This window comes from Dasypus novemcinctus, chromosome 16 (assembly GCF_030445035.2).
Source record: "Dasypus novemcinctus isolate mDasNov1 chromosome 16, mDasNov1.1.hap2, whole genome shotgun sequence".
Classification (NCBI taxonomy): Eukaryota; Metazoa; Chordata; class Mammalia; order Cingulata; family Dasypodidae; genus Dasypus; species Dasypus novemcinctus.
This window is the reverse complement of record NC_080688.1, coordinates 33,471,694-33,543,782: the sequence shown is the minus strand read 5'-3', so window position 1 is coordinate 33,543,782 and position 72,089 is coordinate 33,471,694. Positions and strand designations below refer to the sequence as shown.

Below are 72,089 nucleotides of genomic sequence, written 5' to 3'. Positions count from 1 at the left end.
TATATATATATATGAATGTAATTAAAAAGGATAATGTTAGATTATATATTGGTAACAGAATAAAAATTTTTTTTAAAAATCTATGGAACTATACTACACAATGAACCCTAATTTAAACCAAGGATTTTAGTTAATCACACAATTACAAAACTGTGCTATCATCCATAGTAATAAATGTTCCACTCCAATGCAAGATGTTGGTGGCAGTGTGGTACATGGGAATCCAGTATTTTATGCATGATTGTTCTGTGTATCCTCAACTTCTCTAATAAAGGGGGGGAAACGCAATGGACCACAGGAATTCTGGGTAAAGGAGATTGGCAAGGGCTCTAAAATTAACCCCCAAATATAGTTATTTTATTTATTCACTTATTTATTGGGGCATTACAGCTTGCCTCCTTTCCACAAGAAATGAAATGTTTCATTGTTGTTTCCTCCTCATTCCCCTATCTTTCCTTAGATTAGAAACTGACAGCTTAAATCACGTTCTGCCAGAGCAAGGAAACCACAGTCCAGCCATGTGCTATTTAAAAATCTAGATTTCTTTCACTGTTGGTGAAGTTGACTGAAGTGAAAGATCCTGATTGATATTGCTGGGCTGCCAGCAGGACAGAGATCACAGCCCTGCCTCCCAGGGTGAACAAATTCCACACAGGAAACCAAGCCTCTTGTTTTCCACCTAAACACTCATTTTACACAGTGTCAACTTACAGAATTTTCAAGAGCAGAACTTTAGTGAGTAAAACAGAAGGATAACTCAAACTGGTTTAGAATATAGGTAGTCCGAAGATAGGAGATAGAAGAAATGTAGGTTCATGGCATGACTTTTCTTAAACACTCGACAAATAGGAGGTGCAGGACAAAAAAAAATTGTGTTACTCTGAACCTGATACCATTTATGCTATTCAGAATGACACTTGTAGTGGTTAAACCTATATCTGAAAGGCAAAGTTTAAAATGCTCATCTCATTCACTATTTCATAAGACTTTTTAATCAACCTTTCTTTATACTCATGTTCTTCATCGTTAACAGTCCTAATTTAAAATAGGTCAATTCTCTCACTAGGGATTGTGCTGGCCAATGTCTGATTTAATTGGTTGATACCACTGCTGCACTAATCATTAAATATTTTTGAATATCACCCTGGCTTTAAATACTGCCAGAGTACTTATAAATAAAAGAATAAAATAAAAAGAGGAATTTAATCAACCTCTTTTATTATTAAGGGTATTGAATGGAATGCTAGAGTTCCATTTTCAGACAAGAGTAGAAAATCATAAAAGAATATTGCTCCTGCTGTAACAAGAAAGCACCAGATAAACGAAATATATATGTGTGTGTATATGTGTGTGTGTATGTGTATGTATGTTTTCTTTAGAACTATTAAAGAACACTGGGCAAAAAGAAGTCAAAATTCCAGAAGAGGGCTAATCCTTTCAAGGTTATTAAAGATTGGCCACTGCTTTCATACCTGAGAATATGTCTTATCTGGAGATATATACAGATATAGGAGCTGGTCTGCCATTAGTTTTTGTGGGTTTTTTTTTTTTTTTTGGTAGAGCAAAAAGAAAATCAAACAAAACTTTAATGACTGGACAGAGGCAAGATGGTCACTGAATGAACTTGCCTTTGCGGTCTGTCCCGGGAAGAGACGGCTGGGCGCGGCTGCAGGTTCTCCAAGGTGGGGCTTTTTCGGGATTTTTGCAGGGCAGAAGTGCCTGGACATCGATTGGGTGGAAAGGTAACGGAGAGGATTGGTCTAGAAGATATAATTTGGGTTCTATTGCCCGCAGGTGAGACCCGCACACGGGTTCCTCCCTATTGGGGGTGGGGGGAGCCGCGGTCCTGCCCAGTGGCTCCGCTTTTAGATGGCTCTGAGGTGCTAAGAAGTTCGCGAGTTCTGGGCGGGTTGTTGGCGGGTTGATGCGACGGGTCGCCTTTGCGGATCGATTTGGGAAGATAGACAGTGTTTTGTTGTGAAGCGGGAGAAACTTTTGAGTGTGAACACAAACAATAGCGCTTCCACCTGAAGCCCCGCCCCCAAAAGCCTGGCAGCCGATCTCCACCCCAAATAGGCTGTAGGCAATAAAGGGACGTAATTGGAAAGTTGTTTTAGTCTGCGGCAAGGGAGGGGGACACGTCTGGAAGCCGATTAGGGAATATTTTGCGAAGCTTGGGAATTCCGGTTTTGGAATCTGTTTTCGGCGTCACAGGCCGGGCATTGGATCTGTACCAGTAAAGTGGCTGCGGTGTAGAGGCGCCCTCTAGTGGCAGTATTTTGGAATCACAGGGCAGGAGCTGTCCAAAAGCTGAAGTGAGAGATACCCACACTAATGAGCCCTACTAAGTAAGTGAATTGCAGGGTTCAGTCATAATATAGAGTTTGCGGATCTGACTTCCCCCATAGGGCTGGCACCCAGCTGAGGGGATCCCTGAGGGCTGTGTTACACTGCGGGGCTCCCAGGCTTCCTGTGGACCAGCCTGGAGGTTGCCAGGTCTGAATTCCCTAAACTCTGGTGGCCCACACCACAGAGACTCACACCTCTTGAGTCCTCAATATGTCAGACTTTCCATCCCTGAATCCATCACGCACTGAGGTCCATCTGAGGTCCTTAAATGCCATAGCCTTCAACGTTGGCATTTTTTCTTTATCGTTTCATTTTGTCTTGTTTTTATTTTCATTTTGACTTATTCTTTACTTTTTTCAATTTCCTGATTGCTAAAACCGCATTATCCCCTAGTCTTCTCTCACAGTGTATCCCCCAAAGTCTTTTTTTATTCAGTTATTTAAGGATTTTTTTTGTGGTAGGTGTTGTGTAGTGGGTGTTTTAATTCTGGTTCATGTACATCTGTTTTTTTTTCTTCTTCTTTCTTTCTTTCCCCTACCTGTTCCCCACCCTTTGCCCACCCCCTTTTCCTTTCTTCCTCTCGCCCCTCCCCCCCCTTTTTTTTTCTTTTTTCTGTTGTCTCTCTCCCTCTTGTCCCTCATATTCTACTTAGTTTATTTTAACTCAATTATACAATAGGTGTGGCAGGAAACACCTCACATTTGCTGGGTTTTCTCATCCTCCACTGCCTCATTTCTGTGTGAACTGATTTAGGCTACCTACACTATCCTCTTTCCCCTACATCTTGATATCTGCCATCATCTACTGTCTCTCCTATATTCCACCTCCCACCTCCCTTTCTTCGATCCACGAAGGGTCTAAGTCTTAATTTCTAATACCTTTGTTTTGTTTTTTGTCTGTTATCCACTCTGGAAACTATTACCTTTCTTTTCTCTTTCCCTCTCTCACAAAAACAATAGCTTTTTAGCTCATACCATATTCTTCCCATATTCAATCATCTACCTCATAATAGGTACTCTACCTACTGTTATAACGCTACACAATTTACATGAATCTAACCTCCATCCTCCCAGATCTCATATTCTTGCTTTGTTAACATATACCACCAATACTACTTTACACTTTTGCCTTGCTTACACAATTGCCTTTCCCCAACACTAATACTTTCCTTTAAAGTGAACTTAACCAACAACAAGAAATTAGAATAAGAAGAAAAAAGTGACAAAGAGAAGATATAACACCTATACAAAAATAACAGCTAATTAACCTCCAAGAGTAGACAAAGAAGCTAAGGAACTGATTAAATCCGTCAATATAAAGAGATGACCAGAAAGCAACAAAAGTCTACAAACCAAACCAGTAATCAGGAAAACATGGCTGAATCCAATCAACAAACCAAAAATCACGAAGGGGAGCAAAACTTGGCACAAGCAATGAAAGATCTCAGAACATTTATCACCGACAAATTTGAAGAAGTAATGAAAGAGGTTAACAACATGAAGACATCACTTGGAGGGGAAATTGCAGACATACGCAAAAACATAACAGATATGATGGGAATGAACACCACAGTTCAAGAAATCAAAAATACACTTGCAGCAAATATCAGCAGACTAGAAGAGACAGAGCAGAGAATTAGTGATGTGGAAGACAGTACATCAGAAATCAAACAGATAGTAGAAGGGGTCAATAAGAAGATAGAAAAAATCCAGTTAGGACTTAGGGGCCTGAATTACAATGCAAAACGCTCAAACATATGTATTATAGGCATTCCAGAAGGTGAAGAGAAGGGAAAGGGGTCAGAAGGAGTGTTGCAGGAAATAATGGCTGAAAACTTCCCAAATCTACTGAAAGAGACAGATGTATATATCCAAGAAGCACAGCGCACTCCACTAGTCATAAACCCCAACAGGCCCACCCCAAGACATATACTTGTCAAATTATCCAATGCTCAAGACAAAGAGAAAATCCTAAAAGCAGCAAGAGAAAAGAAAACCATCACATACAAGGGAAGCTCAATTAGATTAAGTGCTGATTTCTCATCTGAAACCATGGAGGCAAGAAGACAGTGGTATGATATAGTCAAGGTACTAAAGGAAAAAAATTTCCAACCAAGAATACTCTATCCAGCTAAACTAGCATTCAAACATGATGGAGAGTTCAAAATATTCACAGACAAACAGAAACTGAAAGAGTATACCAACAAGAAACCTCCCCTTCAAGAAATTCTAAAGGGAGTTCTGCAGGAAGAAAGGAAAAAACAGGAAAGGCAGAGTTGGAGGAGAGTATAAGAGCAACAACAAAAAAAAAAAAAGACAAAAAAAGACAAACAAAATATGACAAACACAAATCCAATCAAAATATGGCTAACACAAATAATTCCTTGAAAGTAATAACACTGAATGTCAACGGATTAAACTCACCTATCAAAAGATTCAGACTGGGACATTGGATAAGGAAATATGACCCATCCATATGCTGTCTACAAGAGACACATCTTAGACCCAGAGACGCAAGGAGATTGAAAGTGAATGGCTGGAAAACAATCATACAAGCTAACAATAACCAAAAAAAGGCAGGAGTAGCTATATTAATATCAGACAAAATAGACTTTACATGTGAAACAATTGTGAGAGACAAAGAAGGATACTACATTTTAGTGAAAGGGAAAATCTGTCAAGAAGATCGAACAATCATAAATATTTATGCTCCTAACAAGGGTGCCTCTAAATACATGAGGCAAACGCTGGAAAAACTAAGTGAAACAATAGATACATCTACAATTATAGTGGGGGATTTTAATACACCACTATCAACTCTGGACAGAACATCTCAAAAGAGAATCACCAAAGAAACAAAACATCTGAACAGTATATTAGAGGAGCTGGATCTAATAGACATATATAGATCGCTACACCCAAACACAGCAGGATATACATTTTTCTCAAGCGCACATGGATCATTCTCCAAGATAGACCATATGCTAGGACACAAATAAAGGCTGAATGAATTCAGAAAGATTGAAATCATACAAAACAATATCTCTGACCACAGTGGAGTCAAGCTGGAAATTTTCAAGGGACAGAAGCTCAGATTTCACACCACAATTTGGAAATTAAACAGCACACTCTTAGAAAAACAGTGGGTCAAAGAGGAAATCTCAAAAGAAATCAATGACTACCTTGAATCAAATGATAATGATAACACAACATACCAAAATTTATGGGATGCAGCAAAAGCAGTACTGAGAGGAAAATTTATAGCCATAAATTCATATATCAAAAAAGAAGAAAGAGCAAAAATTGAAGAACTAACTACACATTTGAAGGAATTAGAAAAAAAAACAACAAAGTAACCCAACAGGAAGAAGAAGGAAGGAAATAACAAAGAAAAGAGCAGAACTAAATGAAATAGAAAATAAGAAAGCACTTGAAAAGATAAACAAGACCAAGAGCTGGTTTTTTGAGATCAACAAAATTGACAAACCTTTAGCAAGACTAACAAAGAAAAAAGAGAGAAGATGCAAATACACAAAATAAGAAATGAGAAAGGCAATATCACCACTGACCCCACAGAAATAAAGACTATCATAAGAGGATATTTTGAAAAACTATATTCCAACAAAAATGACAATCTAGAGGAAATGGACAAATTCCTAGAAACACATAAGCAGCCCATATTGACAAAAGAAGAAATTGATGATCTTAACAAACCAATCACAAGCAGAGAGATAATATCAGTTATTAAAAATCTCCCAACTAAGAAGAGCCCAGGGCCAGATGGCTTCACAGGTGAATTCTACAAAACATTCCGGAAAGAACTGACACCAATCCTGCTGAAACTATTCCAAAACATCGAAACGGAAAGAACATTACCCAACTCCTTCTATGATGCCAACATTACCCTAGTACCAAAGCCAAACAAAGACATCACAAGAAAGGAAAATTACAGACCAATTTCTCTGATGAACCTAGACGCAAAAATACTTAACAAAATACTTGCTAATCGTATTCAACAATACATTAAACATATTATACACCACGACCAAGTGGGATTCATCCCAGGTATGCAAGGATGGTTCAACATAAGAAAATCAATCAACGTAATACACCATATAAACAGATTGAAGGAAAAAAATCACATGATTATATCTATAGATGCAGAAAAAGCATTTGACAAAATACAGCACCCTTTCTTGATACAAACACTCCAAAAGATTGGAATACAAGGAAATTTTTTGAACATGATAAAGAGTATATATGAAAAACCTAAAGTCAATATTGTTTACAATGGAGAAATCCTAGACTCCTTCCCTCTAAACTCAGGAACAAGACAAGGATGCCCACTGTCTCTGCTCCTATTTAACATTGTCTTAGAAGTACTTGCTCAAGCACTGAGGCAAGAACCAGAAATAAAAGGCATTCAAATTGGAAAGGAAGAAGTCAAAAATTTCATTGTTTGCAGATGACATGATCCTATACATAGAAAACCCTGAGAGATCTACAATAAAGCTTCTAGAACTCATAAATGAGTTTAGTAAAGTCGCAGGTTATAAGATCAATGCACAAAAATCAGTAGCATTTCTGTACACCAATAATGAGCAAGATCAGGAGGAAATCAAGAAACAAATACCATTCACAATAGTAAATAAAAAAATCAAATACTTAGGAATAAATTTAACTAAAGAGGTAAAGAACTTATACACCGAGAACTATACAAGATTGTTCAAGGAAATCAAAGAAGACCTAAATAAATGGAAGACTATTCCTTGTTCATGGATAGGAAGACTGAATATTATTAAGATGTCTATCCTACCAAAACTGATCTACACATTCAATGCAATCCCAATAAAAATCAACACAGCCTTCTTTAAGGAACTAGAAAAACTAACTATGAAATTTATTTGGAAAGGAAAGAGACCCTGAATAGCCAAAGACATACTGAAAAAGAAAAACGAAATTGGAGGAATCACACTACCTGACTTCAAAACATACTACAAAGCTATGGTGGTAAAAACAGCATGGTATTGGCATAAGGAGAGACACACAGACCAATGGAATCGAATTGAAAGCTCAGATATAGAACCACACATATATAGCCACATAATATTCGATAAAGCCACCAAACCCTCTCAACTGGGAGAGAGTGGCCTATTCAACAAATGGTGCCTGGAGAACTGGATAGCCATATGTAGAAGAATGAAAGAGGATTACCATCTCACACCTTATACAAAGATCAACTCAAGATGGATCAAAGACCTAAATATAAGAGCCAAGACCATAAAAACCTTAGAAAGCAGTGTAGGGAAACATCTACAGGACCTTGTAATAGGAAATGGATTTATTAATATCTCACCAAAAGCATGAGCAGCAAAAGAACTAATAGATAAATGGGACTTCCTCAAAATTAAAGCCTTCTGCACCTCAAAGGAGTTTGTCAAGAAAGTAAAAAGGGAGCCCACACAGTGGGAGAAAATATTTGGCAACCATATATCTGATAAGAAACTTATAACTTGCATATATAAAGAACTCCTATATCTTGAAAATAAAAAGATAAACAACCCATTTTAAAAATGGGAAAAAGACTTAAACAGACACTTCTCCAAAGAAGAAATACAAATGGCTAAAAAGCACATGGAGAAATGTTCCAAATCTCTAGCTATCAGGGAAATGCAAATCAAAACCACAATGAGATACCATCTTACACCCATAAGATTGGCAGCTATGAAAAAAACAGAAGAATACAAGTGCTGGAGAGGATGTGAAGAAAGGGGAACACTCATCCACTGCTGGTGGGAATGCAGAAGGATCCAACCATTCTGGAGGACAGTATGGCGGTTTCTCAAAAAACTAGCCATAGATTTGCCATAGGACCCAGCAATACCACTGCTAGGTATATACCCAGCAGAACTGAAAAGAAGGACACAAACTGATATATGTACACCAATGTTCATAGCAGCATTGTTCACTATCGCCAAAAGTTGGAATCAACCCAAATGCCCATCAAAAGATGAGTGGATCAATAAAATGTGGTATATACACACAATGGAATACTACTCGGCTGTAAGAACAAACACACTACAAATACATGTGATAACATGGATGAATCTTGAGAACCTTATGTTGAGTGAAGCAACCCAGACATTGAAGGACAAATACTACATGACCTCAATGATATAAAATAACCAAGCTGCCCTAGATAGCAAGAGACTGAACGATAGGCTACAGGAAAACGGAGGGTGGAGGAAGGATGTGAGCCAATGTCTGCAGGGGTGGAATTTAAGACGAGATGGTGGTAAGTATGAACACAAAGAAGAGATAAAATGGGGGCAAGGGGTTGCCTTTGGTTGGGGCTTTGCGGGTTTGAGGGTGGCTGGGGATGGGCGGATGGGTAATATTGCCCAAAAGTGGGGGGAGGGAGGGGTAGCATACGAACACAGGAGAGTGTCAGGTGTTGGTGGAGAGTAAAATGCCAAGAAAATCATATCAAAATATAATAAAGAGGGTTACCTGTTTAGAATGCTCAGAGGGGAGGGTCTGATGCAGGACAGGCTCCTGGGGAATGTCTAAATGCTCATTCTGCCAGAGTGGGTGACACCATGGGGTAGAAACCCAAGTAGTGAGAGTGGGGGTGGACCCACATCCTGGGGAGGTCTAATGCCATCAAATAGAGGGAACTGTATCCCTTGAGAGCAAGGGTGGCTCCCAGGGCATTGGGGCAGTTGAGCAAGTTAGGCCCTGAACACTATTCCATCTATCTCTGGAAGTGGCTCCTCAGGAAACGGAGGTTGGCTGTCACTGTGGGCACCAAGGTGGAAGGGAAAATGGACGTTAAATGTGTGGAACCAAGGTAAATGGGGGTAAGAGAGGAGTTTCGTGAGAGTACACAAGGATGGATATAAAACATGTAATATTACACCATAACATATAGGAGATGACAGACTGATAATGTAAACCATAATGTAAAACATAGGATAACTAAGAATTTAAAAAACTGTGTATCCTAAAATATGCACCACAATGTAAGCACAGATGTCACCTTGTTTGAAAGCTATTGTCTCAGACTCTGTACATCACGTTAAGTAAACATGATGTGAATAGGGTGTAAGAGTATCGCTGTGGAAGGGAAAAGGTTTTGTGGTGGATGTATGGGAGTGCTGTATATTATATATATGCATTGCTGTGGTGTAGGGCTCCTGTGAAGAGAAGTTCAATAATTAGGGGGAAAAAAAAAAAGAAAAAGATAGGATGTAGAATTTTTTCCAAGTCAACACGTATTCTTTATCTAACCTTTAAACCCATCGCTATATGCCATTTCCTAGTTAGGGACCCTGACATTATATTGGGCTTCAAATTTCGGGGAGTTCTGGATCACAGAGTGGTTCAACAATGGCAATGGAGGAATACTGGTATACGATACCATTGACAGGTGATATATGGCTGACAGGGAGCTGTACAGAACATATGTCCAGGGTGCATGGTAATGTTTGGATATACTCATAGTGGCAACAATTAAAAACCACAGCAGGGGGGGTACTGGGTTCCTGGCCAGTGGTGCTCTGTCGTGGTCCCTAGGGGAGCAGCAACAGTCTCCCAGGTGCAGTGGCAGGGACCGGGAGGGAGTGAGGGTCCAACAGTGAGCCCCTGACGCTAATGACTATGCTTGTGAGCTGATAAGCCTAAAATAAGAACAAGGCCTAGAGCAGCATTGTGCCTGGGAATTTCCTCCTGTCAGCCTTCATGTTACTCAAATGTGGCCAGTCTCAAAGCCAAACTCAGCATGTAAATGCAATGCCTTCCTCCCAGCGTGGGACATGACACCCGGGGATGAGCCTCCCTGGCACCGAGGGACCACTATCAACTACCAACTGATGATGCAACTGGAAAATGACCTTATACGGAAGGTTCAATGCAGATCAGCAGAATATCCCCGTCTACATAAAATAACATGACTTTAAAAGGCTGTTTGACCTAATGTAAGGGGGAAATGGAAAGGAGAAATGAGTTTATATGGCTACGAGTCTCTAAAAAAGAGTCTGGAGGCTGTCAGAAGGATTGCCCTTATGCACAACTGAGCAGAGTCTGAGAGACAGATAAAGCAGATACAACCCCCAGGTATTGGTTCCTTTGAGGGCTAAAGAGACCCATGGGAGTTATGGTCATGGCAGATGGGGTTAACTACCAGGTCAGACGGCCCCTCTTTGGAACTGGTGTTTATGTGTGATGAATCTGGACTCAGATGGGATCTCTCTTCATAAGACTTTCATGCTAATGTACTGGAGTTGCAGTTAGTGTTGGGGTTTAAGATATATCTAGGGGATTTGAATCTCTGGACTGACAATGTGATAGCCAGGTCCTGAGCCTCAACAGACTCCAGCACCTACAATCTGATTTATTGGACTCACCACACTCAGCTAAGATGGAGTTGAAGAAGGACAACCACCACACCATGGAGCCTAGAGTGATTACAACTGAAAGTGAGAGGATTGCATCCAGCATCCATGTGGAATCTGAGCCTCCTCTTGACATAGAGGTGCAATGGACACAACCAATCCAATGTCCACATAGAAAAGGTGGCATTGGATTGGGAAAAGTGGACATGGTGACTGATGGGTATGGGGAAAGGCAGGAAGAGATGAGAGGTAGAGGCGTCTTTGGGACATGGAGCTGCCCTGGATGGTGCTTCAGGGGCAATCACCAGACATTGTAAATCCTCAGAGGGCCCACTGGATGGAATGGGGGAGAGTATGGGCCATGATGTGGACCATTGACCATGAGGTGCAGAGGTGCCCAAAGATGTACTTACCAAATGCAATGGATGTGTCATGATGATGGGAATGAGTGTTGCTGGGGGGGGAGAGGTTGGGTGGGAGTGGTGGGGTTGAATGGGACCTCATATATATATTTTTTTAATGTAATATTATTACATAGTCAATAAAAAAAATTGACTTAGGAAAAAAAAAAAAAACTTTAATGACTATGTGAACTGGTGAGATAGTATAAAATACAAAAGAGGCCCAAATATATTGCTAATCTTGATGACTCAACAGTTCTCCCCTACTCATGCTAAGTAAGTAGCAAAGGGGACAGAGAAATAGCTCATAAACTCCTGAGCACAAATCCCTGCCTGAGGGATGGGCCTGAACTGATCCATAAAATACTTTAAAATGGAGGTGATCTGAAACAAATAAAGATCCAAACTAGCACTGATCCAGTTCAAGTTTAATAAAATTAAAAATATCAAGTCTTTATGCTAGTTTCCTAACAAAGGAACTTGCATGTCCTCTCTGGGGAAAAAAAAAATTATCTTGTTCAAGCTGTACTATTTTTTATATATAATATCCAGTAAACAATCAAAAATTAAGACATGGACCAAAAATGGAAAATCAATGATGTCCCTATATTATAATAATGAACAATCTGAAGAGGAAATCAAGAAAATGTCCATTTACAATAGCAACCAAAGGATCAAATATATAGAAATAATATTTAACCAAAGTTGTAAAGAACTTGCACATGTAAAACGACAAAACACTGCTGAAAGAAATTAAAGATAACATTGAAGGACAATCCATGTTCATGAATTAGAAGACTAAATATGGTTAAGATATCAATTCTACCCAAAGGATTTACAGATTCAACACAATCCCAATCAAAATTCCACAGTTTTAATTGCAAAAATGGAAAAGCCAATCATCAAATTTGTATGGAAGGGTAAGGAGCCCCAAATACCCAAAAATATATTGAGAAAAAACAAAACTGGAGAATTCACACCTCTGGATTTTGGAACTAATTCCAAAACTATAGCAATCAAAATAGAGTTGCTGGCAGAAGACAGACATATAGACCAACAGAATTGAATGAAGGTGGACCCCTACCTCACACCATTTACAAAATTTAACTCAAAATGGATCAAATAATTTAATATAAGAGCCAAAACTAAAAAACACCTATAAGAAAATAAAAGAAACATCTTCAGGACTTTATGTTGCAATGGTTTCTTAGAATTTACACCAAAAGCATGAGTAACAAAAGAACAAATAGGTAAGTGGGACTTCATGAAAATTAAAAAGCGTCTATGCATCGAAGAACTGTATCAGGAAATTAAAAAGACAACCTAAGAATGGGAGAAAATATTTGGAAACCACGTTACCAATAAGGGTTTAATATCCAGAATATAATACTCATGAATAATTTCTGATTCTAATGATGATAAATCCCCTTTTAATCAGAGTACCTACTAGATTTTGATTTAGATTTACAGTGAATCATGTGGTAAAGTATAAATAAGTAAAAACTGGAGAAATGCTGCAAAAGGCAACTGTTTTAAGTATATTTATTTTAAGAGTGAGAAAGTAAAGACATTTTAAGAAAAAAGCTTTATTTTCAGGGAACAAGTACAACAAAGGAAACAAACAATGAAAAAAAAAGCACTGGAAATCTACCAAGTAAAAACAAAACCCCTTTAATTTTCTCCCAGTCTTATGATATGAGTGTTTTCTTCTTTTTCATTATTTTACACACAACTGAATATATGACAATTCATACAGCAGTTAGAGGAATGGATTCGAGCTATAATACTGACATGGAAATATGCCCCAGACCTAAAAGGAAGTATGAAAAGAAAGGTGAAAAATAATGTGTTCATGAACTCTTTTATGGAAGAGCATTTTTAACCAAACCTATGTATCACTCTAAGTATGTAAAATGTGTGGGAAAATATTTAGAAGACATATCAAACTGCAAAAATGATTTCCTCCAAAAGGGAATCATGATTAATGTGAGGAAAAGGAACTTTGATATTTATTCCCAGATACTTCTGTGTTGTTTGGAATTTTCAAATAAGAATGTATTTCTACATTACTTGCCAGTTTACCAAAAAAATACAAATATATCAATATTTAAAATATATGCATACTTCTTTAGTGGAGAGAACTGTGGACTAGATGGCAATCCAGCTTTAGACCACACAGCCTGGAATCCAGTCCCATTCCCACTCTAACTAGACATATGGCCTTAGACATGTTCTCAAATAGGAATTTATGCACTTCAATACCCTCATCAGTACCATAAAGGGACTGAATTCAGTAATATAAGGTCCTTCTGCTATAAGTATTTATAAATATACTATGAAGAGGTAGATTCTAAGTCAATGAAACTATACCAGTTTCAGTGTTTGGGGTAAGGGTTTTTGTTTTTTTTTTCTCTAATAAAGTTTATAATATCTTACATAGTTCAAAATGTTCCAGTTTTATAAACATGCTCACACCATGCATTTATAAATGCGTATATGTTCTTCAAATAGAAGCCAAGACCAAGGTCATTTTCTGCAGCCTTCTACATCCTTGACTGCAAAACTTTTTTGGTTTTTTTTCAAACTTCTGGTAACATATATATGATGTAAAATTTCCCATTTTAACCACTTTCAAATATAGAATTCAGTGATATCAATTACATTCACAATGTTATGCTACCATCACCATCATCTATTACCAAATCTCTTCCATCACCTCAAACAGAAACTCTCTACCAATTAAGCATTAACTCCTTATTCCCTACCCCCACCCAAGCCCTTGGTAACCTGTCTTCCAGATTCTGACTATGAATTTGCTTATTCTATCTATTTTATACAAATGAGATCATACAATATTTATCCTTTTCTGTCTGGCTTATTTCATGCAGCATAATGTTTTCAAGGTTCATCCTTGTTGTAGCATGTAGAACTTCATTCCATTTTACAGCTAAATAATATCTATTTTAATTCGCCAAAGGCATCTGATGCAAAGTACCAGAAATGGGCTGGCTTTTATAATGGGAATTTTATTTAGGATAAAAGCTTACAGTTCCAAGGTCATGAAATGTCTAAATCAAGGCATCAGCAGAGACGCTTTCTTACAAAAGTCAGCCGCCACATGGTAAAGCAAGACGGCCGCTGAGCTCTGCTGAGGTCTCTGCCTTCCTCTATAACATCTACAATCTCCTTGAGCTCAGCTGTGGGCATCCAGGCTTGTCTCTTTCCAGTTCTCCTCTCCTAGTCTCTCAGGGCTTCTCCATCTTTCTGCAGCCATAAACAAATCTGTAGTCCTTTCTCTCATATGGCAGGAAAAAAATACGGCATCTCTGTCTCTCTCTCTTCTCTCTCTCTCACTCTCTCTTACTCTCTCTTTCTCTCATTTTCTCTCTCATCTCCATTTATTTCAGACCCAGCAAGAGGGCAGAGACTCAACCTGAGTCATGCCTCACTCCTGATGTAATGCAATCAAAAGAGTCACACACAAAAATTAAAAAACCTAAGAAACAAAAAGAAATTTTTAAAAGACACACCCACAGGAATGGATTAGTTGAAAACATAATCTTTTTCTTTTGGGTATTCCTAAAAGGATTTCAAAATTGTCACATATTCCATTGTATGGATATATCACATTTTATTATTCCATTTATCTGTTGCTAAACACTTGGGTTGCTTCCACGGTTTTTTTTTTTTAGCAATTGTGAATAAAGTCACTGTAAGTGTGCAAATATCCTTGACCGCAGTAGTTTTAATGAAGTCTTAGCTCTGTTACCAAATGCAAGGAAGTAATGATTAATGTTTCTCTTTACTTACCTCAAACCTATTATGGACAGTACTTAAATTTGACAACTCCAGCACCTTCATGCTATCAATCTACAACTGCCAACAGTTGATTTTCTATCCCACTGATTCAGTGACTTCCATTAAACTTCAAATTTGTAATTGCTTTACCCCCTATAACCCTGAGGGGTAGGCCAGTGTTGTGTTTAAGCATGTGGGCTCCAGAGCTAGACTGCCTGGATTCAAATCCAGAGTTCCACCATTCCTGGTTCTTAGGCAAAATCTTTACCTCCCCATATCTCTGTTCCTCCATCTGTGAAAAGGGAAATGAAAATAGCACCTATCTCCTATGGTTATCTTAGAAAAGTGCTTGACAAAAAATGCTCACTTTTATAATTATTGTAATAGAACTAGTGGATACTCAATATTTTACTTTGACACAGAACTTTAATGTTATCCAAATTATCTTTAGAGTAATGTGTTTATTCATTTGTTTCTCCCCACCTCCTCATTGTTTGCATTTTCTATGTCTGTTTGTTGTGTGCTGGTTTTCTTTTTAGGAGATGTGGGGAACCCAACCCAGGACCTCCTATGTAGAAGGGAGGTATCTAATCTCTTGAGACATCTCTTCTCCCCTTCAAATCACTGAGCTCCAAAAATAAGAGTATTGGACTAAAAAATCCAAAGGTCCATTCCAACTCAGAAATGTTATAACAATATAGCTGGTCTCTGGTTATCTAAAAGAGTTCTTACTATATTGCCTAACTTATACATTCTGTTCATTTCTCCAATACTGACAACACATTGCAAATGGTCATATAAAATCTCTAAGGTAGTGATTCGGAACTGTTCATCAGGATTATACAAAGTATGAAGAAGGAAACTCTGCCGGTACATCTCAGACAGGGTCCTTTTGTGAACCACACCCCAGAGGCATCAGACCAATGTTGAGGTCATACCCAGATCTGCAGGTGTAAAGAGTGGTTTTCTCTTTTCTACAAAGGAAAGTCCACTTTTTCCTCCTTCTGCTTAGAAGCAGAGAATAGTCTGCCAATCCCTCCTCCATTATTAAGCAATACCCCTCTGTGTTTTCTTTCACTCATTTTTTGCTCTGTCTGCAATGAGTTCACAGCACTTGATATGACAGATCATAAGATTTGATTAAAGCCATTTAGAATTTTTGTAATTTTGCCATTTCTTTGCCTCTTATCTTTTTTAATTATTCTACTCGTAAGCTAAAATCCCACAGTTACATTAATCAAACAATTTCTCCATTTCTAGATGTCAATATTTCAGAGACAAAAAAGAATGTTTTGTTTTTGTCTCTTTAGAAAACTAACATTAGATCAATTTGAGAATCACTCAAGCTTAATGATGAAGAGGCACATATCCTAATAATCTTCCAAATAATCAATAAGTAAGCATTTCCTTTGGCAATGTACCTATGCAGCAGCACATCTGCAGTTATGTGTTCCATTCAGAATGCCTCAAGGAAGTAATAGAGCAGAGAAGAATAAGAATGGATAAAGAAGGAATGTGGGAATAAAATTAAATTTAAAAATACCTTAATTAAACATAAGTGAAAATAATAGTGAGGAAACTGAAAAAAGATATTCTAATATTTAAGAATGGAATGTAATAATGGAGGAATGCTGTCTATATACTACATCTTTATTTGAGACATTTTCTTCATTGAAATGTGAGGGAGGGAAGCGGACTTGGCCCATTGGTTAGGGCATCCGTCTACCATATGGGAGGTCCGCAGTTCAAACCCCGGGCCTCCTTGACCGGTGTGGAGCCGGCCCACGTGCAGTGCTGATAGGCACAAGGAGTGCCGTGCCATGCAGGGGTGTCCCCCGCGTAGGGGAGCCCCACATGCAAGGAGTGCGCCCCCTAAGGAGAGCCGCCCAGCACGAAAGAAAGTGCAGTCTGCCCAAGAATGGCACCGCACACATGAAGAGCTGACACAACAAGATGACACAACAAAAAGAAACACAGATTCCAGTGCCGCTGACAACAACAGAAGCGGACAAAGAAGAACACGCAGTGAATAGACACAGAGAACAGACAACTGGGGTGGGGGGAGGAGGGGATAGAAATAAATAAATAAATAAATCTTTTTTTTTTAATGTGAGGGAATTGTTTCTTCAGGTAGCTAAGATGCTGAAATTTTGGCTACATGAGAGCAGAGCTACCTAGATTCGTGACTGGATTCATAGCATGCTGTACCCAGAGTTTTGACTAATGGCCTAATACCCACTAGAGGAGGGAGTTTTGTGCCACATCACAGGATTTTGACCTTGATCCTGTCTTGTTCAGCATCTTGTAATTTTTTTAATCTGAATGAAGACACAGAAAGATATTTTTATATATTCTCATAAAAAGCCAACTGAAGAGTTGGTGTGATGACTGATAGATTCAATATTCAAAATTATCTTGAAACAACATTTAAAAATTGGATAAGAATAAATATAAAATCCTGCATTCAAATTTTGGGTTTTTTTAATTGCCCAAATATAACTTGGGGAGGATGTGCTTTAACTACACTTCCTGTGGAAGTGACCTAAATGTATTTTAGGATAAAATTAGTATGAACCAACAGAATAAGCCAGCCTAAAGATAATAATGAAAACTTGAGCTTCATTAATATAAGAAGTGGCCCAGTCAGGAATTTGAGAACACTGAGTGTTCGTGGTGTTGTAATTGGGATTCAGTTTTGGATAATTATCACTAGGTGAGTAAGAGGAAACTGACCACCCAGAGTATTTGGAATGGCATTTCAAAAACTTTTTTATTTCCTCAGCATGCTTAGAAACGACAACAAAAAGTTATTCTGAAAGAAAGGGAAGAAATGGAGAGAGGAAAAAGAAAGGAAATTGACCTTTCCTCTTTTTCTTAACTAACTTAGCGACACTAAAGGTTGAAGATGACCACAGAAATTGAAGGTGAACCCGTTTTTGAAGCTCTGTATCCTGCGATGACTTTTTAGAAGATTTTATCTCCTGCACTAGATGGTGTGAACAACCTGGGCCCTCTTCCCCTCACCCTGCATGAAAAGGATCTCTTTTTTTGTTTTGGTACCCTGGGACCCCTGCCTAAATGAATGGTTTTAATGTGGCATTACAGGATTTTTTGGTTTTGATACACAATGTCAGTCCCTAACTAAGCATAACATTTTTAGGTAACCACCATTGTTGTTATCCTTTTAGTAGACAAGAATTTGTACATTGGAGTATGGTAGTTTGAAGCTTTCGTAGACCCAGAATCCTGTTCTTAAAGCTAATCCATTACAGTACATGTAAACCTATTGGAGGTGGGAGCTTCTGATTAAATTACTTCAGTTAAGGGCCTTTCCTTAGATTGTGTGACCACGGGTGGGTCTTAATCCTCTTACTGGAGTCTTTTATAAATGGAGGAATAAAAAGCTGCAGATACAGAAAGAAGGCCACAGAGAAGAACCCAGAAACAGAGAGAAGGCCCCAGGAGCCAGAAGCTGAGAGGAAGCCACTTTAGCCTGAAGCTGAAAGTAACAGGGCCCAAAGAAGAAGGGAGGGATGAGCAGAAGCCGCCATTGTGCCCTGCCAGTGCCTGATCGCCCACAGCTGGATCTCCTGATGATGCCTTGATTTGGACACTTTCCATGTCCTCAGAACTGTAAGCTTTTAACCTAATAATTCCCATTGTAAAAGTAAACCCATTTCTGGTATATTGCTTCCGGTTTCTTTAGCAAAATAAAACAGCAATATCACATGTATTCTTATTCATGCAAATGATTTCCTACTTTACAATTTTACTTGCACAACAACCCATAATCATAAACTGTATTTCCACAGCATTCTCAAAGCAGAAGTAAAGTAATTATAAAAGGTATTGGATTATTTTTTAAAATGAGGGTAAGTTTACAAGTTAAAGATTTCCCTCAAAACATTTCTTCAGTACAGAGGATTGCAAAAGAAGAAACTATGAATGGGGAAGAGGTATCACAACTATCCAATTGAATTAAAATTACTTAGCCTAGTAAAGAGAAGAATTGGGATAGATGTAACTGTCTTCAAATTGTTGAAAGAACCCCAAGGAAGTAAAAATGGGCATACTTCCCATCATATAACTAATTAGTAGAATGACAATGATGGAGTTTTCTATTCGGTATAAGAAAGAACTCACAACTATAAAAAGGACTTCAGCCAAAAAGAGTTAAGATAGAAGTTAGGTGATCTTTAAGGATATTGAAAAAGAGATAAAATTCGGAGGATTGAAGGTTGACTAGAAGATCTTAGGAATTTCCAACATTAAAGGGTGTGTGACCTATGTTTACAATAAAATACAATAACTTTCAAAATGTGGACATTATAAAAGGGAAAACAGCAATATTTTGCTGCAACAACAATTTTACCCAAAATATGGCGATTGCTGGTGAGTTACTTGATGGTGTCATAGAAAAAATTTGTACCAGACCATGACAACAGGCAAAATGACTTTATTAAAAGCTATATGCAATAGCAAAGAAAGAAACCAGAAGGCTACTGTGATGGAGAGTGAAAGAGAACCTAGAAGGTTATCACAATAGGGGAAAGAGATGGCTCAACTCTCTGAAGCACAGGGCAGAAGAGTTTTTAAGGACTGAGATAAGCTAATGGAAGAGGACTGGAGGGAGAGGTCAAGCAATGAGGTGTGCCAATTACTTAATGTTATTTCCTGAGTTCCACTGGCAAAGCCAGAAGGAACATGTTCTGTCTGGATTCTTAAGGGCCAATGTGAGGAAGGGCAGATCCCAGAGTCAAGAAAAAGCCTATCTAAAGTTCGTGTGCACTAAGAAGTTAAGGGCATCTTGGTCAGTAACACAGCGGATGGGGGTGTCTCTTAACCTATGCCATTATCCATAATCACAGGGTTCAGGTAAAATTCAACATTGTCAATAGCAATGTCATACAGCTCTTGGTCTATAATTTTAAGTACATGTCCAATAGTGAGCATGGCCCTTACAAAAGCATGACAAATTTGTGAAATATTGCATTTTGTTGAAAAAAGGGATGTAATAGAGAGATAATAAGACAATAAGAGATAAAACATGTATTTAATGAGTTCAAGGGGGAAAAAAATGTAGAAGAGGTAATAAAACATTACCTAAATGAAAGCACATGAATATAGCCCTTTTTGATAATTCTAACCAAAAACAAGGTGAATCAGAACTAAAACCTCCAAAATGGAGAAGTCATGGTAAAATGATGATTGGAAAACTTTTAAACTATTTAAGTAAATACAGACGTAGAGCTAAAATAATCATAGGAATCAAGGACATAGAACAGAATGTAAATGTTGTAAACCTTGACAACACAACACACACAAAAATGTAACTAACAAAATTAAAAGGTGATGAAGAAGGGAGCTGGAAGTATGAGTGCTAATTTCATCTTTCCCACTAGGAAGTCAGTACAATCTAAAATTGAAAATTGGTTTTGCTTTTTTTGTTGTTGTTTGTTGTTTTTTTTTTTTGGTTAAAAATTATAATGACTCATTGTTTTGTCATAATCAAAATTTTGTCTTAATGTCAGAGAAATTTTTTAGACCTAAAATCTTTTTTGGAGAAAAAAAGCTTTTTTTCAAAACTTAGCATTTCCTTTTAACCATATTTATAGTTGTATTAAATTTAGATAAAATTTTATACTTTATTACATAATGTACGATATGATCTTATTTTGTCTCTAAGTATTTATACTGTCAGCTACATATACTAAAAACTAAAATGTTAATTGTTGCACCTAGAAGGTAGAATTTACAATGTTCTTATACTTTCTTTTTTGTAGCTTTTTTATAGCTCTTTTGTAGATTGAAAGTAGCATACTGAAAGGTCCAAAGTGAATTGTTGAAGAATCCAAACATACCTTGCCCTATACCCATTTTGAGTGCTCTGTTTTAAACAAACTCTCCTGACTCCTCCTACTTTTGGTTAGGGGTCTTATTTCTAGTTTCCCACACACCCTGATGTTATCTCTGGATTATCTCTCCATATTGTTGCTATTTGTTTACTCACCAGCCCTATTTTACCCCAATTCCTTGTATTTCCAGCACCTACTACAGTGTGGCACTTGATAAATGTTTATTTTATTAACGTTGTTTTGAGGAAGGGATGGAGGGAAAGAAGAAAGGAAGGGAAGAACAAAAGGAGGAAAGAAAGCATCAATTCCAAATAAAACTATAAAATGCCAAGTTCATTTTGACACTGAATCAATCACATGAGAGAAAATAACTAATTTTTAAAGGTATAAAGCAAAATGAAGAACAAAGCATCAACTATGAAAATGTACCTAAGTTCTTGTTTCTTGAAGTCTTGTTCTGAATATGTTTTATCTTTTATATATGGTGCTCCCTAATGTGCCATATATTGCTATTTTTAATAAAAAGCTCTATCCTGTCTTTAAAAAAAAAGAGTTGAGGGGGAAAAAATAAGCTAATCTCATTAACTAGGTGAGCATGTGCCTAAAGTCTAGCTGTTTAAATCCCAGAGATAAAACTTACAAAGTCACAGATATTTAAGAATAAAAAGAGCAAAAATTAAAATACCATACCCTGGGAAACAGACTTGGCCCAGTGGTTAGGGCGTCCGTCTACCACATGGGAGGTCCGCGGTTCAAACCCTGGGCCTTCTTGACCCGTGTGGAGCTGGCCCATGCGCAGTGCTGATGCGTGCAAGGAGTGCCCTGTGCCACGCAGGGGTGTCCCCCGCGTAGGGGAGCCCCACGCACAAGGAGTGTGCCCCGTAAGGAGAGCCGCCCAGCGCGAAAGAAAGCGCAGCCTGCCCAGGAATGGCGCTGCCCACACTTCCCGTGCCGCTGATGACAACAGAAGCGGACAAAGAAACAAGACGCAGCAAACAGACACAGAGAACAGACAACCGGGGGAGGGGGGGTGGAATTAAATAAATAAAAATAAATCTTTAAAAAAAAAAAAACCATACCCTAAAGCAACTGGCATGAAGGTCTGAGCTGAAAGTAACTCTTGATATACATGAATTCTTGCTCTTTTATCTCCTAGGTGGTTGGGTTTGGTATTATATAAATAATTGCTTAGAATTTTGTGAATTTTTAAAATTATATAATTTTAAAGAGTATGTCAAACAATGGAATTGCAAAATAAAGAATTCACCAACTTAAAAAAAATACTCACCTCTCTCAGCAAACCTTTAGGAATTTCTTGGGAAGTGCTTCCATCTATGGTAAAATCTTAAAGTATTAATACAAGTAATAACAAATGCTATTCGCAGTATGTGAGGCATTATTCATAGTTTAAATATAACTCCTTGTTCAAAGACCCTTTCAAATTGTAAGAATGTGCTTATGTAAACAAAGGAAAGTGATGAAGTGATAAGTAGCCAAACAAACCTAAATCGAAGCTGAAGCTAGGGTCTTGGTAAAAAGGACAGCAATCCAGGATATTTGGGCTCAATAACTGACTGAGCAACTGAGATTGAAGAGATCTTGAGAGTGAAAAGAATGGCAGTGCTTAAATCATAATAAAATAAGGGGCAACAGTATGAGAAGGAAGTTTCTGTTCAGATCTTGTTTTATTTGTAAGGGGTCAGTAGAATATCTGAAGGCAGCTATCCTATAGTCAAGTAAACTACTCAGAAGAGGATGCAGGATAAGAGAGCCATATTTAAATTTCATTGTCATGTCAGACTCCCCGCCACCTCCCCTCAGATTCCATGAACCTATGACTACATGAACCTATGACTACAGCTAACAAAAGTCCACAGAAAGTATTGAAAGCTCAGCTGGTCTACAAGCTGGGAACACTGAAAGAAATCAGGGAATATCATTTCTTGCCATATTTTCCTCTAAAGGAATACCACAATATAAGAAAAAAAAAATCTCTTTATCTCCAGTGTAGCAAAATAGATAAACTATGACCTTATAATATGATTAAAGTCTATTGGTGCTGAGAAGAAAGACATTTAATTAAATGGTGCATTTTATCTCAGTGCTCTACAAGTACTGTATTAACTAATTAACAATGGAAAATCTGGTGTTTCTTGGAAAAGACTTTTGTCATTACTTTTTTCACCTTTTAAATGAACTTTTTAAAAAAATCTTGAAATACAACATGCACAAAATGGTTGATATTTAAACTTTTCAAACCAATTATTATAGCAAACAAATTGTTTTCCTGGTACTTCCAGAGTTGAATTACCTTAAAAAAAAAGGATGTAAGGTACTCTAAAAAGAGAAACAGCTCTTCTCTGGCTCATAAAACTCCATCTGGCAAGAACCTGTGAGCCCTGATAAATGATAAAATAGCAGTACTGTAAAATACTTACTATTGACCTGTCTCCTACATCCTCCAGAAGCAGATGGGATAAGGGGCACCTCTTGCTACCTACACTGAACGCAGGGTATAAAACCTAACTCTAGTGTGGCTTTGACTTGAGATTGTCTTCTTCACCTCCAATAAGCATTTGACAAAAGAACACTGCAAGTCTCTGAAGGGCTTTTTAATGAATCTGGATCAGGATATCATGCAGTCATTCACTCATTCAATTAAAGTGTATTAAACACCTCTTGTGTATGAAGCACTCTAAGGAGAGTTGGCCGTGTTTGGAGTCAACATGGGCAAATGGCTACTGATCCTAGCATGTCTCTAACCACACTTTAAAAGCTGGGTGGTCATCAAACCTACATATATTCATCTTCTCTACCCATATAAACCTTATTTGCCAAGGTCAGGCAGAAATTCCTAGTCCAGAGGATATTAGCATGAGATGGGGGGGAAAAGCACAACAGCAAACGCAGGTTTAAATATGAACTCTGCTGCATACTAGCTGTAAAAACTTGGGAACATTAACTCCTCAGGACCTGTTTCCTCATCTAAAAAATGAAAATTGTTACACTTTGCTCACTATATAGGAACCTATATTTAGAGTTTAATTGGCGCTTTGATTTTATAAAGCGCTTTTCCATTTCTTTTATTACTAACTTTGTTTCCTTCTGCTGAAATTGTTGAGGTTCTTGAACAAATTATAAATAATAATTTTTGAAAGTTTATTGTAAATATTAAATAAAATAAGACTAGTAAAGTATGCCTAGCCAATGGTATAGTATAGTGAAATATATAGGATTTGGACTCAGGCAGACCTGGTTATAAATCCTGATTATAACATTTAGTGAGCAGGAGCCATATATTATGTCTTCTTAGCCACCCACAGAGTCTTCCACAATGCTTAGTATACAACCAGCATTCATTTCATCTTTATTGACTGACACCGACTCACTATCCACTCAAGTAAAACATGTACACGTGCACACAAATGCACACTTTACCCCCTCCAGGTGTACAGCAGCCAGAGTTTCTAGCGGACCCTTTCTGCTCTTCCCGGGTAAGTTTGGCTGTAAAGTTACTTGAGTCAGAAAGAAGCTGACACTTTCATTTTTAAATTATACATATTCTCAGCTCGGCAGCTCCAAAATGAATTGCTAGTTACCAGACCTTTTCCTTTTCTTGTGACCTGAGCCTAAAGAGTACAGATAAAATGAACTCCAGACATCTAGTCATTCACAGCCTAGGTGCCAACTCAGATTTCTAAGGAAATACTCCTTCTAGCCTTTAGATGTATGCATGTCAATAATTTAATCCAGATGTCACAAAGGCATAGATTATAATTCTAGTAAATATTTTCATAGGACTGTTTTTCTCCTTCTTCCCAGCCATGCTATAATCAAAATGAGACCTGAGCAAATATGCACAAATTCTAATTTGTTCTATCTAGATGGATTTTAAATCTCTCATGCCTATTTCTAATTTTGTTATTTATATTTTATGATATAATATAAGCTATATTTATATACATCTAGAGAAGAGCAATTGCAAAATTTATCAGGAATTCTCTTTAGAAAACTGTTCTCATAAGCACAAATTGTTAGCATCTATCACCACATGATGTAATCATATAAAAGCCTTTCTAGTCTCATTCCCATAAGGTATCTCTCTATTACATTAAAATGATAAATGGCAAAATGTTTTGCATGACACTTAAGCTAATACAGATTTCTACGGGGAATGCTAGAATACTACCAAAGTTTTCAGAAAAGCAGCTATAGCTCAAAATCCTTATCACATTCTTAAATCAACTAATCTCTTTCCTTCACAATATTTATTTCTGGCAAAACAATAACACAATTATATCATAAAGTCAAAATCAATACAAACAGGTATCAGGAATAAATATGCCCTTTAGTGTTTGAAGAGATAATTAAGTATTCAGTTTGGAGATGGATATGATACTTTGCTTTTGTTGAGAGCAGTCCAAATTAGTCCTATTATACATTCTATCTTGCAATGCAACAAACTTCCAATTATCCCTGGTGATAGGATATGAGTAAGTGGGCTTTACAGATACAATTCAAACTTACATTAGCCAATAGTTAAATCCAAATCATCTATTGCTACTTGAAAGAAGCCTTACCTTTAGGGTAAATACAAATGTTGGTAATTTGTCTCTATACCTTTCTTCTACTTCTTACTACTCTCAGATTAGCTGTTAAATAAGCAGTTCACTTTTCTGTATGAAATTATTATTCAATTTAATACAATATAGTATCATTATGTCTCTCCAGTTGTTTTTATGTTAAGTAATTCTTAAATGGTTGTTAAAATAAAACATTCTGTATATTCTTTTTAAAGAACATGCTATGGGATCTTTATAACCGGATCATTTACTTATTTGTGTAACTTAAGCCTGAAAATCTTGGATACTCGTAACATCACCAGTATAGGTTCTAGAGATATCACCAAATGTAGAGAGCAGTGGGAGGAATAACTCTGTGGGTTCATTGTCATATGTTAAAAATGCAAAACATCATTTCCAGTGCTCAAAGCCACCAAAAAGACTACTCAAGGAATATGCTCTGCTTGGTAGGCACCCAGCACTTCATCTGCATGGTGTTCATGCTTCACAAATAACAGTCCCAGAGGAGCACAGAAGCCAAATGGCACAGCATAAGGTCTCAACTTGTCTTTTTGGAAGTTTCATACCTTCATTTCTGACTTCTGTATCCTGAGAAATATAAGTTCTTGAAAAATATTTCTATTATGGACATTTTCGAACATTCAAAGTTAAAGAGAAGAGTATTGAAAAAAAAAACATGAATCCATCACTTCACTTCCATGGCATTGTCATGAGATTTTTTTTTTTTTTCATCTATACCCCTGCACCTATTTCCCCACCCACCGGATTGTTTTAAAGGGAATCCCAAATACACCTTTGCATTCATAAATGCCCATAAAAGATAGGACCCTTTTTTCTACATAATCAAAAATCACACTTAAAAATTAACAACAGTTCCTTAATATCAACAAATTTCCCTCATTATGTTATAATTTTATATTTATATATTTCTTATAGATAGTATATCCTAAAATCATTAGATTTCATTGACACATCTAAGTCTTATACACTATAGATTTCTCCTTCCTTTTTTTTTTTTTTTTTTGCTTGTGACCATGCCATTGGGTCACTTGTCCTGTAGAATTTCCCACTTTCTGGATGATTGATTGCATCCCCAGGGAATAGTTTAACATGTTCCAACGAACAAGTAGTTAAATCCAGAGACCTGATCAGATTCAAACTCAGTTTTTGAAAAGCATACTTTATATGTGTTGCTGCAGACACAATGTGTGGTTGTCTCTCTGGGATGATGAGATTAATCAACAAGCTCATGTGTTGTGAGTCTGATCTACCCATTATAAATCAATGTCCTAGTTTTGATTCCTCCAAGGAGAGTCTGAAACAAGGACTCTGGTGCAGGATGTTTATTTGGAAAGTGATCCCAGGAAGCAGCAGCAAGGGAGCAGGGATGGGGACACAGGAAAGGAAGTAAAAGCAATGTAAGTGTGCATTAGCAATTCCACCAGGACCTCCTGAGAAGTATGCAGAGACCTCCAAGAATTGTCCACCGAGAAGACAGGAGACAGGAGTATTTGTGCATCAGCTTGCATCCCTTGTTACATTATTCCTGGGAACATGAACTCTTCCACACTCCTGGCTGCATTTCAGGACGCTCTGGAGCAGAGAGCAGAATGATCTCAGTCAGGTAGTAGAAGAGGAGTCTGAGTGCAATAGATCTGTCCCTAAGAGTTGAGTCTCTGTCCTTCAGAGATTCCTGCTACATCCTCATTAGCTGTTCTCTGATGCTAATGATTTTAGCAGCCAACAATGATGGTTGCCTAGATCTGTTATATAATTAAATTAGGGTGCAAAATGAAGATAGTATATTTGAATTGTTATTCCTTTTTCATTTATCATATGATATCCTTTAAGGGAAAACTGGTTACCCTGAGATAGAGTTTGTTAAAGAAAAGGATGAATGCTTGATTCTTTCCCTTCATTTATCAGTTTTTGGGATAATAATACAATGACCAATGGATATTTTAAAAATTATCACCATTATGTACTAATGGAATTCTAACATATTTTATGTGTTTCAATCCATTGTAGTAATACATTGTAATCTTTTGATACTGAAATTGTCACATATTTGAATAGTGGTAGCCTCTCAAATTAGCTCCTGAATTCTTTGGACATGACCCCAGTTGCCTTTGCCAGCTTCCATGCTTTTTGGTGCAACAGGATGTTTCAGAGTCATTTGCACAATTTCTGTCCAAGACCTGAAATTAGTTATTTCTCTAAAGGGATCCTCATTCCTTTTAGGGGAAATGCTGTTATTTCTGTCACTTTTGTTGTTGTTGTTGTTGTTGTTGCTGTTGCATCATCTTTCCGAGTCAGCTCTCTGTGTATAGGGTGCTATTCCTGGGCGGGCTGTGCTTTTTTCCTTCAGGGGCGGTGTTCTTTGCAGGGCGCAGTCCTTGCGCACGGGGCTCCCCTATGAGGGGGACACCCCTGCATGGCACGGCACTCCTTGCGTGCAGCAGCACTGCACCATTATTCACAGATCACAATCTGGGCATTGTATGTACTCTTGACTACCGCCCTGAATACTGTTTCTAGCCTTTTGATGGGCAGATCTAGAAATACATCAAGTTCACACTGAAATTTCTACTCAAATTTAGAAATTTAGGGGATTTACATAATTGTTTGGTTTTATATTGCTATCTCATTCCCCTTATGCTGAAAGACATAGTTCTCCATGACATTTACAATTACTTGCTTGTTTTAGCCAACTCCATATATATATATTTTCAAAGTAAAATTACCAGTATTGCTATCAATATTATGAATCCTGAAAACAGTTTGAGATGACTTTACATTTCTTTTTATCTTTAAGATAATTCCACCAGGAATATACAATGTCAAACTGATGTGTTTAAATTCATTTGAAATATATCATCTCAATGTGGGTAAACCGCCAGCACCAAAAGTACATAAGGGGAAGCGGCCCAGTGGATAGGGCATCCGCCCACCACATGGGAGGTCCACGGTTCAAACCCTGGGCCTCCTTGACCCGTGTGGAGCTGGCCCATGTGCAGTGCTGATGCGCGCAAGGAGTGCCCTGCCACGCAGGGGTGTCCCCCACATAGGGGAGCCCCACACGCAAGGAGTGCACCCCATAAGGAGAGCCGCACAGCGCGAAAGAAAGTGCAGCCTGCCCAGGAATGGTGCCACACACACAGAGAGCTGACACAGCAAGATGACGCAACAGAAAAAGACACAGATTCCCATGCCACTGACAACAACAGAAGTGGACAAAGAAGAACATGCAGCAAATAGACACAGAGAACAGACAACTGGGGTGGGGTGGAGGGATACATAAATAAATAAATAAATCTTTAAAAAAAAACTATACAACATTTGCATAATTCCAAAGTCAAAACAACATCAAGGTACATACAGAGAATTCTATCTTACAGAACTTTGCTATCACCCCCCCCCCATAGGAAACTATATTTCATCAATTTTGGGTTTATTTCTTTCATTCAGTTTTTAATATAAGGAAATATATTCCATATTATGTTCTACGTTGTATGTATGTATTATACATTGTATATCTTATATTTGCATATTACATTTTATATAATATGTGAATATTGTATATAAAACATACATATCTATTCTTATTCCTTTTGTTTCTAAAATAAAAGGTAGCATGACTTTCACACCGTGTACTATACAGTGTGAAAGCCCTGAAATCTTCCAAAGCAGCATATAGAGATTTTCCTCATTCTCATCTACATCTACATAGTACTCCACCGTGTGACTGCTCCAAAGTGTACTCACCAGTCCCTAATGATGAACATTTGGTTTGTTTCCAATCTTTTGCTATTACAGATGGTGCCACAGTAAATTACCTTGTGCATCCATCCCTGTGTGCTTTTGCCAGTGAATCTTAAAAGAGACCCAGAAGTAGAATGGCTGGGTGTATTAGTTTCCTAGGCCTGCCATAACAAATTATCATAAACCGAGTGGCTTAAAACAACAGAAATTTCTTCTTTCACAGTTTTGGAGGCTAGAAGTCCTAAATCGAGGTGTCAGCAGGGCCATGCTTCCTCTTAAGGCTCTAGGGAACAACCCTTCCTCGCCTCTTCTAGCTTCTAGTGGTTTGCCTGTCTCTGGCATTCCTTGGCTTGCAGCTGCATCTCTAACCTCTGCCTCCACAGTCACATGGCCTTTTTTCCTCTGTGTCTGTGTGTCCCTTTGTCTCTGCATCTCTTCACATGGCTTTCTTATAAGGACACGAGTCACTCGATTTAGGCCCACTCTTCACCTTAAGTTAATTTATTACATCTGCAAAGACTCTATTTCTGAATAAAGTCACCCTCACAGGTAACAGGGACTAGGATTTCAACATAACTTTTGGGGGGACACAATTCAATCCACCACACTCGGTCAAAAAGCAATGCATACGGAAAGCAGATGTGGCTCAAGCAATTGGGTGCTTGCCTACCACATGGGAAGTCCTGAGTTCAGTTCCCTGCGCCTACTAAAAGAAGACAAGCAAGACATCACGGCAAGGTGACACAATGAGATGACACAAGGAGGAAACACAATGAGAGCACAAGCTGGCAGCGAAAGTGACTCAAGTTACTGGGTACCTCCCTCCCAGAATCAGAGATTCCAAGTTCAGTTCCCAGTGCCTCCTAAAAAGAAGATGAGCAGAGAGCAAGCCCAAACAACAATGGGAGGGGGGGGAGATAAATAAATATATAATCTTTTTTTTAAAAGGGCAATGCATATTTAATTTTGCTAAATGTTACCAAATCTACTCCCATGGAAATTACACAATTTTGCATTTCACCAGCACTATATGATACCTATTTCTACCCAGTCTCCACAATGGAATATGATGTATAAAACAATGATATTTGTGAGGACAGTTCCTTCACATACATAAGAAAAGATGTATCAGCATAGCTTCCATCTGTTTGAGCAAGGTGGAACATCTGTTTATATGTTGAAGGGCATTTTTACTTCTTTTCTTGCTAACTGTATGTTCAAGTCCTATGCAAATTTTTCCATGAAGTTTCAGGTATTTTTCTTCTCCATTGTTAAAAGCTCTTATATGTTGGATATATTAACCCTTAGTCTATGATATGTTATAGGTTTATTATGTTTTTCTTGGCTAGTCTTTTTTGCCACAGAATTTTTTTTTATTTTTATCATTCTTCATTTCTCGTAACTGTACCACATAAAAGCCATTGTTTGATGATCACAAATGAGTTGTTATTGAAAGTTAGTTCAAACCACAAAGAAAAACATACATTAGTACTATAACATTTATGACACTGTCACAGTTTCATTTTCTACTCTCCCCCATCCAATTTCTGCCCAGTTTCTACTGCGATCTTTCATATTAATTGGCTATTTATCCTATGCCACAAGGGTTTGGGGTCAAAGTTAAGGTTACTCTTATAAAATGGAGCTTCTCATTCTCATTTATCTCCTATGGATATCTTTTTCCCACCAGGTTAAGGTGGTAAAATCAGCACAAACACCAGTCCCTTAAATTCTTGGCCGTGAAAAGTAAAGTGGCCACATTTCTCCTATCTGAAAGGTTTAAAAATGTGCTATAAAGAAACGCTTTATTGGGACTTTGATTGTGAATGATATAAAGTAAGGAAGTCAAAACCACCAGGAAGACTGATTCCTGCCAAAAGGGCAATAAAACAACGGGCTGGCAGCTCTGACAAGGGTTCTTTTTAATTCCTGAGAAAGTAGTCTCTGCATGTTAAAAAAAAAAAAAAAAAAAAAAAAAAAAGCAACATACCTGCCTGGGCTCCTGAGGCAAGAGGATGCCTGAAACCCATCACTTCTGGGGTCTTTCACCCTGTCATGAAGCATAGATTGAGAGAGAAACTCTGACACATTTTCTAACTATAACAGCAGGAAGTAGAAAATTAGAATCAGTAAAGAAAACGGTGGGAGAATTTTATGAGCAAGACCCCTTTATTTAATCAAGCAGGCAGATACACATCATAACATCTCCAAATCACTGGTGTTTTTGAAAATTGTTTTCAAGGAGAAAAAAAAAGCCCTTTGATGCCTTCATGGAAAAAGAACATTTAAATGTACTCTCTTAGAGAGGCAAGGTTGTATATTATTGACAGAATCATTAACGATATCATTCTTTCTTAAGAGACAGTTTTGACTGGGGGTCAGGGTAAGGAGGGCAGATGGTGACTGAAGGTGAAAATGAAAAAAAAGAAGGGAAGTTGCAAGGAGGTGAAAGTAAGCCCAGAGATACCAAAAATCCACTTCTCAGCTTCTAAGCTTTGTCTAAGATAGGATATGCCCTGGGTATATCATACTTTAGTCTCCCTAAAAATTGAGTAAGAACTGCCCCTGAAAGCTTCGTTAACTCCACAAGTCAATGGTTACAGCAACCTTTAACAGAGGAAGAATAACTTTCCTTTTCCCTGAAATCTTAAGGGAAGTCACCTCTAATCAACTTTAGAAATGGTTGGAGGAGAATGGGACAGAGTGGAAAAGAGAGAGGGAGGGAGCGGAGGTGGAAGGAGAGAAAAGAGAGGAAGATGGTAAAGGGTACCCAACTAATGATACAAGTCATTGGAGGGGAGAGATAAGGGTTAATGAGAAGAGCTAAACCTGAGACACCTCTCAACAAGGCAGACTAAACTCCACAAGTCAATCATCACAGACTGCAGAAAGTCCAGCTACGACATTCCAAGAACAACAGCTATAATGGACATTTGTCATTCTTTGGTCTACTCAACAGCTGAACTCTCTTATTAGGTCCGGGACTCGTACCCCCAGATCTGACTCAGTAGCATAGAGTGGAGCCAGATAATCCAAAATTCTAACATGCTCTCAACAGAAGCTGATGCTGCCAATAATTAGACCATAAACTGAGTACAACACAAACCGCTGCACCAGGCTTCCAACTGGACACCAATAATGCAAAGAAGTAGAGAGTGGAAAGAATGCTCTCTGGTGACACCGTGAGTTGTTGCAGTAAGAACAAACTCCTGAGGGTGCAAGGACATCAGTGATACTGTTGGCCTCCACCTTCTCTGGTTATTAGAAGAGTAAGTGCACAGATCTGGGCAGGTGGAGCAAGAGGCATCTTTGCAGGACAAGTTCTGGAGCAAAATACCTAAAGTCCTCTAGGTGATTTCATGAGTCACCAAATCATTTTTCTGCTAAAATGTTAGTTAATCCCTGTGATTGAGAAATAAGGGGAGCAGATGTATCTCAAGTGGTTGAGTGCCTGTTTCCCATGTACCAGGTCCCTGGTTCAATCCCCAGAACCTTCTAAAAACAAGCAAAGGGGAAAAACCAGCTCTCCTTGGGAGGCAGATATAGCTCAGTAGTTGAGCACCTGCTCCCCATGTACTAGGTTCAATTCCCCATACCTCCTAAAAAAAAACAGATAAAATAAGGAAAGAACATTGATGTCTGGTCCATAAAATAGATCACAAAATAGATGGCTGAAAACAAGGGAAGTGAATTTTCTCTCCGTTATGGGGGCTAGAAGCCTGGAGTCAAGGCAGCAGAAGGATGTGCTCCCTCTGAATTCTGTAGGGAGGCATCGTTCCGAGCCTCTCTCCGAGCTTCAGGTGGTGGCTTGCCAGTAATCCACAGCCTTCTCTGCCTCACCTGTCTCATGGAATTCTCCCATGTCTGTCTGTGTGTGTCCAAATTTCCTCTTCTTCTACGAAGGACCCTAGTTATATTAGATTAAGGGTCCACCCCACTCCAGTATGACTTCATCAGAACTTACCTAATTCCACCTGTAACAACCCTGTTTCCAAATAAGTTCACCTCCTGAGGTAGGAGAGTTTTGGGCATCAATATAGCTCTCTGGAGGACACAGTTCAATACATAACACTCTCAGTACCACAGAACATGGGCACATCCCCATGTTCTCAACAAAAGTGTGCTGTGTTGTTGTCATTTGCTATTTTTCACCTATAAGTATATCTCAACAATAATTTATCTGATGAAATGAATTGCAAAATTGCCTTCAAAATATAAAAAATATGTGTAAGTTAAAAGTGACTGTAATTTTATAGCCCCCTCTTCACTAATAGTCATCAAATCTAATAACCCCTCTCTCACTAATACTCATCAAAACGCAGGGAGAAAAAGAAGGGAGAGGAAACTGGAGCAGGACAGGGTGTAAGAGGCAATACCAATGACTTGGGATCTAACTTAAATGCTATGAGCAGTCTATAGGAGGAGGAAATGCTGACTACTTCCTAAAGAGAGATTCTAGGAGAGATAGATGTTTTTAGAACAATTATGTGATAGAAAGGAATAATGTGTTTAAGAATTCAAATAAAGGCTGACTTTCTAGGTCCAGTTCTACAACCAACCATCTGTGTGAACAGGGCAAATACCCTTAATTATTGCGACTCTCTATTCTCATCTCACGGGGTAGGGAGTTTAGCTTACCCTGCCTTCATTCCAGCCCACTGTCAGGATCAAAATGCAATCAGGTTATCAATCCCTTTACAAACCAACCCCAAGCTTATGGGGCCACTAACTGGGAGAGTAATGGTAACTATAACAGCAGCTCTAGCAAAAACAGACATTTATTGAGTGCTAGGTACACGGTGTTTGAAAAACAGGTATCACATTTAATTTTCAGAAAAACCTTATTATTATCCCAATTAATAGATGAACTGAGGCTTGGAGTGATTAAATCACTTTCCTAAGTTCACACATCAGTAAGTGTCTGATTTCAGAGCAGTCATTCTCATCAGCTGCATTAGAGCACCTCCTGGAGACAGAAGTCTAAAAGCAAATATAAGACAAGGAGCATGGGGGTGGGAGAGAATTCGTTTCACTGGGGACATACTGAGAATAAAGGTGCCTGCTGGCCATCCAAGTGAAGATGTCCAGCAGATGGTAGGATATGAGTCAAAAACTAAGGGGAGGGAAACGGACTTTGGCCCAGTGGTTAGAGCGTCCGTCTACCGTATGGGAGGTCCGCAGTTCAAACCCCGGGCCTCCTTGACCCGTGTGGAGCTGGCCATGCGCAGCGCTGATGTGCCCAAGGAGTGCCGTGCCACGCAAGGGTGTCCCCTGCGTGGGGAAGCCCCACGCGCAAGGAGTGCGCCCCTGAGGAAAAGCCGCCCAGCGTGAAAAGAAAGTGCAGCCTGCCCAGGAATGGCGCCACCCACACTTCCCATACCGCTGACGACAACAGAAGCGGACAAAGAAACAAGACGCAGCAAATAGACACCAAGAACAGACAACCAGGGGAGGGGGGGGAATTAAATAAATAAATAAATCTTTAAAAAAAAAAAAAACTAAGGGGAAAGATCCATGCTAGAGGTGATTTGGGAAACACAAATATATTGGAATTAATAATGTCAAACATGGCTGGAAAGAGGGATTTTTTAAAAATAAAGACTGAAAAATACTCATTGGATTTAACAATTAGAAGAATATAAGTGATTTTAAGAGAACAACTCCAGTGGGCATGCATGGATTGAGTAATATTAGCCATTCCTTCGGTAATAACAAGTGCAAACCACTCTTTTATCAAATTTAGAAGGTGAGAGGAGAGAATGGAAAGCTATGCAGGTATGGGTGTGTTCACACATTGTGAAAATACATATATACTTCCACAGAGTGCTATTTAAAGTAAGTATGTCCCTATATTAGTTTTTTATTGCTGCATAACAAATTGTAGTTTTATTGTTAACTATAGTCTATAAATTATATTAGTTATATTTTCCCCATGTATCTCCATACCCCCAACACCTTGTAGTAGCAAAACATTTCTGTATTTATATCATTACACAGAATCCTATCTACCACCAAAATCACTGTTATCCATTCCCTCTATTATCCTCCAGCTCTCCTCCAACTAACATTAATCTCCCTAGACTACTCGTTTCAGCCACAATCACATCCATAAATCACATCCTGTTCTTACTTGCCAGGGCTACTCTCACAAATAGCACAAACTGGTTTTGGCTAAGCAGCAGGAATTTTTTGACTCACAGTTTTGAGGTTGGACAAAGTTCAAAACACATACATCAGCAAGACTTGGTTTCTCCTAGAGTCTGGCGCCTTCTGGTGCTGGCCTGTGGCATTCCTTGGGGTTCCTTGGCTGCATCTCTGCTTCCTGTCACATGGCAACATCCTCTCCTCTCTGGCTTCTGGGACCTCTGGTTCACTTTATAAGGCCTATAGTAAATCAGATTAAGGCCACCATAACTCAGTGGGCCACGCCTAAATAGGACCCAGTCACAAATGAGTCCACACTCTGATCACCTTAACATATTCAAAGATACTATTTACAAAGGGTTTATACTCTCAGGATTAAGATTAAAAGCAAGGAAGTAGATGTGGCTCAAGCGATTGAGCTCCTGCCTACCACATGGGAGGTCTTGGGTTTGGTTCCCAGTGCCTCCTAAACAAGAACAAGGCTGGGACAGTAGGCTGGCACAGCGGGCTGGCACAACAAGATGGTGCAGCAAGATGATACAACAAAAGACACAAGGAGGGAAACATAATGAGAGACACAACAAAACAGGGAGTGGAGGTGGCTCAACCGATTGGGTGCTTTCCTCCCATGTTGGAGGTTCTGGGTTCCATTCCCAGTGCCTCCTAAGAGGAAGGCAAACAGTCAGTCACAGCAAGTATAAACAATGAGGGGGTGGGGAGAAATAAATAAAATAAATCTTCAAAAAAAAAAGATTAAGAGCAAGTCTTCCCTTGGAATACACACTTCAACCTACCATAACCCCTATTAGAGATAGAGATACTGTCATGCGCTCTGGAGCCAGTCTGCTGGAGTTCTGATCCCTGTTCCTCCACTCACTTACTGTGTATTCTTGAGGTGGTTACTTAACCTCTCAGTTTCCCAATCTGCAAAAATGGAGATGGCAGTAGTTTCTGCATCATAGGGTTGCTGTAAGGACAGAATCAGTTAATGTATCTAAAGCTCTTAGAATAGTTCCTGACACAGTTAAGTGCTACATAGGTTTTACTGCTATTATTTTCTCTCTTTGGCAAATATTTAGCCAAATGAACTAGATGCACGGATGGGAAAACAAAGAACACAGATTATCTCAGATTTTTCTTCAGCTGAAAAAATATTGAAAATCATTGACTATAGTAACTGAGAAAACTGCGAACATGATGTAATAGGGCAAACCTCCCATAAAAAAATGAAGTAGATGTTTATGTTCATCATATATGTCCATGCATTTATGTTATGCCCAAGGAGGAAGATGTACAACAAATAATAATGGGTATACAGTATAACAATTCAAAATATTTGTCACATTTATTAGACATGCCATACTCATTAGATGTATGAGAGAAAAGTGTGTAGGGAAAATACAGGTGGCTTGATATTTAATAATAATTCATATTTACTCTAATTCATCTCTAAAGACTCCATCTGAAATCAAAATGGAAGATTGAGACAAATGACATTCCATGTGATTATATTTATTTCCATTTATTTCAGTCACCAACTCCCAAATAGAATTGTGGTATTGGAATCACAGAATATTAGAGCTAGAAGGAATTTTCCAAATCATCCACTTCCCACATGAAAAAATTGAGGTCCAAATAAAGAAGATGCTTGCTTGATGGTCACTTCCTATTCATGGCAGAGTCCAGATAAAGCTCCAAGTTTTTTATTTCCAGTACTATGCTAATTCCACATTAATCTGTCTTTAACAAAATAAAAGTACACATAAAAATCTCTGAACACACACAGTTCTGCTTTAATACAGAAAGTCTCAGAGCAAAAGCAGAGGATAGTTTATCAAAGTGGTCTCTACATGTAATTTTCCAAGGATGTTTTTCAGTAAATAGCCCTAAGCTGTTTTTCTCAGACTGCAAAGTAAATAAGCCAAATTTAGTCTAGAGCTTCTGATTCATCCTGGCCTATTTTCTACAAAACAGAACAAACTTCCCATCAGTTACTTCACTGCATTATTTCTTTATGTCTCCTCATTCCCCAAAGCCTTCTTCATAAGATATTTTAAAGCCCCTTCCTACCTGACATTTATCCTTTTTTTTATTACTTCATATTATCCCCACTATTTCCTTCAACAAAACCAAGTCATGTTTTCTTGGTCCCTGGATTTCCTTGCACATCTCTTAACTCTCATGGATTTCCTGACTTTCATGACTTGAATCTTCTTTGAATTCTGTTATCCTGTCTTCCACAAATTATTCTTATTTTTTGAATACTGTCCTGGATTCTCCCCTATTTCAAGATCTTTCTAAAGATCTTCATCAACCAAATCTTATAGAACCAACTTGGGCTAGGATATCACTAGAGAAATAAAGAATATAGGGAAATGAAGTACACTAAGAGTAAGTGATTCTTGGCTTAAGTTTATATAGTGAGTGAACTGGGAAGTTGAAATTAGACTGTATCTTCTGAGTCCCAATCTAATTCTATTCTAATGAACAACATAATCCTCTTTCTTAAAAAAGGGGGGGGGGGAAGGGAGGATAGAATAAGTATAACTGCTGACCCATCACTCAGCAGAAAAGAGCAAGATCATCAGTAGCAAGTTAAGAGAGCACCACAATTCAGAAATGACATAGTAATAGTCCTGAAAAAAGTGACCCTTCTGAAAAACACTGGCATCTGAGAAGTGTGATGGGTAAGTACTCCCATGTTGTAATTTATGGTTATAGAAAATTCAGAAATGACACTTGAGCCAAGTAAAGCGAGCATAACATTCTGGGACCATTGGCTAACCTTCTTATCAAAGGATCCCCATTGGACATCAATGAGATACCAAAATGAAACACATGTATAGAACTTGATTTGCCCACCTCATGATCACTTTGATCAATTGAAAGTTCAAGACTTGGTGCTGATGCAGGTACATTCTTCCATCATGGAAACACCATTGGTGAACAGCAGATACAGTTGCAAACTCTCTCATTGAACTGATAGCCAGAAACAAAATCATTATTCTGCCAAGTATATTAACAGGGAGACTGATTTTTCCCCTCATTAAAACCATTCTATGCCCAAACAATGCATCTTCAATATTAAGTAGCTTTCGTGGGAAAATGCAGTGCAAAAACAGGGAATTAAGTCATTTGATAGATTACTCTAAACTTCTATCATATTGTGTTTTGCTTCCAAAAATACATAAATCATTACTGAATCAATGATTGTCGAATCATTATTTCAATTTCTGTGTCCAGAAATTATTTCTTCACATACTTGTTTTCTGATCAAATCTGAATATTTACTTATGTGACTATTTCTATGACTTACTTTTTGTTGTTGTTGTTGGCATGGCAGTTAAGAAACAAGAAAAGATAGAGTACACAACCAAGACATGGGTGCCACCCATGCTACAGGGTAAGACGTGCATGTTGGGCCCCTGGGTAGGCCTTTTTCCCCTCTCTCCGTATATAAGGAGGGATCTCAGCTATTTGCTGTCCCGATCGGTTGCTTTTCAACCTTCACCTGCCACCATTCAGGGAGGGCTTTCCCTTTGGAATTATCCATGGTTTTTGAGTTTCCAACAGGACCTCATGACCAGTGTCTTTTGGTTTTCAGCTCCAGCAGTTATAGCTGTGTTCTCAAGCAATGGCCTTCCCTCAAGGGAAGGGGTCTCATGGCTATGTTCTGATCAGGGGGGTCCCAGCTATTACAGCTTTATTCTGACCAGCTGCCTTCCCTCATCTCCTATACTACCCAGCCTCAATTCCCACCTCAGAGAGTTTATACCCTTATTTTCAGTGACTTTTTTATGATTCTTTTTTGCTTATAAGATATGGTCCATACATCGTACAAAGGTCTTTATCTTTCAAGCCAAATCTCCCACCCTGCCACTCAGTACACCCTAAAGCCCAGCAAAGGATTTGTTTGCGGAATAGTACCTCTCTTTCCTGCCTGCATGGTGTAGTATATCCCCTTCCCTTTATGGGAAAGGTCCTTTAGCTTTTGCACACTTCATGACCTCCTACCCATCATTCAAGACTTGAATCAAATATCACTCCTCTTTCTTCTTCCCCAGGAAAATTTTATCATGCATTCCTTTGTGTTGCCATATTACTGGGAACATGTTGGCTATTTTAGCATTATCTTCACGTCTATCTAAACCATAAACTCTAGTGGCAGAAACAGTGTCTTGTGCATACGTGCTTCCTCAGCAGCTGGCTCAGATAATAGAAAGATAGATATATGTGTCAAATTAAAGAAAAAATTATTTAGTTTTTGTAAGATTTTTGTCAAAAAGGTGTCTCTCTAGCTTTAAACATTCTTTAGGGTGACAAATTTTGCCAAGTCAGAACAACTGAAGTGTTGTCAGAAATATGCTTAACAAAACTTTCATACTAAAACTTTCACTTCATATTTTATTTAAGAAAATACAGAAGAGTAAAAAAGAAAGAAAAATAATTAATAATTCCATAATTCAAAAGATAACCATTAAAACATTTGAGTATATGTCCTTCTAGTGGTTTTTTTTCCTTCTTTATTTTTTTTAAATGTTACATTCAAAAAATATGAGGTCTCCATATATCCCCCACCCCCCTCACCCACTCCTCCCACATCAACAACCTCTTTCATCATCATGGGACATTCATTGCATTTGGTGAATACATTTTGGAGCACTGCTGCACCACATGGATAATGGTTTACATTGTAGTTTACATTTGCCCCCATTCCACCCAGTGAACCATGGCAGGACATACAATGTCCAGCATCTGTCCCTGCTGTACCATCCAAGACAACCCCAAGTCCTGAAAATGCCCCCACATCATATCTCTTCTTCCCTCTCCCTACCATCAGCAGCTACCGTGGCCACTTTCTCTACATTAATGCTATAATTTCTTCCATTACTAATCACAATAATTCCATAGTAGAATATCAGTAGGTCCACTCTAATCCACACTCTATTCCTCCATCCTGTGGACCTTGGGATGGTTATGTCCACTCCACCTCTTTATCGAGAGGGGGGCTTATATTCCACATGGATGATGGATGCAGTTCTCCTGCTTGCAGTTGTAGGCACTCTTGGCTCCCTGGTGTGGTGGTTGACCTCATTCACCTCCCCGTTAGCTGACCAAGATAAGTCCAATAAACCAGATGGTAGGAGTTGCAAGTCTGCTGAGGCTCAGGGCCTGGCTGTCACATGGACAGTCCAGAGATTCAGGTCTCCTGAGTATACACCAACCCCAGCACCAACCACAGATCAAGTAAAAGTGACAGAAGAGGCATGTGTCAAAAGGTCATATCTGAGTCCAACTCCATCACACTCAGGAACATAAACTCCAAAGTAGGACCAACTGACATGGCACTGAACTTCAGAGCCATCTGCCATGGCCATAGAACCTGTGGGTCTCTGTAGCCCTCAGGAGAACCAGTACCTGTCTCTGGTACCCTGCTGAGGTGTGCATAAATATTACCCTTCTGATGACCTCCTGACTCTTTTTTGGAGACTAATAGCCATATAAACACATTTGTCCTTTCCATTTCCCCCTTTTATCCAAAGTCATAAAGCAGTTTTTTAACACCTGATATTACATGTAGGCTGAGATATTCTGCTGGTCTGAGTTGACCCTTTTATTCAAGGTCTTTTTCTAGTTACATCATCAGCTGGTGCTTGGTAGTAATCCCTCAGCCCCAGGGAGGCTCATCCCCAGAAGTCATGTCCCATGCTGGAGGGGAGGTAATGCATTTACATGCTGAGTTTAGCTTAAAGAGTGGCCATATTTAAGCAACATGGAGGCTCTCCAGAGGTAACTCTTAGGCACCCTGCATACTTAGGCCTAGTTCATATTTCAGGCACACAGGCTCATAATTGTAGCCATCAGTATCAAGGGCTCATCCTTCTTTGTTGGTCTTTGCCATTGCTCCTGGGGGATTGTTGCTGTTCCACTGGGAAATTTGATAGAGCTCCCCTGGCTAGGAACTCAGCACTCCCTCAGTTGTTTTTAATTTTATCCACTATGAAAATATCCAAACATTTTTATGGAACTGTATACAAGCCCTAGAGAACTCCCTCCTAACCATGTGCCCCTATCAATAACACCCCACACAAGTGTTTCTCCCCTGCCATAGTTTAACCTCTCTTTGGTCTGAAACTTCTTTAAAAATGAAGCCTAACATATTGCCAGGTTCCATTAATAGTAAAAAGGAATATAGTGATGGGTTTAAAGGCTAGATATAGAATACATACTAATTTAGAAAAATTAAATAAAGGAAAAATTAATTGGGGTATCAAAAAATGAAAAAGCTTTGTTTTTGACATTTGCCTTTCATCACTGCTATAGGTGTTGCCCTATATGTACAGTGGCAAGGCAATTTCTTCTAGTGTTTTTAAACTCATTTATATGATTGGAATTACATTCTATAAATATTTTAGCATTCTGGGTGTTTTCAGATATAAGGTTATATTACAAGATTTTACATGTCATTAATGCATTTTTCAAAATAATTTATTGGACTCATAGAAATATGATTTCTTTAATCTGTCTTCCATGTTGGACATTTAAACTCTTTCCTATGTTTTATAATTTTAAATAACACCAGAAGAAATTCCTTTATACACAAGTCTTGATCAGCCTTCCTAATTATTTCCTTAGACTAGAACTATTTCTTTGGAATTTGAATTACTGCTTATGAACAGTAATTCTTAAGGCTCTCAATCCAAACTACTATTAATTTGATTTCCAAAACCTTTGCTCCAATTTATACTCCTCCTAACAGTGTCAGAATCTGCTTAGCCTTCTACCTCTTCTCCACACAAAATAATAACATGCTGGGTTTTTTAAAAATCTGTGGTGATTTAAGGGTGAAAGTGGTATATTTTACTTTTTTAATTTACATTTCATTGGTGTTTTTGTTTCCTGGGCTGTTCAAGCAAATACCAGGACATGGGTTGGGTTAAACAATGGGAATTTATTTGCTCAAAGTTTTGAAGCTAAAAGAAAGTCCAAATCAAGGTATCATCAAGGTGATGCTTTCTTCCCCAAGACTGGAGTTCTGGAGCTGGCTGCCAGCAATCTTGGTCTTTAGCAAGACACATGTCAGCATCCCCTGGTCTCTCCATTGTCCTCTGGATTCTGTTGATATTCACCTTCTGACTGCTCCCTCTGTGGCTTTCTCTCAGTTTTTTGCTTCCTGTGACTTTCTCTCTGAGTTTGACTTTCATTCTGCTTATAACACACACAAGTGAAAAGATTAAGACACATCCTGATTGAAATGGGCCATACCTTATCTGAAGTAACCTCAGTAAAAAGTCCTACTTCGGTATTACTTAAATTTAAGACCATGTTTTTCTGGGGTATATGGCTCCAAACCATCACAACTGGTTACTAATGAGGATGAAAATTTTTCATTTCTATTATCCATTTGTACTTCCATTTCAGTGTATTTTCCATTAATTTGCCTCACCCTAGTTTCAACTGTGTTTTGATGCTTTTCTTGATGTGTATGTGCTCTTTATAAATTGAGGCCATTAATCCTTTGTCATATTGTAATATTTTTCTCAATGTAACATTTGCATTTCCATTTTGTTTGTGATATTTTGACATCATAAGTTGGTAAAGAGCCATCATTTATCACTTATTTGTGGGGAGGTCACAGACCTCTTGAGAATCTCACAAAGTCTCTTATCAGAAAAGGAAACCATGCCAGTGCACACACACACACACACACACACACACACACACACACGTTTGCAAAACCATTAAAGTGTTTATGGACTTCATGAATTCCCTCTATAGACTCCATCAAGTAAATTACTCATTCATGACTTTTTCATGTATCCTAAGCATCTTGCAATCCCACAGGTGATATAAAACTCATTGCAACTTCTTAGGAATTTTGATTTCTAAAAAGAATGTAGAGTAAGTTGTTTGTAGTACTGTGTTGGGGAGACTGTTTTAGAGATCAGAAAACCAGAGCTATCCTATTCTGTCACTAGCTAAATGCACTGGGAAAAGCTACTTAATCTCTCCAGATCTTCATCTATAAAGAATGTGTGGGTGTACATTTTTGTGCACAGGTGTGTGTGTGTGTAGAAGTGGGGAGAATTAACATTCCCTAAAGTCTTTCCTATTTCTAAAAAGTACATCTATATCAATTGGTGTTCTGTTATATAACCCTTTTATTTTGAAGTCATTAAAAAACATCCTGGAGAAAAGACACATAAACTCCAAACAACACAGCTGTGACTATTCAGCACTCCTTAGTTACAAGTAGTTATATTACCATTTAATGATGCCATTAAAAATGCATTGTCACCATAGTAACTGCAACATTATAAGATACCAAATCTTTCCCTGAAACACTCGTGCTGAGCTGCATACATTGTCTTATGTAATGGTTGCTTCAACATTTGTTTTAAACTGAAAAGGCACTTCTTACCCTTCTTCCCAAGCTTGTCTGTAATCATGAAAAACTATCATGGAGTTGCTTTAAAAAACTTTCTGATACTTGGAAATATACATTACTAGTTGCCAACACTGCCACTGTTTTCTAGATTGGGAAACAAAAATGTTCCCATTCCAGACAAAATTCTGGTCTAATTCTCTTCCTAACAACTTTTTATCTTTTGTTCTTTTTATGACATTTTTTTTTTCCCTGTTGGCCCTTTGTCCAAAAAATACTGGTTCTGTTTTGTTTTTTTTTTTTTTTTTTTTTTTTTTTTTAATTTTTTTATTTTTTATTGACTTTGTAATAATATTACATTAAAAATATATATGTGAGGTCTGGTTCTGTTTTATTACTCCCCCATCCCTGATGCTCTACATCATGCACCTCCTAGATCCTATTTCTCCCTAGATGGCCACTAAGAACCAAGATGTTAGTTGGTGTGACTGCCATTCGCACTTGCAGAGGGCAATCTCAAAGGCTACAACTTTTTCAAGATTCAAAGAAGCTTTACTGGACACTGGACAGATAATACTGTCAGTTTAATGCAAATAATATGGATCAGTAGCCCAGCTTAAAACCCCTTCAATTGACCCTAGCCAGGCCACTTCTGCTTCACCTACTTTTAAGGTACCACTGTTACTCATTTAAAAAAATGTTTGTTGAAATGGCAAAAAAAAAAACACATGAAAAATGCTCAGCATCACTAGCAATTAGGGAAATGCAAATAAAAAGTACAATGAGATATCATAGAATGGCCACTATCAAAAAGTTAGAAAATTTTAAGTGTTGAAAAGGATGTGGGGAGATAGGAATGCTTATTATTGGTTGGAATGTGGAATGGTATAGCCACTGTGGAGGTGTTTGGTAGTTTCTAAAGAAGTTGAATATAGGCATGCCATGTGATCTGGGAATACCACTGCTAGGTATATATCCAGAAGAACTGACAGTGACACGGATAAACATCTGCACACCAACGTTCACAGTGGTGTTATAACAATAGCCAAAAGTTGGAAACAGCCCAGCTGTCCATCAACTGATGAGTTGATAAACAATTTGTGGTGTATACACACGATGGAATATTATGCAGCTATAAGAAGAAATGAAGTCATGAAGCATATGACAATGTGTATGAACCTGGAGGACAGTATGTTACGTGAAGCAAGCCAGACACAAAAGGACAAATACTGTGTATGATTGCACTATAGAACTAAATATATTATGTAAATTCATGGAGTTATAATTAGAATATAGGCCACCAGAACACAGAATGAGGATAGAGGATGGAAAGTGAGGATCAATCTGTGCAGCACTGGTAAAAAGGTTGTTTGTAAATCTTTGGAAATGAATAGAAATGGTGAAAGTACATCATAGTGTTTGTAAATATTAATAGCAGAGCATATGAGTATGACTGGCTAAAAGGGTAAGTCTAACAACATGTATGTTACTGGAAAGAAAGCTTAAAAATATAACATGGGACTGTATAACATAGTGAAACCATGTAAAATACGAATATGGATGACATTGCATATATATATATATATGACTGTTTTTACAAAATAAAAATACAAATAAACTTAGGGAGAAGGAAACAGAATAGCAAGTATGTTCAGCAGGGAAAGCAGAGAAAGATTGAGAGGTGATGAGCTTTTCGTTTGTTTATTATTGTTATTGGAATAATGAAAATGCCCTAAAAATGATTGAAGCAATGAATGAACAACTATGTGATTATACTGAAGACCACTGAGTGTATACCTCAGGTGGATTTATGCTTTATTAATATGTATCAATAAAATCAATTTGTTAAAAAAAAATTTGTTGAGTTCCTACGAGACGTTTTCCTATACACAGGGGCTACAACAGCCAATGAGACAGACAAGTACATATCACATATTTCTGTTGAAGGGGAGACAGAATACCAAAAAGTAAATGAAACAAGAGACATTTTTATGGTGATTAACCAGTCCTGCAGGACTCTAAAAGGGCTTCCATATTACCCATCCTCCCATCCCTAGCCCCCCTCAAGCCCACAAAATCCCACACAAAGGTATCCCTATGCCCCCATTTTATCCCTTTCCTGTACAAATACTTACCTCCAGCTTATCATAGATTTCACCCAAGTAGGTGTCAACTCACAACCTTCCTCTACCCCCCAACTTCCTTTAAGCCTATCATCCGGTCTCTAGCTCTCTGAGGCAGCTTGGTTTACTTATTTCATATCATTAAGGTCATGATATTCTATTCTGGAACTATTGTGATTAGTAATGGAAGTAAATGTAGCATTGATGTGGAGAAAATAGCCACAGTAGCTGCTGAGAGTAGGGATTGGGACAAAGAGAGGTGATGTGGGGGCATTTTCAGGACTTGGAGTTGTCCTGGGTGGTGCTGCAGGGACAGTTACTGGACATTGTATGTCCTCCCATTGCCCACTGGATGGACTGGGGGAGAGTGTAAACTATAATGTGGACCATTGACCATGTGGTGCAACAGGGCTCAGAGATATATTCACCAAGTGCAATGAATGTCTCATGATGATGGAGGAGGTTGTTGTTATGGGAGGAGTGGGTGAGGGGGCTGAGAGGTATATGGGGACCTCATTTTTTTAATGTAACGTCAAAAAAATACATAAAGACAAAAAAATTAAAATAAAATAAATAAATAAAACTTTTCTATTCTACACCCAGGTCCTATGGCCATGACAGATGGTTCTGGAGTTCAGTGCCTTGCCAGTGGGCCATACTTTGGAATTTGTGCTCCTGAGTGTGATGGGGGTGGACTCAGTTGTGACCTCTCGATGCATGCCTATTCTGTCACTTTTACTGAACATGTGGTTGGCACTGGGGTTGGTTTATGCTCAGGAGATTTGAATATGTGGACTGTCCATGTGCCAGCTGGGCCATGAGCCTCAGCAGAGTTGCTACACCTATGCTCCAGTTAACTGAACTTACCCAGGTCAGCTAAGAGGGAGGTGAGGCTGGTCAACCACCACTCCAGGGAACTAAGAGCGTCTACAACAGCAAGCAGGAAAATACCATCCATCAGGCATGTGGGATCTAAGCCCCCTGACAATCTAGAGGTGGAGCGGATAACACCATCCCAGGGTCCCCAGGATGGAGGAATAAAATGTGGATTAGAGTGGACTTACTAGTATTCTACTATAGAATTGCTGTGACTGTAGCAAGGGAAGAAATTATGTCATTGATATGAAAACAGTGGCCACAGCAGTTGCTGAAGGCAGAGGGAGATATGATATTGGGGCATTTTGGGCCTTGGAGTTGTCCTCAAGGATATTGCAGGCACAGATGTAGGACATTATATATCCTGCCATAACCCAATGAATGGCCTGGGAGAGAGTGTAAGTTACAGCATAAACTACAATCCATGCTGTGTAGCAATGCTCCAAATGTACTCATCTAATGCATTTAATGTACCACATTAATGAAGGAAGTTGTTGATGTGGGAGGAGTGGGTGGTATTGGGGAGTGGGGTATATGGGAAACATCTTAAATTTTTTAATGTAACATTTTGTATGATCTATGTATCTTAAAAAATATAATAAAAAAGAAAAAGAGGCAAAAATAAATTAAATAAATAAATAAATAAATAAATAAATAAAATAAAAGAGCTTCCAAGTGGAGGGACCCCTGGAGCCAAGTGCTGAGATAGGGGAGAATTCTGCATGTTCTTGGAACAAAGGCCAGGGTGCCTGGAGCATAGTAAATGAAGAGGAAACTTGTTCAGGATTAGATCAGGGCGAAAAGTATGGCCCATTTCCTATAAGATCTTGCAGGGCAAAATGAGGGGTCTGGATGTTATTCTAAATCTAATAGGAGGGAAACAGATTTGGCCCAGTGGTTAGGGCGTCCGTCTACCACATGGGAGGTCCGTGGTTCAAACGCGGGGCCTCCTTGACCGGTGTGGAGCTGGCCCAGGTGCAGTGCTGATGCGCGCAAGGAGTGCCGCGCCACGCAGGAGTGCCGCGCCACGCAGGGGTGTCCCCCGCGTAGGGGCGCCCCACGCGCAAGGAGTGCACCCCATAAGAAGAGCCACCCAGCGGGAAAGAAAAGTGCAGCCTGCCCAGGAATTGTGCCGCCCACACTTTCCCTGCCGCTGACAACAGAAGCAGATAAAGAAACAAGACGCAGCAAACAGACACAGAGAACAGACAACTGGGGGAGGGGGAGGAATTAAATAAATAAATCTTAAAAAAATAAAATAAATAAAATAAAGCCAAAAAAAAAAAAACCATCACATTTCCCAAAGAATGAGTGAAGTACTAGAACTTTCTAAAAATAAATAAATAAATAAATAAATAAATAAATAAATAAATAAATAAATCTAATAGGAAATTGATGGAAGGTTTCAAGAAGCAGAAGAGTAAAATGACCCAATATACTTTTTTAAAAGATAACTCCTGGCTGCTATTTGGAGAATAAACAGAGATAGAGAAGTTTGAAGGAGCTGCAATAGTCAAAGTCAGATATAGAGGCAGTGTAATTGCCAGCAAATACAATAGCTTGGAATTTGGAAGCTTCTTTTCAATTAAGATGAAAAGCCTTCATCTAGGATGTTAGAAAATTTGCTTTCACATCTCCCCCAAATGCCATCATGGCTGCAATTATCTAGTCCAAATTCTGATGGACCAGTGAAAAGAAAACAATCATGCCTCTTCTATTCCAGGACTTCTCAGCCTAGCTTTGCCTTGGTCAAATATTCCCAAAAAGCACAAATCACAGAATCTAAACAGAACTTTGAATAAACCCCTGTAAAAGCTGTATATATGACTTAATATAAAACAGAATTGAGTTAGAACCAGAACAGAAACCCAACACTGTTACCTCCCTATATGCAGTTTTGACCACTAGCCCACATTTCCAGTGACCCCAGATATTTTCCAGTAAAGCTCCCAATGCTTATTCCAAAATCCTTTTCTGTGCAGCTGTCATCCTGAAAGAATGTAACAAATAATTGAGGGAAGTAATTAAATAGACTAATTAACCTTAGGGTGTTGTCAGAAAACTTAGCAGAGATTTGCCAGCATCTTTTGTACCAAACCACTATTTTATGTGGAAAAAGAATGAAAAATTGTTAGAACTGCAATGAAATCTTAGCGTTTATTCTAGCCCAACCCCCTTGGTGGTACAAATAAGTAAATTCAAGTGATTTGCCTACCATCACAATACTTTAGTTTCAGATGCTAAATAATACCACACACAGTTAATGCCTTTCCTCACATAGCTATATTCAATCCATTTATCTTACCTCCTCTCCCAAAATTCTACCCCAATCATTTTCTCCACCCCCGCCCCCCGTTATTGGCTCATATTGCATGGGCCATCATCATGACCACTCACTTGCATTCAGTTTTCTTAACCTTCTTTCACTCCATCATATTTTGTCTAGGCCCTAATTATGACTAATTCAACTTTCTATGTATTCTATATACTTTCTATGACTATGGCTGTATTAAAGAAAAAAGGTCAGAGCTAAGAGGTCTCAGTTAGGTATGTGAACACTAACCTCAAGGGACTTCTGATGCTTCCCTATAATCCTACTGAACAACCATAGTCAATTCACTCTCCCACTCTTCAAAGAGCACCTTCTCCTTAACATCAAACTCCATTACTTCCTATCACCTTTGTGTCATCACACTAAGAAAATTTAAGCAATCATAAGAGAACTTCCAAATACTTCCTATCAAATCTGCCTCCTTATCTTTAAGTGTGCCCATACATACTGCCTTCCCTTCTGTTACAGAAGATGGACTATCTGCCTTCCTCATTCCTTTCATTCTTGACTAGATTCCACTACTTCTTTCCTACCACAGAACATTGGTCCTGAATGGCCCCTCTCTGCCCTGTATCACCCACTTCCCCTTTCTACAGATAGATATAGGTATCAAGATCAATAGTTAGAGAGACATATTTATTCATGATTCCACAATTCAGGCTGAAACGGTGGACAGTCCCCCTGGTTTTCTCTCATGAGGTCATAGTGACTGCAGTCACCTGGCAGTTCAGCTGGCATTGTGAGTTTAACCTGGCCTCACTCCTATGTCTGGTGATTAGCTGGGGATGTTGGCTGAGTGCCATCATTCTCTTCCATGTGGCCTTCTGGCAAAATGGCTGCTATTTTCAGTATAATGGTAAAACATTCCAAGGGGATAAGCAAAAGCAACGAAGATCTCTTAAGACCTTGCTCAGCAGGCACATCACTTCCATAGCACTCTATGGGCCAAAGCAAGTTCCAAAGACAGTTCACATTAGAAGGGAGGAGAAAAACACAACTCTTGAAGGAAGGAGCTGCAAAGAATTTATGACCATTTTTAATCTACCACAGTCAGGGTAATTGAAGAAATATCAATACCTTCTTTGCTGAAAGCAAAAAGAAGCTCCCTCAAACACTATCCCTACATCTTCAAGAGTTCTCACTAAACTTTCAGAGGGAGAATTATGCCCCGGCTTGAGCTATATTAGTCATCTCCTCCCATAATTCCCCTTCTCAGCAGGAACATTGGAAATAATCTAAGAGAATTATTCTTTCTTTCTTCCAAATTTCCTTTCCTCTCAGACACACCCCCATTTCAACAGCAAAGTCATTGCCAAGAACAGTTGGGGGAAGTGGAGAAAGGTGGGCAAGAGAGAGAGTTTGCTAAAAATGGAATACACATTTATTTTTGAGTAAAATAGCAAGTCATTTCAAACATTTCACACAACTACATCATAAAACATGTGGAAGCGGTACAATTTCAAAGGTCTTCAATGAAAAAGGGAATATTTAGATTATATTTCTCAATCTGATGAGAATTGTATCTAGGTTTGCATGGAAACATTGGGTGGAAAAAAGGAATAGATATGAATTAGCTAGTTTGAATAAAATGTGCTCATATAGGACCTTGAAAACAACATTTGGGAGCTTAGTTAATGAGAAGAATGATACAAACATTGCAAGTGTTCTAATATGGAGAAAATTGTATTCTCTTAGCAGTCGATATACAAAAAATCCTTTGTAGAAAGAGAACCACCTTCGTTATGAAGGTGTTCTGATAAAATTTTGCAGTAGAGGCAAACTCTCTGGGCTTTGGTTTCTTGAAGAAGAGGGAAAACACTCAGCATTAAAAAAAAAGAGTGAGAGAATTTTTTTCCTGGAATGAGTAGAAGAGAAGAAAATCCAGGTCGTCCAGTGCTCATGGGCTCACAGGGTAGGAGAAACTTTGATGGAAAAAAAGATTGGAGGGAGATATTTTAAGGAAGATGCTGAGTGTAACAGCCACAACGAAAACAAAAACAAAACAGCAAAGTCTACCCAAATTCATGAAATGCTATATGTCACTGAATTTTCTTCCTTTAGTGATTGTTTAGGTTACATGTGAACAAAGCCTAATCCCAACTAGCTGAGTGCCTTGGTTTGCCAGGGCATGTTATAACAAAACATCACAAAGTGATGGGCTTAAACAACAGGAACTTATTGGCTCACAGTTTTGGAGGCTAGAAGTCCAAAATCAAGGTACTGGCAGGCCATGCCTTCTGTGAAGTCTAGCATTCTATTGGTGGCTTGCTGGCAATCAGTCTCTGCCTCTGTCATATAGTCATCTGTCTCTTCTTGGGACTTGTACTTCCAAGATCAAATTTCCTTTTCTAATAAGGACTACAATCATATGAAATTGAGGCTCACCCTGATTCAGTTTGGGCTCATCCTAATAGGATCTTTGAAAGTCCTAGTCACAAAGGACTAAACCTAGTCACAAAGGGATTAACCTGGTCCTTTGTGACTAGGACTTTCAAAGATCCTTAGGAAAAAGAGTGGGGGGGGGAGTGGGAGAGTTCACTTAAACCCATCTCCAAAAGGGTGGAAATAGGACTGGAACCAGGAACTGGAGTTCACCCACTCTCTTCCTCTCTCATCTCTGCTTGCCTCTATGTTGAACCACCACCTCACACTTGCAAGTGGCAAGGAATAGGGTCCCAGCAGCTGCAGGCTCCCCTTCCACAGTGCCACCACCCCAGTGAGGCCACAGTGGGCCCTGGCCTTGGCCAAGCATGGGTCAGATATCCACTCCCAGACCAGTCACTGTGACCAAGAAGGTGCCAGCTTCCACTGTAAGACAGTGGGGGTGCTGGTCACAAAAAGAAGGGATCATGGCACACAAGTATTAAGTGGAAAATACTGAGGGAGTGCTAAGTCTACATGCTAGTTGGTGCTAGTTGGGATAGTTAATCAAAGCCCAGTGCTATAGAGCCAAAAATTGAATGGTTTTAAATGCCAGAAACAGTTTAAACCATTTGCTAGTCTATTTCTCTTTGCATCAAGTATTATGTTATATCAGCTTTTTATCTTTTCCAAAAAAAGGACATTGGCAGGTGACAACCATCTGGGGTCCATTTGAGGAGATACTAAACAGTAACTTGGAAAACACTTCATTTTCTCATTGGTCTTTTAGTTGTGGTCTCATTAGGCAGGCCTTAATTACATGAATGCACACATATATTTTTGTAATATTGTTAATCCACACAAATTCTCAAAGGAAATATTAAAGAAAATTTTAATTACAGATAATTTGAAAGACAAAAGGGTAGGAAAGAACTTTGGCTCTTTGACGCAATTGAGGAAAATGTGAACTGAAACATGGTTCTTTTACCTATTAGCAAGGCTTCTCTCATATATAGTACAAAATCAAACCCTTTAGATTTTATCTAAGTCACTGACTCCAAGTCTTTCTTGCTTATTTTGATCTTAAAATAGAAAGCAGTGATAGTTAGGAGCCGCTAGACATTAAAAGGAAGCAAAACCAGATCATTATCCATCTTTTAAATTACCATTGCTGGTAAATTACCATTGCTGGTAAATTAGCAGAAAGGACAGAGACCATGAAGCTACCATCTTTTATACCTTCCCTATCAAAAAAGGTCCTCTTTCCCATTCCTTATTAGAAGTCTGTCCAGGAACATAATGAGGTGGACCACGAGGAAATAAGAACTTACTGCAAATAAAGTATGTGTTAGATTCTTTCAAGCTGATGATCACACAAGGCTAATCTTTCTTATCCCCTTTCAAGGAAGTGCTTGCTTCAGATAGGCCCATACTATTCTTTTCCTACCAGGCTTTTCAGGTGGTAGTTTTCCATAATCTCCTATAGCAAGGGGAGATTTTAGACAGCACTGTGCTGCCTGAGACAGAGTCCAAGCAGCAGTTAAAGGAGCATGCATTCCAGTATTGTATTTTATTGTGCCAGTTATAGAAATACTCATACTACTGATGCAAGCAAAAAGAATATGGCACACTCAGCTAGGAAGAGCCTATGCCAGAGTCCATCCCAACAGGGCGGTACACCCCTTCTGCCCAGCTGGAGAGCCGTCATGTCAGTCAGATGAGTTGGTCCAATTCAGGGGTCTCCTCTGAAGATTATCTGAAGGCTTGAGAGGTTTTAGTTTGTTATTGGTTGATAGGTTGGTTGGTTGGCTCAGCACTTAAAAATACCACTAAAAACAATGTTAAGTGTGCCTGAACCCACTTAATGAAATGAATATACCCACCTAGTATATTAAAAAGATACAGGAGGGAAGCAGCTGTGGCTCAATCAGTTGGGCTCCAGGCTACCATATGGGAAGTCCTGGGTTCGCGTCCTGGGGCCTCCTTGTGAAGGTAGGCTCACCCACACACTGCAGAGAGCCACCAGCCTGGGCACTGTGGAGTGTTGCCAGACTGCAAGCGCTGCAGAGAGCCAACTCAGCAAGGAAATGCAACAAAAGGGAGATAAGCGAAAACACAGAAGAGTGTGCAGTGAATGCACACAGAGAGCAGACCACAAGCAAGCCACAAGGTGTGTGTGTGGGGGGGGGGGAATAAAAATAAATACAGACACAGAAGAATGCACAGCAAATGGACACAGAGAGCAGACAGCAAGGGGGAAAAAAAGCTACAAGGAGGGGATTAAAAAAAAAAAAGAATATAGGAAGAGTGAACCCTAATGGATACTATAGACTTTAGTTACTAAAAATGACCTAGTATTGGTTCATCACTTGTAATAACTTTTCCATACTAATGCAAGATGTTAATAATAGAGGAAATTATGGGGGCAGGAGTATATGAATTCTCAGTATTTTCTGTGCAAGTTTTCTGTAAGGTTAAAATTGTTCTCAAAATAAAGTTTATAATTTTTTAAAATCATTTTTTAAAATAGGAATATAGTTGGATGTACATACACATACACAGGTCCCAGGCCATAAGCATAACTACTAAGGAGACTTGCTCGCCCCTAGTGCCTGCCTCCTTCCTGCAAAATTGGTAAAATGGGTAGCCAGGAATAGCTCAGGGGACCATGCTTGTTCTGATTCTGTGCAGATATTTTTCCTTCCATTGGTCAATATATGTTATCTAATCTTCTTTTACAGACACATAGTACTATGTTCTATCCCATTAGTCACTTCCTCTCACCAAAGATGATGAACTTTCTCGGTCTGAAATTGCCCAAAGCTCCAAAGCTCAGATTAATAAACTTTTCAATGGTTATAAGCCTTTCTCAATGGTCTGTAACAACTTGGTTTTTTTCCTTCTCATTACTCAAAAAAAACCACTTCAGAATTGTGTGCACTGCCATATAGAGTCCTAGATGCTGTTCATGCTTGTTTTAGCTTGCTAAATCAGAAATGTGTTGGCTTTCATAATGGGAAATTATTAGGTTAAAAGCTTACAGTTCCAAGGCTGGAGGAATGTCCAAATCAAGGATCAGGTGAAGCTCTCTCCCCAAACAGAGGCACAGTAGAGGCTCTGCCACTCTCTACCTTCCCCTCCAGGCTCACTTTCTCCCCAAACTTAGCAGTGGGCAGTCAGGCACATGGCAGGGCATAATGGCGGCAGCTGCACTTCTCAACCCTCTCCTCCAGGCCTTGTTGCTAGTTCTGCTTTGGCTTCTCCATCTGTGGCTTTTCTCTCTCCCAGTTTCATTCATTTAAACTTCTGGAGGCTTCTCTCTGTCACTGTGACTTTTTTTCCTATGTCTGCAGTTTTACATCATTTATTAAGGACTCCAGTAAGAGGATTAGGACCCACCCTGGTCATGCCTTACTGGAGTGTTATAATCAAAAAAAAGATCCCTTAACTGAATCTAATCAAAAGGTCCCATCTACAATAGTTTTACATGCACAGGAATGGATTAACTCTAAGGATATCATCTTCTGGGATCCACCCAGCTTCAAACTGTCATATTGTTTTCATCAGTTATAGGTGTGGTACATTAAAAGCAAGAACAAAGCAATAATATCCACAGCTACAAACCACTCCTTCCACAACAATGGAAAGTTAAAAGTTCCTCCTCCAAACCACTGATACTTCAGAGAAGTTAGTTAGGGGTGGAGAAGAGGTAGCCTAGATTATTCCTGGGGAACACTCAAAGAAAGGAGACATACATAGCTAAAAATGTGGCAGAGGGCAGGTACAAAAACCTGTCCATGCAAGTAAAGAGTATTCTTGATTCCCTCCCTCCCTTTCCTCCATTACAAGGCATTGAACTTGGCACTTCCCCTCTTCTGTGAGATCCCTATTGAGTGCTGTCAGTTAGCATCCCAAAGGAATGGCTTGATTGGGAACTAAGTAAAAGGAGCTGATCTACTGTATTGTAATGTAAAACAGCTACAGCCACTTACTTGGTGAGATTATAAGATGTTCATTACAAAGTTCAGCGTGCACACACTCACACAAATGTGACAGAATAGATAATCTGAAAAACCCTAAAAATGTTTACTTTAGTAAAATCACATCCTCTTAAATGCATTTCTAAGAGAAGAAAGCAAGGGAAATAATCCTCCAAGGCTAAAAAATTTTTTTAATTTAAAAAAGGAAGTTAAGGGCCCTGAAGGTTGAGCTACTCTGGAATAAGGCTATTATTATCTATTTCAATATATTACAATCATAAGTTTTAATGAACATGTGGAGTTAGAAAACATGGCCTCAGACTCAAGGCAAGATGTTGAGGGTGAGATCTTCAAGTAAAGCCAAAAATTTCAAAAAGCAAGACCCTCAGGGAAATTAGACTAGAATAATTTCTGCTCACAACAAAGAAAATGAGAACACTTGTCCATCTTATCCTGGACTCTGTGATTTCTGTTATCATCTAGCTGCATAACACACCAAACAAAACTTTGGGGCTTAAAACAAAAATGACTTAATATTTCACAGAATTTTTGGATTGACTGGGGTGTTTTGCTTTCCTAACCTAGGTTATCCTGCAGCTGTAGTCATATGGCAGCTAATACAACTGAAAAGTCCAGAAAGAACTCATCTACAGGTCCAGGGCCTTGGTTCTGGCTGTCGGCTGAACCCCTTCTATGTGTCCTTCATCCTCAAGAAGAGCAGAAATGACAGTTTTAAGGCCACTTGTAAGAAGCAAGGCCCAATGCACAAGCTCTCATCAAGCCTCTACACTTGCTGGTATCCCACTGGCCAATGCACATTATATGGCCAACCCCAGCTTCAGTGTGGAAGGGGCCCACACATTCACACAAGGGAATGAATTCTGGGAATCATGGGTCATGGGGGGTGGGAGAGGTACCAAACTCTGGAAGAAAAAAAAAAGTCTTCTTTGAAAATTCATAATCTAAAACCTTACCTTTACAGAGCTTTGGGATTTAAATTTATACTACTTACATGGTTCTCAAATTTGCAAACTAAGAAAGTAACATAAAAGTAGTCCCTGGTTGATAAAACCACTGATGCAACTGGCAGAGCAAATGCAATTCTTCTGTGGATGGAAATATCCTCAACCCAGGCTAGACAAAAATCCCACAGATGACGATCCACTGAACTTCAGGTCACAATACATAATAACAAACCACATGAGGAAACATGTCATTATGTGTGAGTTAGTAACTATAACAATATTATGGTTCAACCCCTACACTCTCTGTCATATCACTGGAATTATACCAGTTACAGCCTTTACAGACTGACTTCTTTCACTTAGCAATAAGCATTTAAGATTCCTCCATGTCTTTTAGTAGCTTGATAGCTCATTTCTTTTCATCACTGAATAATATTCCATTGGAAGAATGTACCAGTTTGTTTATCCATTCATCTATTGAAAGACATCTTCGTTGCTTTCCAATTTTTGGCTATTATGAATAAAGCTGCTACAAACATTTGTGTTTGGTTGAGTGATCCTTTTACAAAGTACCTCAGTTCCTCTAACTCCTTTCCTCAAACCTTGGCTCTTCATTTCTCTGAGTAAAAGCCCAATTCCTTATGTCGTCTTCGAGGCCTGTAGCTTCAAAATCTGCTCCCAGCTTATCTCTCTGGCCTCATCTCCTCCTACCCTCTCCCACATTTTGTTAATGCTAGACCAGTCTCTGTACTATTCCCCCAACACATGGGCTACCCTCCCATCTTCTGAGCATTGCACAGGCTATTGCTTCTGATGGAAGATTTCTTCCCCTGATATCCACAGGAATCACTCTATTCCCTCCTTCAAGTCTTTGTTCAGATGTCAGTGTCTCAAGGGGGCCTACACTGACCACCCAGTATAAATTTATAACCCACTCCCATTCCCCCACAAGCATAATACTTCTTCATCCTGCCCTACTTTTTCTATTTAACATAGGATTTGGCATCTTGTAAGGTGATGATAATTTATTTGTTCTATGCATTATTAATTATTTGACTCTATTTGTTACACTAGATGGCAGGGATCTTCATTTTGTTCACTGATTATCTTTACCACTGTAATAGTATTTAGCACATAGCAAGACCTCAATAAATATTTGTTGAAAGAATATATTAATGAACGCTGTGGTCAACAATCCTGCATCTTTTCCAAGACAAAGTGAAAATGAATACACAGATCCCAAGGCCATCCAGCTTTTGAAGTACAGCTTTAGTACCTCAGTCGTAATAGAAAAGATATATCTTCTTTCTGTATTGTGTTTTTATGAAAAGAAGTTGAAGACTAGTAATGCCTAATCAATATGTGTTATACTAACTAAAGAAACAAATCATAAATACATAGTGTAAGTGTACAAGATAAGAAAATCACATTATTGCACCATGAGAAAGCCTTCAGAGATGTCCAAGTACAGGGAGCATAGCTGGCCAAGGACCCCAGCTTGAATCCATCAGATCATTTGCATGAAGCTTTCCACAGGTTGCTCCAAGCCAATGACTGAGCAAAGTAGAGACATTAAGATAGGGGAGTCTTCCTGGGAGACTTAGGACTCTTCCCACAGGCACCTTTGGGGTCACCTTTGGCTCAAGAACTCCCCAATGACTTTACCGAAATTTCTTTAGCACAGCAGTCTAGGATACCTCCACCAACCTCCTTTCCCTCTTATTCTCTCGGGTCAGACTTGCATTGTGTCCTGACAGCTTTTCCAGGCTTCTCCCTCTCCCTCTCTGCTTTCTCTCTTAGAGGCATTTTCCCAAGGAAACCCCTAGTCCTATCTTGGAGTGTGCTTCTTGGAAGACCTAGACTAACACATTGATACATAAAAAGCATAAATTAGGAAGTGATTACTTGTTTAATTATTTCTATTAAATAACAAATTCCCTTGAAGAAGTTCCCTTTTTAAGTTTGAAATTTTTTAAACTTCAGAAAACTACTGAAAATAAGATAAACACTAGTATACCGACACTTTCATCAGATTAAATTTAGCACATTTTATGTGATTCAACTTAGACTTAACTTTTCACAACGATGCCTACTGAGTAAGTCAAGGTGTGATTGATACTCATTCTCTGAGAAATATTCTACTCTGTTCACCTCCCTGTATTCTTGGGCTCTAGGGCCACTCAGGAAAATGAGTTGTCTGAATCCTGTCTTTCAAATAATAACTATGCTAAAGGATTACAAATAAACAATCTATAATTTATGCTCTTTCATTTTTTTATTTCAAGACCATTCATTTATAGACTTTGTTTAAAGATCCCATTAAAAGTCTCTGCAAAGTTAGCATAGTGGTTCAATATCACCTCCACTCATGAACCACCCACCCACAAGTGGGAAAAAGAAATTTCAATATTCTCACTCATCATAAACATCTTCAAAAGAAAACACCTTTGGAAGCAATGCTTTTATTGAAAATCCCTTTAAACAGCAGAGGGAAATATAAGAACTTCTACTTTTTTCTACTAAAATAAAATTACATTTTCAGAAGATTTTGGGAGACTTCCTTTTAAAAAGAAATGTGTTCCATATATATGAGGCATAGTTTTTTTCTAGCTTTGTATCAAGCATGGAAAGATTTGTCTTCTTATCTCTTCTGAAGTCTTCCTTGCTTTTCTTCCTTCACTCACTCACATACAAAACTTGTTTCTAAATAAACACCAGGACATACAGATGTAGTCCATTATCCAGTTATGTTGACCATGTAACACTAAAACTCCAGAAATCAAATCTTAGTTCATATCTGTTTGTAATAACCATAAAGGTAAATGTCACTTTACAATTCCATTCCATTCCATTTTTTCTAATTTGTTCAAAGAGCAGCTTTAGTCAGCTCTTCTTAAATATAATTTCCTACCTGCTTCCTTATTGGGACACCTCATTAATGCAAACAAATGTTTATAAGCTGAAGAACATGGATTTTTATTCAGGAACACGTTCACCGTAAGTCTGAGTGGTTCTGGACATAACAACTTTGCTTTTAATTCTTCTACTGTACTGTAAAATGTCCCTTGGGAAATTTTAGCCCATCACGCACTGAGTTTCCTTTAGCTATGACTATAGGATTGGAGCTCTAGGAGAAATACCAAGGAGATGGCTGGAATCCCTGAGGCCAAAATCTTTCCTCCTAAGAGCACCAAAGAATTTGTGATTAGTCATTTTGAGAGCTAAATACCCACAAAGGTTATCAAATTTTCCCTAGAGGGCCATCTTTTAATTCTAGTGCTATTATACTTAAGCACAATATTTTGGGGGTGGTAACAGAAGGATAAAGGTAACTGACATTCTTTGGAATCCTTTTGTTTTTATGTTCCTGTTTCCTGTTACTCAAAAGAGGAAAATAGCAACAAGAAATAAACCAAAATCATAAAAATTTAAAAATAGTATATATACTGATCTGATAAAAAAAATTAATAAGGGTCAAACCAGGCCCCTTAGAAGAGAGCAAAGGTACAGATATTAAAATGACTAGCAGATTTCTCATAGCGCAAAAAGAAATGAAGGTTAATTTCCTTACGGAAACCTTCCAGATGAAAAGACCCATCTCAGGAACGTGGGCTGAGAGGCCTTAGGCTCACTGTTCTCATTCATGCCTCACATACACAGGCCTCAGAGGTCACCAGGCCAGTCTTCAGAGAAGGCTCAACATGAGGTCTGTCCACGTGTGCTCATAAGTCCATCCTCCTCACCACCATGGGCAGCATGTGACTTACACTGGCCCATCTCGGGGCCTCACCACCAGGCTACAGTGACCTCTCTAAAGAGGTGGACACATCACCTAAACCAGGATCCCACTCTTCCCTGCAATTTTTCAACTGAATCCAAGATCCCAGACTAGGCTGCCTGAGATCATGTGTCCCTATGGATGGGAAAAACCCACAGGAAGGAAGAGAAAATGAAGCAAGTGAGTAGAGGGACTCAAATTGAATGATGGAATGAGTACCCTGAACTTTTGGTTATCTTGGATGTTATAAATATTAAATCAGTGTATCAGACCCCTACTGTAGCTTACCTCACATTTCCTTGGAACATCTTTTTACTCCAGTCCTCAGTGCAGTAGCCAGCTTCATGCAGGTATAACCTGACAGGCAAGGCCAGCTACATAATTTGCAGGGTTCAGAACAAAATGAAAAGACAAGCCCCCTTGTTCAAAAACTATCAATAATTTCAAGATGGTGAGAGAAGTGTATTCAACTGAGCACAGGGCCCTGTGCGACTGCACAGGCTGCATACCCAGGGAGCTGGCCCTGTTGGCCGCTCTCTCCCCAGCTGCACAAAGCATATGCCTCTCTGCCCCAGGCTCCTCTGACACTGTAGCACTTAGACATGGAAGCCCAAGTAAATTACACTCCACGGGGTCACCCTTGGGCAATGGAGGACAAGAGCCAGTGGCTAAATGCTACCCTCCTCTTGGCTCCCAAGGAAAAGCTAGGTATGTTCCATCTGGCTCCTCAGAGAGTCCCAGTGGGACCAAGCGTTAGTCATCCACAGCAGTAAACACCCTGGTGATGAAGCCTTGAATAGCTTTCCCTCCTTTCCTGTCCACTCACAAGCTCTTATCTCAAGATCTCCTCTCAGGCTGGACAAAGGTATCATTTGGTAGAACATGTCACATAGGTCTCCCCCTCCTCTACTCAGGTGCAAGAGTCAGTGGCCACCAAAGAGAAGTAAGGACCAAATTCTGACAATAGTCCAGAAGAAGAAAACTGAGAGAATTGACCCTCATTTCACTCTTCCATCTTTTCCATTCACCCCTCTCCCCACCCTCCACTCATCGACCCTTCTTTGCCTCAATCCCATATGCTCATACTTTCTCTAAAACCTATTAGTCCTTGATACAAGATTTTAGGAATTCCATTTATTGAAGCCCTGTTTTTCCTGACATTCATTTGGTTTGATCTTGTAATAATATCACTGGAAAAGAAAACACGATCATGACTCAGTCCCTGAATGAGGAAGAACAAAATTCACGATTTTACCAATAATGCAATAAACTAATTTAAAGGAAATAAACTACTCTTCAGATACCACTTTAAAGAATAAAGAACAATTGGATTCTTGGCTAGCTTGATAACTATGAAAATTTTATATACTTTACTTGCTTTATATCCTATGTTACAGTATTGTGTGTTGCTCTCCCAAAATAGTATCCATTATCTGTATCTTTTATTCATCAGCACAGTTATTCAATAACTTCTCTGAGGAACCATAATAGAACAGGAAAACTCTATAAAACAGTAAAATGACCTTCAGAATCAGGCTGACCTCACAATCTGGGCTCTGCTGACTACTAGATGCACATCCGTAGGCAAGTTTCAGTAAAAACTCAATAATCAGCATGGTCCAGACTCTTACTGTATCAGATTGTCAGATTTTTCCAAGCTACAGGGTGCTATACTAGTGACTCCACAGTGACACAAATAATCTCAATTTCCATCATCAAATTTGCAATGCATCTTGATATTTTATTATAAAATTATGGTACTGTAAATAGCCAACATAATAGAACAGTATACTCTAAAAACCACTTAATGCAATGGACAAAAGATACATTTGTAAATCAATACCTATAAATACTATAAACAATATAAATACTAGTTTGATTTTTTTACAGTCTACTAATAATACTTAGTATATTTGCAGATTAGGGTGCATAACATCTTCATTTTAAAATATATTTATAGCAACTTTTTAAAATGATTGTATCTATAACTTAAACCTCAGGGTTTTTAGTTCAACAAAATCATAACACACTATTTAGAGTAACTGTAACTTAAATGAACACATTCATATAGTTAGTCATTCAATTAATATTCGTTCAAATATTTCTTGAAACCTACTCTGTGCCTGGGGATAAAATAATACATAAAGGAGAAATGGAATCAAGCCTTTGGGAATTTAAATCTAGTCAAGAAAAGGCATAAGTCAATGGGCAATTGGAATACTCAGTAATTTGTCATGATGGGTGGTATCCAATCTTCTCTGGTTGCACTTAACACTTAACCCAGACTTCAGAGGTCAGAAAAGCTTACAGGAAGAAGGGACTATTAAGCCAAGACCCTGAAAAAAATGAGCAGGAGTTGGCAAAAGGAGAAAGACAGAGATGGAAAAGATTTTAAGTAAAGAAACTATATGTTCAAAGGCTTAGAAGCAAGGGAGCAAAATATGTTCTTGAAGGACTGAAGTAGATTCCATATGGCCATATCACCCAAAAACTTAAACTGCTTTTTATTGCTTAAAGTGAGTAAAATTTATTTTTTTATAAATTAGCTTAAAATTGCCCTTTATCCTTTGGTTGTTGCACTGATGAGTTGCACCACTGACCCACCGATGCACGTTCTCAGTGTTCTTCAACAAGTTGTCCCCAAGAGACACTCCTTCCCTCTTGGATCACCTAATGATAACTGTTTACTTGGGATTACTCAGAGAAGTCCTGTGCTTTCTCTTACATAAGCTATTAAACACAGTGTGCATTAACTCTAGTTAGTATGCCTTCTAATAGTTACAACAATAGTTAATATACCTTATTAACTATGGGCAGATGTATTTCTCCAGTAACATAATTTAAGAAATTTTTAGAATCACTTCCTTAATGACAAATTTATTTACTCCTGGGCTTTTTTTCTCCTTCTTCCTCATCCATACCTTGTAGATAGCAGTTTGGATAATTTTTTCATCAACACCTCTTGGGCAATGATAGCAACTGATCCCTTGGCTCAGTGTAGTATATTGCTGATGATACTATAACACCACAGTTAATTTTTTCCTTATGTAAGTTTTTATTGTTTTCAGTTTCTGGGGTATCGTTTGAAAATTTTAGTGCTCTCATGCTCTCAGTTTACCATCAGTTTGCCATATTCATTACCACAAAGGACTTGCAACGTTAGTTAAAAGTTGAACTTCAGGATTACCTAGATAATTTTCATCTAAAGGACTGTTTTTATAAAAATCTAAACCATTCAGATCTATACATTACAGTGTTTTTATTTTTTTTAACTTCTCCAAGCCTCAGTGTCAAGAGTAACGCCTACTTTACACTCTTAACAAATGAAAAGTGTCTGGCATTAATAAATAGGAACTCACTGTTGGAGATAAACATACAACATTGAACAAGCTCAATTTGAATCATAATTTCAAATTAAATAATATGGATTCACAAAACTAAACACAAATATGAGTTTGAAGAAAGGAGTTTATTTTTCTAGGTAGCTGTAAATTTTTCAGGGCTTGTCTCCATGCATTGTAAAACAAACAAAGACTTCTCATGACAAGAACCCACAGCAGTTTTCATCAATAAATCAAACTGAAATAGCATCTTACTATAGTGCACTGTTATAGAGATTTCCTTTGGATGATTCCTAACTCTTCCACATGTAACCAAATAAAAAAGATGCCTCACCTCAAAAGCTACAAACATGAAAAACTAAAATCTCTATGATTATCCTCAAAAATAAGCAGCACAGCCTAGCTCAATGCTGGGTACATAGTAGGATTAACTGAGAAAAAAATATTTCAGGCATTGTATTAAGTTCATTGATATATAAAGATTTCAACAAACTGATAAGGAAAAGATCAGCAAACTAGTAGAAAAATGGCATAGATATGAACAGACAGTTTACAGGAAAGAAAATACAAAATGGCTCTTAAGGACGTGAAAAGTGTACAACTCATGCAATAAGAGAAGTGCGAATTAAAACAACGCTAGTCACAATTTTCCAACTATTAGATAAGCAAAGATCCAAAAGGGTATGGGGAAATGGGCAATTACATATATTACTGGTGGAAATGTAAACTGGTACAATCTCTGTGAAGTACAATTTCATAATATCTATTAAATAATCTAGCTTACACCCAGAAAATTCCTTTTCTTGGACTTTATCTATGAATATATGCAAACATGTGCAAAATGGCATATATAGAAAATATTCACTGAAGTTTTGCTTAATACAGCAAAAGACTGAAAACAACATACAAGTCCAACAATAGGTGACAGGTTAAATAAATTATGACATGTCAATTCTGTATAGTCAGCCAAAGGGGCACTGATGCAAAGTACTAGAACTCTGTTGGCTTTTATAAACTGTATTTATTTGGAGTAGAAGCTTAACAGTCAGAAGGGCCTAAAGAGTCCAACTCAAGGTACCGTAAGAGGTACTTGATCACCAAAGTCATGTGCCACATGTTGATGCAAGATGGTGGGTGACATCTGCTAGGGTTCAGCCTTCCTTCTTCCTCTTAAGGTTCCATGGTCCCACCTTCTTCTGATCTCAGCTGTAGGCTGGCATAGGGCTTGTCTCTCTCCTTGAGGCTCATTTTTTTCTGGGCTCAGCTGCTCTGTTCCCTTCACAAGGTCAGCTATAGATTATCAGGCTCATCTCTCTTCCCAGGGCTTCAGGATCCTCTGTGTATCTATGTCTCTGTGTTTTTGATTGAGTGTTCATTTATATAGCCTACCAAGGGGGGGGTGGTGCTCATCCCTGTATGCCCTAATGACATAGTCAAATGGAAGCTCTAATCTTGACATAATTTAATCAAAGACATCTCAGCTGAATCTAATATAATCAAAGGGTTTCATGCCCAGAGGAACCAACTAGCTTACAAACATAATCAATATCTCCTTTTTGGAATTCATATATAATATCAAACTGCCACAGCATTCCATGAAATATTATGCAGATTGAATAAAATAAAAATGTATATTAATAAAAAATTAATGGAGATGCTCTTTATGTAGCAATATAGAACGATTTCAGATATTAAGTTAAAAAAACATGCAGTACAAAACTGTGAAGAGTATACCCCTCTCAAGGAGGGGGAACTGAATGACTGAGGAATGGATGGAAGGGAGAGTTTCAATATAAACCCTTTTGTAATTTTTGAATTTTCAAACCACGTGGAAATATTTCCTATTCAAAAAAAAAAAATATATATATATATATATATATTAGCATACAGAAAACAGGAGCTCTGATCACTGGCTCTGTCTCAGTCTCTGTAATATAAAATCATCTCACTTCTCATATTTCCCTCCAAAAAAAAAAAAAAGACGTTAGACTGGCAACTGTCCAAGGCCCCTAATATTAGAGTTTCAGGCATGTATAAAAAGTTGTGGCTTCAGGGAAAAATATGGAACGATACTTTTATGTGCTTCACATAAAAGGCTTAACAGTGTCTTGGGCCAACACAATTGTGATTGCATTTCTTCATGTGTGCATGGAAAAAAATCTTTATTCTATGGCAACAGCCCCACCCCCTTCTTCAAAACAGATGACATAAACATACGATCTTTATAGAAACTGGAGACTTGCATCCAGAGCCCCAGCAAACAGCTGCCCATCATTCTCCAGTCAGGACCCCTAAAGACAAGTGGTTCTCAAACACTTTTTAACACAGTCCACTTACAGAAAGTAAAAAACTCTATGACACACTCATCCCACCCATTCTCACTATTGGGTGCATATGCTTCATTCAATGAAGTGTGCTGGTTTATATCTCTGCATACACAACTCAGTGGTGCATATACAATTGAATGGTTCAGAAGATGTGCATATACAACTTAAAGTCTATTTAGAATGAAAGGTAAGAGCCAAAAATACTACTGTTGCAAATACCCAACAGTTTACATTGTAGGTTTAACCACACAACCTACCACACTCTAGCAGAAATTCATAATAACAAAGCAAAAGAGCAGCAACTAAAAATCAATACCATAATCACAAAAACAGGGATGATGTGGGGATACCTCAGTACACCTCCTTAATATTGTGGTAATTGAAACTATCCACATGTATACAAGGGCAACAAAAGTTTTGCAGACTTGCCAAGAACTATATAGCAGCCAAACTCATTAGCAGAAAATACACCAAATTAGAGTCCCCTAGTAACCTATTAATTTTCATTAACCAAAACCAAACTTTAGTCTGCTCTAATAACTCATGCAATAGATTGTCACTATCCCTTAGTCATAAGCTAAAAACTAAAGTCTATAGAATCATGTCATTTGTCTCTGTTTTCCTCATTTGTAAAATTATAATAATGACATTAGTTCCTACCTCACAGGACTGTTTTGAGGATCAAATGAGAAAAAGGTTTATTACAGCATCTTTAAAACTAATGTAAACTATCATTATTAAATTCTGAGATAGTCTTGGATGCAATAACCATGCAATTTTGGCTACTGTGGACAACAGCTGTTGAATTGTTAAACGTCCAAAAGGATCTTCAAATGATTGAGGAGTTTTGACAAATGTTAATATTTTGTCAAGTGATTGAAACTCAGGTTACTTACAGAACATGGTTTAGAAAGTTGTATATTAGCAGTGAGCAGACAGATTTGTGTAATATGTGTGTATTTGATCAATATAAATAAATGTCATAGAAAGCATGATTTGCTGATGTACCCAATCTCCAATTTCTGATAAATAACTGCTGGGGAAACAAAATGAGCAAATTATCCCTTTCTGCTCTTGAGAAATATGCCCTGTAGATACAACACTCTGCTTTTTAAACTTATATTATTATTATATACAAACTTACCTTCAGGATCTGTTTTAATTATACATGTGTCATGCATAAAACATATAGAATCATTTCAATATGTTCATCCTTCAATTCACAAGGCAAGTTTAATTGTAGTATATTCAACTCTTCTTTAGTCTTAACGATTTCCACAGATTCTGGTTCAGCTGAATTTTACCGAAAATAGTCCTCTACCAGATCGCCCCTGATTAGGTTCTACTTGAGAGGACAGTATTAATCAGTGTACTGGAAAACGCATAAGCACCAGAGCCACGTTAAGTTTATGCTCCACCCCATAGGGCTTGATTATGGAAATAGATTCATATATTTTAGTGATAATATTAGTAGCCACAATTTTTTCTCAAATGAAACCTGAAGCAGTCATACAGATCAACACTGGTTTAACAGTTTAAAACTTTGTTTTTAATCAGGTTTCAGAGGAAATGGTTGCAGCCTCCCTGCCTACTTCTTCTCCCTACTTACTATGGTGATAGGAAGCTTAATTAGACTTTATCTTGAGGCTATTTATTCCTCTGTAGTTTAAGTTTCTAAGAAGGTTGAATCATTAAATAATTGCAGTGGAAACATAAAAAGCAATCCTTTCACCAAATCATAAGTGATTTGACAAATCTCAAGCTACCTAGGACTGGAGGGATTGAGATGTAATTAGTTAGCAGATATACTAATGTTTATTTGAAACAGTGGACCAGAAATTGATTCTCAGATGAGGAGTTGTTTTCGTTTCCTAGGCTCCTCAAGCAAATATTATAGCATGAAATGGTTCAGTTCAAACAATGGGAATTTATTTGCTCATCGTTTTGAGGCTAAAAGAAAGTACAAATCAAGGCATTATCAAGGTGATGTTTTCTTACCAAAGACTGGCATTCTGGGGTTGGCTCTCAAAGAACCTTACTTCTTAGTTTGTTACACAGCAAGGCACATGGCAAAGTCTCTAGGTCTCTTCCTTCTCTTCCAGATTCTGTTGATGTCCAGCTTTTGGCTGCTCCCTTTTTGGCTTCTCTGTATGTGTGTGTGTGTCTAAATTCCATTCTCTGATAAAAGACTCCAGTAACAGGATTAAGACCTATTGTGATTGAGGTAGGTCACACTTTAACTGAAGTAGCCTCATCAAATGGTCCTACTTACAATGGGTTCACACCTACAGGAATGGATTAACTTTATGACCATGTTTTTCTGGGGTACATATAGCTTTAAGCCACCACACTCCACCCTCTGGATCCCAAAAAAGACATGTTCTTTCTACATGTAAAATACATTCATTCCATCACAATATCCCAAAAGACTTAAATCTTTTCAGAATCAATGCGTAGTACAGAGTCTCATCAAAATTGGCTATAGATGTGTCCTGCCTAGGACACAATTCCTTCTGTGTAAAACCAGAGAAAAACTTATCTCCTTACAATATACAAAGGAGGGAGAGGTATAAGATAAACATTCCTAGGAAGTGAATGTGTTCAAGTGATAAGGCCCCCACCTACCATATGGGAGGACCTGGGTTCGATCCCTGGGGCCTCCTGGTGAAAAAGAAGAAGAGAAAACATGACTGTTCAGCAAGCCAGTGCCCACATGGAGAGCCGAGTGCCCATGCAGTGAGCCAAGTGCCCACACAGCAAGCCAAATGCCAAGTGGTTGCCCACATGGCAAGCTGAGTGCCCACACAGTGAGCTGAGTGGCCAGGTGAGCAGCTGCATGGCGAGCTGAGTACCCACGAGTGCCTGCATGGTAAGCCAGTGCCCGTGCAGTAAGTCAGTGCCTGCATGGTGAGCCGAGTGCCTGTGCAGTGAGCCGAGTGCCTGGGCAAGTGCCTGTGTAATAAGCAGAGTGCCCACGTGAGTGCCTGTGTGGTGAGCCAGTGCCCGAGCAGCAAGCCAGTGCCCACGTGGTAAGCCTAGTGCTCAAGTGAGCACCCACGTAGTGAGCCAAGTACAAACGTGGTGAGCCAGTGCCCGTGCAACGAACCAATTCCTGAGTGGCAAGCCGAATGCCTGGGCATCAAGCTGGGTGCCTGTGTGGTGAGCCAGTGCCTGTCCAAGTGAGTCACACAACAAGATGATGATGCAACAAAAACAGAGACGAAGGAGAGAGTCAAGGTGAAGCGCAGCATAGACCAGGAACTAAGGTGAGGCAACTGACTAAGATACTCTCTCCATATCAGAGGTCCCCAGGATTGAATCCTGGTGAATCCTAGAGGAGAAAGAGGAGAAGAGAAGACAAAAAGAGAACTAGACACAGAAGATCACACAGTGATTGAACAGCAAACACAGGCCGGGGGGGGGGGGGGGGGGGGTCGGAAGGAAAAAAGAAAAAAAGAAACATTCCCATTCCCATAGGGAGAAATTTAAAGGGACACAGGGGTCATGGGTACCAAACAATTCCAAAACCCTGCAGAGCATGCACCATTAGATTTCAAGGTCTGAGAGTCACCTATGGAACTGATGTTTTGTCTTCCAGTCTGATGAAGTGCTTTCCCAACAGCTCTGCTCTCCTTGAACACTGGGGTAAAGACTATCTTCTCCAAGCCTCAGTATGGTGGCCAGACTCTCCACAAGTGCTGCGGCACAGGCTCCACCCTCCAAGAGCTATGGGGTGACAGCCAGACTCTCCACAGTCCGCAGGGCATAGACTCCATCTTCTGAGAACAATGGAGTGTAGCACTCTTCCTGTGCAATGGGATGGAAGGCCCGCCCTCTCCAAGCACCAGGGCAGACCCAACCTTTCCAAACACATGGGTGAGCCCCTCTCTGGGCCCAAGAAGGTGTCTTTGGTCCAGACCTCAGTTTCCATGGTTCTGCCTTCGAAGTGATTTTTTTCTTCAGTATATCCCTTTTCTGTACCTTTTAGTCCAGGCGGGCAGTGACTCTGTTCATACAGATCTCACAAAAATCTAGTTGGTTTTGCATGTAGTACATAGTAGTCCAAACCATCAGATTGTAGGACTTTCCACTGATCCTTCCTGGATAACGATATCAGCAATCCTGACTTGCCCTGAAATGGCTGACGGGATCCATGTTCAGTTAAACCTTTACATGGAACACTCTCCTTTGAGGACTTGCTTTCAGGAAGCTCATAATTTTCCAAGCCATCAATTTCTGGTATCTTTGTGCCCAGAAGTTCAGTTCTCAGCTTATCCCTCTCCTCTCACATTTTACTATAAGCTGCAAGGAGAAACCAGGCTTCACTTTCCACACTCAGCTTGGAAATATCCTCAACTAAATAGCCAAGTTCATCACCATCAACTTTTGCCTTCTATCCAACAACAGAACTCAATTTTGCCAAGTTCTCTGCCACTTTAAAACAAGGATCACCTTACTTCCAGATTCCAATAAGACCTTCATCATTTCCTTCTCAGGCCTCATCACAAGTACCTTTAGCATCCATATTTCTACCAAGAGTCTCTTCAGAGCAATCTAGGCCTTTTCTATCAAGCACCTCACAACTCTTCCAGCCTCTACTCACAACCCAATTCCAGAGCCATTTCCACATTTTTGGTTTTCACAATAGCAGTCACCCACTCTCCCGGTATGAAAATCTGTTTTAGTTTCCTGGACTTCTCAAGCTAATACCATGAAACGGTTCAGCTTAAACAGTGGGAATTTATACACTCGCAGTTTTGAAGCAGGGAAAATGCCCAAATTGAGGTATCATCAAAGCAATGCTTTCTCCCAGAAGCCTGTGGTTTTCTGGGTCTGGCTGATCCTTGGTTTCTCTGTCACACGGCAAGGCACATGGCAGTGTCTCTTAGTCTCTTCCTTCTCTGCCAGGTTCTGTTTCAGCCTCTTGCTTCCTGTAGCTTTCTCTCTCAGTCTGGATTTCATTCTCTTATAAAGGACTCCAGCAATAGGATTCACCCCAATCCTGATTGAGGTGGGACACACCCGAACTGAAGTATCTTCATTAAATGGTTCTATTTACAATGGGTTTATACCCACAGGAATGGATTAACTTTAAGAGTACGTTTCTTGGGGGTACATACAGCTTCAAATCACCACAGGTTATGTTATTAAACATCTAGGGCATCTTAGGTGATTTTTTATAATAAGGGTTAGGTGCCTTGAGGAGACAGAGCTTAATAGAATTGGCATTCAAGTGGCTGAGAGAAAAGTAATTTTGACCAGCCACCAAAAAAGATTGAGACCCTGGACAAAAAGGAAAAGACCTTTCTTTCCCAATAAGAAAAGATGAAACCAGAGAGAAATAGTTCTGTCTTTAGGCAGGAACAATTGTTCATTACTCTTTTTTTTCCACCAAGACACAAATGACATTCCCACTGAAGATACATCCCCTGCAATTATAAGTGTTAGATATGTGCAATTCTTTACCATATTTCACCCCGTTCTCTTCCACTTTAGAATGTAATGAGCGACAGCACCATCTTTATAAGTATAAGCATTCTAATATGGAGGAAAGTTAATCATTTACAAGTTGGAATATACCTCACAAATGATTTAGACACCTCAAGTTGTTACCACACCCTAGCTGAGAATCAGTGACTAGAGAAGACAAAGTGAAATAGGAAGGGTAACTGAAAATCTCTAAAGAAGGCCCAAGAATCTGACTCCCTGTCAATAAGCTCAAGAGAGCCCACAGGTTAAAAGAATTAGTTATTCCCCAAAGACTCTGAATCTGAGCCTCGTCATTCATTCACCATCAGTTTTCTAAACCAGGAACCAAGATATTGCTGCTCAACTCACAATTACCTTCTATTTTGAGGGTAAAAAGTCACAGTTAAAAGTAATACTAAAAATTACAATCCATGTTTTAAACTTTGGAAGCCTTCTGCAAATCTATAGCCTCACCTCCAACATATAACTTTCCAATCAATGTTGTATAAAGGGTAAATTGTGAAAACAAAAAGCTGACATCCCAGGGAAATTGCTTCTGCTTTGAGTCTTATGAAAACTAGAAAACTGAAAACCCGCCATAGGGTTTTGCAGCATAAAAAGAAAGGATAGAAAAGCTTTCTCATTTCTCATCTGTTTGGGAGCTTATTCTGTTTACCCCAGTTATCTGAGATGCTATAGTACTTATTGTCATCACCACTCACACTGTCAATTAATTACATACTCACATACTCCCCACAAGTTTATTTAGTTTTTCTGCTATGTCTCATCTTTTCAATTAGATTGCAAATACCGGGTGATGGGAGATTGTATCTCTCTGAGCTCTTAGGGCAGAACTAGACATCAAGA

At 38.7% G+C, this 72,089-nt stretch overlaps 1 long non-coding RNA gene across 1 annotated transcript; it reads right to left on the bottom strand.

Annotated features, from left to right (window-relative positions):
• Positions 1-42,216: 42,216 nt before the first annotated feature.
• On the bottom strand, positions 42,217-51,386 carry LOC131273664 (uncharacterized). The gene is made up of 2 exons (XR_009180931.2): positions 51,189-51,386; positions 42,217-42,490 (listed from the first exon to the last, which is right to left on the bottom strand). It is a non-coding gene; the product is annotated as an uncharacterized lncRNA (long non-coding RNA).
• Positions 51,387-72,089: the final 20,703 nt, after the last annotated feature.